The sequence below is a fragment of the Folsomia candida genome, unplaced genomic scaffold (genome assembly GCF_002217175.1).
Source record: "Folsomia candida strain VU population unplaced genomic scaffold, ASM221717v1 Fcan01_Sc039, whole genome shotgun sequence".
Taxonomy (NCBI): Eukaryota; Metazoa; Arthropoda; class Collembola; order Entomobryomorpha; family Isotomidae; genus Folsomia; species Folsomia candida.
In genome coordinates this window covers 271,262-343,067 of record NW_019091231.1, presented here as the reverse complement: position 1 = coordinate 343,067, position 71,806 = coordinate 271,262, and the positions used below count along the sequence as shown (strand labels likewise).

The 71,806-nt window shown below is 38.5% G+C and overlaps 6 protein-coding genes and 1 non-coding gene across 9 annotated transcripts in view; 3 read left to right on the top strand and 4 right to left on the bottom strand.

Annotated features, from left to right (window-relative positions):
* Window positions 1-392, bottom strand: part of LOC110861283 (zinc finger and BTB domain-containing protein 40) — a 3,894-nt gene extending 3,502 nt beyond the window's left edge. The window contains exon 1 of the mRNA XM_035844554.1: window positions 1-392. This exon is cut by the window's left edge and continues 1,369 nt beyond it. The gene's annotated coding sequence lies outside the window, so the exon portion shown is untranslated.
* Window positions 274-6,073, bottom strand: LOC110861228 (zinc finger protein 184). Its single transcript, XM_022110333.2, has 5 exons — window positions 5,766-6,073; window positions 5,517-5,665; window positions 2,945-3,360; window positions 1,080-1,606; window positions 274-409 (listed from the first exon to the last, which is right to left on the bottom strand). Exons 2-5 carry the CDS (start codon window positions 5,662-5,664, stop codon window positions 394-396), a joined length of 1,107 nt encoding a protein of 368 aa, XP_021966025.1. The 5' UTR covers window position 5,665; window positions 5,766-6,073; the 3' UTR covers window positions 274-393.
* Window positions 6,074-22,696: 16,623 nt separating this feature from the next.
* Window positions 22,697-25,333, top strand: LOC110861288. The gene is made up of 9 exons (XM_022110392.2): window positions 22,697-22,871; window positions 22,939-23,018; window positions 23,078-23,191; window positions 23,250-23,530; window positions 23,591-23,876; window positions 23,944-24,023; window positions 24,091-24,192; window positions 24,254-24,540; window positions 24,731-25,333. Exons 6-9 carry the CDS (start codon window positions 24,008-24,010, stop codon window positions 25,109-25,111), a joined length of 786 nt encoding a protein of 261 aa, XP_021966084.2. The 5' UTR covers window positions 22,697-22,871; window positions 22,939-23,018; window positions 23,078-23,191; window positions 23,250-23,530; window positions 23,591-23,876; window positions 23,944-24,007; the 3' UTR covers window positions 25,112-25,333.
* A 411-nt stretch (window positions 25,334-25,744) lies between these two features.
* Window positions 25,745-34,415, top strand: LOC110861244. Its single transcript, XM_022110348.2, has 3 exons — window positions 25,745-26,231; window positions 26,306-26,392; window positions 33,441-34,415. The coding sequence occupies exons 1-3, from the start codon at window positions 25,804-25,806 to the stop codon at window positions 34,141-34,143; spliced, it is 1,218 nt and encodes a 405-aa protein (XP_021966040.1). The 5' UTR covers window positions 25,745-25,803; the 3' UTR covers window positions 34,144-34,415.
* A 3,948-nt stretch (window positions 34,416-38,363) lies between these two features.
* LOC110861277 (transcriptional repressor CTCF) lies at window positions 38,364-40,360 on the bottom strand. Its single transcript, XM_022110380.2, has 3 exons — window positions 40,185-40,360; window positions 39,681-40,087; window positions 38,364-39,148 (listed from the first exon to the last, which is right to left on the bottom strand). Exons 2-3 carry the CDS (start codon window positions 40,080-40,082, stop codon window positions 38,462-38,464), a joined length of 1,089 nt encoding a protein of 362 aa, XP_021966072.1. The 5' UTR covers window positions 40,083-40,087; window positions 40,185-40,360; the 3' UTR covers window positions 38,364-38,461.
* A 3,459-nt stretch (window positions 40,361-43,819) lies between these two features.
* LOC110861282 lies at window positions 43,820-45,108 on the bottom strand. 2 transcript variants are annotated; one of them, XR_004833143.1, is made up of 3 exons: window positions 45,015-45,108; window positions 44,613-44,747; window positions 43,820-44,045 (listed from the first exon to the last, which is right to left on the bottom strand). It is a non-coding gene; the product is annotated as an uncharacterized LOC110861282 (transcript). The 2 variants fall into 2 exon arrangements; XR_004833142.1 differs by having other exon boundaries at window positions 44,613-44,737; window positions 45,015-45,107.
* Window positions 45,109-46,446: 1,338 nt separating this feature from the next.
* LOC110861243 (bacillopeptidase F) lies at window positions 46,447-49,504 on the top strand. 2 transcript variants are annotated; one of them, XM_035844583.1, is made up of 3 exons: window positions 46,447-47,113; window positions 47,626-48,106; window positions 48,556-49,504. In XM_035844583.1, the coding sequence occupies exons 1-3, from the start codon at window positions 46,482-46,484 to the stop codon at window positions 48,682-48,684; spliced, it is 1,242 nt and encodes a 413-aa protein (XP_035700476.1). In that variant the 5' UTR covers window positions 46,447-46,481; the 3' UTR covers window positions 48,685-49,504. The 2 variants fall into 2 exon arrangements, with proteins under 2 accessions (XP_035700476.1, XP_021966039.2); XM_022110347.2 differs by lacking the exon at window positions 48,556-49,504 and adding an exon at window positions 48,398-48,537.
* The last annotated feature ends 22,302 nt before the right edge of the window (window positions 49,505-71,806 follow it).

The window sequence follows — 71,806 nt, the reverse complement described above, 5'->3', positions numbered from 1 at the left end:
ACGGGGTGTCCTGCTGAGGAACGAGGGATTTCCAAGGGTCCACCCGTTCCCTTGGGGGCGGCGTGGGGTCGAGGTTGGGGTGGGCTTGTTTTTCATGCTGGTTTAGTTTTCGGACGCTTTCGAACTCTAGGGAGCAGACGGTGCAGGAAGATTGCTTCCGGCTGAGCTTGGACCACTCCTCCTTGCTGAGGACGGGGCGGTCGCAGCCTTTCCGTTTTAGAGAGCGGTGGATCGTGAGGTGGGAGATGAAGGAGTGTCGCGTGGAGAAGGAGCGGTCTGGGCACGTGGGGCAGGGGTAGGAGGGGAGGTCGTGGGGGATTTCGGACTTCCACGTGGAGGCGGAAGGAGGCGTGGTGATAGGGTGGTCGGGCCTTGCGATTGGAGTTGGCGGTGTTAGGACATGTGACCCCTGGAATTAAAAAGAAAAAAAAGTGGGGAAAATTAGCAGGTGGAGATTGAAAGTAAGGACGGGATTTTTAAGAGTGTTTTATTTTTTGGGAAACAATCTAATTTTTTAGGCATTTGCATTCATACTCTGCATATGAAACGTAAATTTCATAGAAATGCTTAGACATGCATGAAATGTATGGAAATGCATAAAATGCATGGAAATGCATAAAATGTATGGAAATGCATAAAATGTATGGAAATGCATAAAATGCATGGAAATGCATAAAATGCATGGAAATGCATAAAATGCATGGAAATGCATAAAATGCATGGAAATGCATAAAATGCATGGAAATGCATAAAATGCATGGAAATGCATAAAATGCATGGAAATGCATAAAATGCATGGAAATGCATAAAATGCATGGAAATGCATAAAATGCATGGAAATGCATAAAATGCATGGAAATGCATAAAATGCATGGAAATGCATAAAATGCATGGAAATTTTGAAATGCATATCAAAGTATGCATACATTGCATGCATTCAAATGAGTAAAAATGAATAAAATGCAATTTACACCCGAATTTCATGGTTTCAAGAAGCTCTAGACTTTTTGTTAAATGTGGATAAGACTCATCGTAACTTATCTAGGCCTGCACACATAGAATAAAAAATATAGCCTCACCTAAATTTGCCCTTATCGTTGAAATTCTTGTCACAAGTCTGGCAATATAAATCCTGTTCGTCTTCCTCCTCCCCCTCGTCATCCTGGTCGTTCCTCTCCCTCTTCTCCGCAATGGGTCTGTCCTGGCCCTCCCTGGCCAAGCGGGCGTGGGCCCTTAAGTGGTTCACGTACTGCACCCTGTCCGTAAACGTCCTTTGGCACATTTCACAAAAATACGAGTCTTGCATCGGAATGTCCGGGCGTAACCGTTCCAGTCGGAGTTTCCTCTTTTCTTCTGCTTTCTCCAGCTCGTCGTGGCGGCGCATATGGTAGCGATAAGCATCCCGGGACTTTCCTGGGTACACCTTATCGCATTTGGAACATTTGTATTCTTCCAGGCGAGGAATGGAGGAGCGTCTTTGTCCTAAATGTGAGGACGTTGTTCGACCTTCGCGTTCCTTGCGGCGGTGGAATTTCAAATGGTCTAAGAATTTTTGGCGGTCGTCGGTTTCCTTTTCACAGTTGGCGTAGAAACAGGTGTACTTCTCCTGAAAAGAAGAAACATCAAATAGAATTAGTAAATATTGAGGGTATTCATTGCGAGTTCGCATGTTCGCATCGCAACATATTTTTTTCGAAATTGCGAATTTTGCGAAGCAACGAAGTGAAGACTTCGCAAATGACAGTTCGTAAAAATTTGATATATAAAATTTCAAAAATTTTAAAAGTCAAAACTTTGATAACTAATGGAGATTTATGGACTTCCCATTGCAAAATTGTCCATATTTGTAAAAAAAAATATTTTGCGAACCAAATACTAGCCTTGGAGATGCGCAAGTTCGCAAATTGATTTTCAAGTCAAACTTTTTTGCGAACTTGCGAACTTTATTTTTTTACGAAAGTTGCTAACGATGCGAACTCAAAATGAATACCCTCATTATAACTCTAATCTAATATCATGAATGGGTAAGAATAATCAAAATTTCCCGAATTTCGAGCGATATAAAGATTTTATTCAGATTTGTACAGTTTGAAGAGGTGATTTTTGTGAGTCCAAAGGCGCCAATAGTATGGGTTTACTTCCCCCCCTTTGCCTGTGGGGGAGGGGCTGAAAGGTGCGAAAACGGGGGTACTGGATTTCTCGAGGATGAAAAAAAAAATATTTAAATTCCACGAGCACCAAGAGATTCATAATTTTTAGCCCGACCCAGGGCTTATGTACCCGTGATGTCTGTCTGTCTGTCTGTCTGTCTGTCCATCTAACGATAACTCTCGTAAAACTTATCCGATCGACTTGAAATTTTTCACACATGTATACTATGTAAATACACAACTCGAGTTCGAAGATGGGCGACATCGGTCAAGTGGTTGACCGGTGGGGGTCATCGGAGTGGGCGGGGTATCATGCACCAAAATTTCAAAATTATAGTAGAAAGCTGAAATTTGGTACAGAGGTAGTAAATGGGTCCTAAAGGAAGGACATGAACTCAAATTGGAAAATTTTTCATCTTGAGGGACCCTATGGGGTGACCCCTACTGATTTTTCAAAGTCGTCATATCGAACTAAAATTTGGCATTTAGTTTTCTTATGGCTCTTCAGGGAAGATTATACATTGGAATTTGAAAAAATTATATCTGGAAGGACCCTATGGGGTGACAATTAACCCTGGGTCGGGCTCCGCAAAGCTGTCCTGATAGGTTTTTTCTCTACAACACGTTTTTCGAAATTTAACAAAATAGCGTTAACAAATTGTTCATACAAATATTAGTTTTTGTTATTTTTTGAAATGTATACGACGAGTAATTTTTGAAATGACCGGTTTTGATTATTTTAAATATTTGTTAGTGACATTATTTATAGGCAATTTTATTAACCAAGACTTTACCTGTATCGGGATTGTACGCGATGCGAATACTTCTCCCCTCATACGGATCGGTCTGTCTTCTCCGTACTTCTTTCTCAAAAAACTATGGAAATTTCGATGGCTCCGAAACTCTTTGGCTTTAGTGAACGTCCGCCCATCGCAAATTTGGCAGGTGAATAGCCCATCGGCATCTTTGGATGAGGGAATTCGCACCCCCACTCCGGTGAGGATGGCGCGACCCACGCGCTTATGGTAGTTGAGGTGAGCGCGTAGGAGGGAAGGTTTCGCGAAGGCGCGATTGACCTCGACGGAAAGGCAGATGGGGCAAGGGTAAGGTTTGGGTTTGGGCGGGTTGGGTGGTGGCGGGGCCAATGGGTCGGACGGGGTTAGGGCTACGTAGTCTTGAGAAATGTTGGAGGTGCAGGTGGAAGAGGTTTCTGAAAATAATTTAAAATGACGTTATTACTTAGCAGACAAATTGGAAATCATTCCTGCGGCAAGATATGAGTTTCGTTGTGCTAAATTGACTCAAAATGCAGGTCTTTTAAGTGTAAAGTAAAACTCAGATTTCTAGGTGACCAATTCTTTTTATCAGCACAAAAATGAGTATAAGTACCCGTATTTTTTTATTTTTCATCATGTAGTAATTTGGGTGATTTTGGACCTGATTTATTATAAATTTCATTATAGCGGAATTTTAATTTAAGAATTTTTGAAATCAGTAATAATCATCAATTCCTGGAAAATTTTCAAAAACTATTTGAAATTGGGGGAAGAAGGGTTTCTAAAATATTGACCAATTTCTGAGCTAAAATTTTCAGATGGACTGATTTTCTCTAACTTGGCTTCACCCACTCCGAGAGGGGACACGAGCGGTGAGGTTAATATGCAAAACAATTTGAGAAGAGTGCCGGGGTTGCCACGATTGCTTGGCGTTTGAGTAGGGACTGTACATAAAGCATGTGATCCTGGGGTGGGGTGGGGGGTCAAGGCTCTATCCTTCTCATGTTAATTATAACATGGGGTGTATAGATCATATCGGTCAAAATTTACAGAAAATCGATCACATCCCTTTTATGTACGGCCCCTTAGGAATGCTAGCATTGTAATACGATTACGCAGAATGGTCGCGTTACCATTCAAATAATTATTAAGGGGTGAAAGCCCTTTATAAGATCGTTATGTCCGTCTGTCTGTCTGTCCGTCTGTCTGTCTGTCCGTCTGTCTGTCTGTCCGTCTGTCTGTCTTTTGGTCCGATAACTCTTGAACGGAAAGACTGTCTGTCTGTCTGCATGGATAAGTTTTAAGATGGGAATTGCACATATGTAGGTACAAAAATGAGGTTAAATGTGTCGTATTTTTGCTACATTTCCTTAGCATCAATTTATGTATTTGTATTAACCTCTTTCGTACTACGGATTAAATAAAGTTTGTAAATAAAATTTTTAATTTTTAAGATTTTTAAATAAAATTTCCCTTAAACACGATGTTAATTTCATGATTACAACAAAACTTGAAAAAAATGAATCGTTAACACTGGTCGGTATAGGAAAATATCAAAAATTTTAGAAGAAAAATACCGAAATAAATCCATTTTTACCATCGAGTTTTCCCAAAATACAAAAGAAATGCATACTGTTCGTTTATAAATTTTAGTGCCAAAGGAATTTAGTCAGTACACATACACATTTATGGATTTCGTCGGCAAAGGAAAATGAAATATTGCACAAAGGCACACTTGCTAGTTTGTGAAATCGAACCGAACCGAACCGAACCAATAATTTTTTTTTAATTTCCCGAACCGAACCGCACCGAACCATCAATTTTTAAGAAATTTCCCGAACCGAACCGAACCGAACCATCAATTTTTAAGAAATTTCCCGAACCGAACCGAACCAGCGATTTGTAAAAGATTTTCCGAACCGAACCGAACCAGTAAATTAAGAAAAAATTCCCGAACCGAACCACGAACCAAACCTGGTTCGGTTCGGTTCGTGGTTGGGTTCGGTATTTCCGAACCAACATAGTCCAATTTTGTTCCCAGCAGATGGGGCATCATCAGAAAAAACATCTAATATTCTTCTTTATGATGAGAAACACTCGACGTCATCATTGCAATGTTGTTAGCAATGAGCGATGACGTCCAGGACTGCATAAAAAATAATAAACAGAAGTAGTTAGTCGTTCTCGTTTAATCGAACCGAACCGAACCGAACCAACAAATTTAAAAAAATTCCCGAACCGAACCGAACCGAACCAGCAATTTTTAAAAAATTTTCCGAACCGCACCGAACCGAACCAGAAATTTTTAAAAAATTTTCCGAACCGAACCGAACCGAACCAATTTTTTTTTCTTAAACTCACCGAACCGAACCACGAACCGAACCAGGTTCGGTTCGGGGTTCGGTTCGGTTCGGGACTTCCGAACCACCAGTGGTTCGGCGAACCACAAACTAGCAAGTGTGCACAAAGGTGGCTGAACGGTAAATAAATAAAATAGTACACAAATATGTGTATGTACTTGGTCGTTAAGAGGTTAAGACATTTCTTTTTAATGCATAATAAATGCATATTAATACACAGTTTCTCTTACCAGACGTCGCCGTCGTCGTTGGGGGCAAGGGTAACGACGAGGGGGGTAAAGCCGAGGTAATGTTGAGTAATTTTTCATCCGCCAATTTCCTCTCGTCCTGCGACACTAGAACGACCCACACCGTCCCCTCAATCTCCTTCATATCCATTCTGTAAATAGTTACAATTCATACTTTAAATTGCAACTTTTTGATTAAATAATTTCTATTACAAATTTCTTCTCCTATTCTATTTCGTTCTTTTCACTTACCTATTCCTTTAACGTTTACTTTCACTTCTTCGTATAATCTTACACCGTACTTTACCTTGTTTTATGATGTTTCAATTTATAAAGTTGTTTTGCAGTGTTACTTTTTGAAATTAAACTGCAACTATTTCGCCGTTTTTTATGCTCACAGTTCTGTTCCTCTTCACTCTTTCTCTCCTTGCACTCTTATGCGCATAGACGTTTTATTTAGGATTCCAGCTGCAAGCGTGTTTTGCATTTTGGAGAAGAGTGTAGCATGGAGGGATACGCTGGAAGTGAGCATTGCGGAGATGAGAGGAGAATGGGGGCAAAAGAATGAGTGGGATAGAGTGTGGAATGTGAAGTACGTAAGCAGCAAAAAAGCAGAGAGAAGGGGAAACCTGCAGAAATACGTAAAGAGGATCAATGCGCAATGCAATGTGAAATGCGAGTGTTTAAATGCATGCATACATAAGCACTGATTGTGACGTTTCATTTGCAGCGTAAATATTATGTAAGTTGACCGTAGTTTACAGTGGCCGCGGAAGCTGTGGGGACATCTGGGGACATTAACATTGAAGGATAGGGGTGGGGGGTGGGAGGCGTTACATAGAATGCTGGGATAATGATGACCTCAAATACCTGTGGGGACGGACATTGTCCCTCTGTCGCCACGCTTCCGCGGCCACTGCGTAGTTATATTTATATATCTGTAATTGACTGTCCGGTGAAGAATAAGCTGCATGGAAAAATTGTGGTGTGATTGCACACACATTACTTATGGACATATCTATGTAAGTACAGGTTGGATTAAATAATATGTATTTGTATACGAATGCTGGAAAGATTGCGTATGTAAGTTTGCATGTATATGCATATTTATGTATAAATAAGTGTTCATAAATAACTGCGATTTAGTTGACTTATGAAGCTGAAATGTATGTAAGTATGTATGTCTGCCTAAAATTTAGGGACTAAATACATAATTATGGAAATGACAATAGGAAATAAAGTACAAGATATGTTTCCAAATTGTGTTTGATTTGAAATACAGAACTGTAGTCTGCCCCAGACTATATATTTTCTCAATTGATATCAGTTCAGTTTTTTTAGTTGTGTACACATTCATATGTGTCACACATAATGTATGTACATACATATTTGCTGATATTGCAAAAATTAATTTGCGGTTACATACATAATTATGACTCCTGCACTTTGTTGCGACGAATAAACAAATCTGTGTAGCAATAGTGGAAATTAAAATCAGCTTGAAAACATAGGTAAATTTTTGGATTTAAATTTTGTGTAACAATTTTGAACTACATAAGGGACGGAGGAGTTTATGATAAGTGAAAAATGGGTAGAAGAAACGGTGTATGGATTTTTAGACGAAAATCCATACGAGTTGAGGCGAAAACGTGTGGATATATGAACCTTGTCAGCAATATTTTGTAGGGGCCAGTGCACATGCACAGAAATACTGGAGGAGTACAATTTCTAATTTCTGGTTTGCACTTTTGACACAAAATCCTGGTGTAGCATAAAAAGGTTCATATGACAACAAAAAGGTGCCATTCTAAGGAGTAGAAGGTCGCAACTTGTCGGCGCCCGATTTTGATCTCCTTTGGATATGTTGTAGTACTATACATATGAGTGTAGAAAAAGTGAAGGAGGGTTAGACCCCATGAGCCCGTTTACGCCCGCAACACCCCCTCAAAGGCGCCCAAACACCCAGAGTTGCCGCACTAGATTCATCGATTCAAAAATCGAGTTTTGGTCAGATTTTCAAGAAATTTACATTTTTGTGATCCCAGATAGTTTCTCTATCATATCCAATAGCAAACTCAACTTTTTTGAAATTTTCAATATTATCGAAGATTTTCTGACCAAGGGTATTGAAAAAATTCGAAATTTCAAAAAAGTTGAGTTTGCTATTGGATATGATAGAGAAACTATCTGGGATCACAAAAATGTAAATTTCTTGAAAATCGGACCAAAACTCGATTTTTGGCGATGAATTTAGTGCGGCAACTCTGGGGGTTAGGGCGAGTTTGAGGGGGTGTGGCGGGCGTAAATGGGCTCATGGGGTCTAAGCCTCCTTCACTTTTTCTACACTCATATAGTACTACAACATATCCAAAGGAGATTAAAATCGGGCGCCGACAAGTTGCGACCTTCTACTCCTAAGATTCGGGTCAATATTTTTGACAACCGTTTTCATCCAAAGTTTCCTAACCAATTTCCCTACAACACAGGTCGAAAGCGCCTTTCCACGTGACCTTTTATTAAGTAGCGCAAGCTACTTTATGCGATGACTTAGTTAGTCTGTCTGTCTGTCTGTCTGTCCGTCTGTCAACACGATAACAGGAGAACGGATCGAGATAATTGAAATCGGTTTTCGCCATCATACATATGAGCCTAGGGGGAGGATCCTGTAAACTTTCTAAGTCAACCGGACAACACCCCCCGGAGCGCCAGGGGGTGTGGTCGGGGCAAAATGAGATTTTTAGAAAAATTAAATCTATGGATGATGGGCAGTTAAATTTAGTGTTCCCAAGTTGTGCCACACCCCCTCGCGCCCAGTGGGTGTGGTTGGGGCGCAGTGGGTGTGGTCGGGGCAAAATGAGATTTTTAGAAAAATTGAATCAATGGATGCAGGGCAGTTAAATTAAGTGTTTCCAAGTTGTGCCACACCCCCTCGAGTAAAGTGGGTGCGGTTGGGGCAAAATGAGATTGTTAGAAAAATTGAATCTATGGATGCAGGGCAGTTAAATTTAGTGTTCCCAAGTTGTGCTACGCCCTCGCGAGCAGGTTTGTGGTTGGGGTAAAATGAGATTTTTTCAAAATTAAATCTGTGGATGAAATAGAGTTGAATTAGGTATTACCGAGTTGTGCCACACCATCTAGCACTCGGAGGGTGTGGTTGGGGCAAAATGAGATTAATACAAATATTGGGTCTAACATGTAGGACATATCAAACAGTAAGATTGATTAATTAGGATTAATTAGGATTTAATTAGGATTAATTAGGAAACAATAAAGCAGGTAAAATGCATAGTTTTTCAGAGTGGCAATATAGAATGAGGAAATCGCAATTATTTTTTTATTTTTAAGCAATTCAGATTCTGCAATCATCGTTTGAGTTATTTTGTGTCGCATTCTCAGCATTCTTGCGCTACTTGGGTACCCTGCGTTGCCGCAGTTTATTTATGTATATATAAATATATACGCGGGTATTTTTGATAAGTTTAAATTAAAAACTCGAACAAAGACCTGCATAATTAGTCATATCCATTAATTCAGCTCGAACTTATCTTATTCTATGTCACAGTTCTGATTATTGTAGCTCATTAATATATACAATATTTTCGCATTTTTACCACTATTCTTATTTTTCTCTGCACGTATGTAGGAAAATATATTTTTGTGCCTAAATTACCCACTTCTACATATTTTACAGAACATGACTTACGCTAACATAATACATATGTCAACATGGTGAAAAATATATTTGTAATATTTCTGACAAACTCAATGATACACGCTGTCGTTTCATTCACAAATTTCAACTACAATCCCATGTGTTTACTACAAGTCGGTTTAATGCAAGAGCTCGAAATAACTTATCCATTCGTTCCAATGCTAAATCTTCAGTACAATAATCACTTATCGTTCGCTCATCACAGCGGAATTGTCGTGAAACACTTGCATTCCAGAGATGCAATAAATTTAGAAACTTTTCCATTTTGGAAAACAAGTTGTATCGAAATCGTCATATTTTATGAAGCTGGTGATCAAAAATTTATCTTTAACCATCTTGACATTTGGGGGTTCCAGAGCAATGTCGTATTATTCATGGTATTTACAACCTTTAGTTACGATGAATTGGCAAGGAGTTCGACCTTTTTCGCAAAACTGTGCACTTATTCCATACCAATCTATTTAATAAAACTAGATTTTGTACAAGTAGCCTCAGGTGTAACGATGAGTACAGTGCTACTCAAGCCATCGCATTATTCTGGTGTGAAACGCTGGGAAATATTCCCTGAAAAAGGGGGACAAATTGCCTATAAGTTTCCATCCGGAGACGAGTTAACCAAATCTAGACGATTGTTCGACTACAATCAAAACCTGTTCAAATTACCGCTTCGTTCCAGTTGGGCATATTATATTGAAAACTTTGATTGTGAAAATCTTCGTTACTTTGTATCCACCGGGTCACCCTGTTTTGTTGGATACGGAGCATTGCAGGCCCTTAAGAGGAAACTAAATTTTACATTTTCTGCATCTCGGTAAAGCAAATTTAGTTGATTGACATTGAAATTGATTGATCCTTTAATCTCAATGGTTGACTTTCAGCGATGCATCGAACCAATTCTCAAAGTTCAAAATTGGCAAACAAGCCGAAGACTTACGCTTGGAAATCGGGGATAAATATCACATTGAAAAAAATTTGGACTATTATATGCTCTACTGTCAGAAAAATCCGACCTTGTTATCTTTAAAAATCTCAAAGTTCTTCACTATTATTGACCCCTGGATTTGGTTTGCGTGTATTTTACTCTCACTATTTCTAGGGATCACAAAGTTGGGGGGATATTCCGACATTGCTGCAACGTTTCTGAGAGAACCGATTCTAAACGGGTAAATTGATCATTTCTTAAAATCAATATCTCAACTGATTCTGGATAATATTATAATTTCCAGGAAATCATTAACGTGGATTGGATTACTCTGTATTGTAACAATGATTTCGATTAGCTCATTCTATGACGCCATAATTACGACCGACATCACAAAACCTCTCGAGAAATATAGAATCCCAAGTATTAATGAACTCCTGACAGGATTTGAATTTAAATTTTACCCATCCGACGGTAAAATAAATTCGACAAAGTGGAGATTTTCGATAAGGAATTTGCCAAATTATGAGTATCACATTTGGAAAGAAGGTATTCGATAAATTTTCATAATATGTATTTCCAAATTCTATAAATAAAATAATGCAAATTTTCAGAAATTCATTGGGAATACGTACATCGCACAGAGTATTCTGGAGCCGCCATATTTGCAGATAACATAGCTTTCGAACCTAATTCGGACGATATACAGACAGTTTTATATTTTCTCCGAGTTTATTACACCAACGTCACGTGCAATATTGTCAAGGAAATATTTTACAAGCATAATGTTATCCTAGAATTCCGATACTTCGGGTCGGAAGGATTGTACACGAGTCTACAATGGATAAGCGCCAACGGGCTTTTCCTTTTGTACACGAGTCTCTGGAAGTTCGTGGATGAAGCGGACGTTCGGAAAAATCCCGTCTCGAAACAGGATGATATTGGCGCAATGGGAAATCTTTTTGTAGCTTTTCAATTATTCTTTATCTTCATTGGGATCGCAATTCTTAGTTTTCTGGGCGAAATGGTATTTTGGAAGGGTGGTTTCCATTTTAAGATGTTGATAATGTTGGCCAAGTTTAGAAATGTTGTATGCAAGCTGCGAATTGTGGAATTTTTATATTTTAAATTTCTTTGGTAACTTGAATGACTTTCTTCATACCTTTAAAGATAGGGTCACTTTTGATTTTTACAGGTATAGTAAATACTTACATAAATGTATGTACGTCAATGTTCTGTTGCGGTATTTTGTTGTCAATTTTTAACGAGTAAAGCCTTATCGAGTAGCATATGTATTTGGGCATAGTAGCGAGGTGTGTTTTTGCAAGATATGCATCAGTGCGCATTAAATTGGATAAGAGAAGTTATTGTCAGACGGAGCCTTGGTGGACATGCATACAGACAAAATAGGTATATAAACCCTAGATTGCAATCCAGGTTTTAAATGTTTATACATATGTTTATTAGGCAAATATAAATAGGTTGGAGGTAGGGTAGGCCAATTATGTAGTTGCCTTAGCAGTGATGAAAAGGTTATAGCGGAAAATGTAGGCAGCATTAGGGCTTCTCTTTTTTGAGAATCTGTTTATACTTTATTAAATATGGATACTTTGATCAAACTTGCAGAAATTGTAGGTCAGGTCGCTCAATTGGCAGTTGTTTGAATTATATACGCTCTTACGTACTCGCATTTGTCTTTAACTTCTATTATGCTGACAGAAAGAGGTGCCCATTCTCATGAATTTTAAGACGTGGCAATTTTACTCGCCACACCAACCAGTTCAAAGGCCAAAATTGAAATTGGTCCCTCATTACTCATTTATTTTTTTTACCCAGGAGCCCAGTTTGGCTGCACGTAACATGTCCCCTTCTTGTCGAAAGGAACCGTTACAATTTTAACGAAACACGTAACCCAACCGAAGACGCATTTGAGTTTATGAAACACACAAAAAGAAATCGATTCATTTTCTAACTATATAGGCTCTTTTAGCTTAACGACACTGAATAAATAGGTAAAGCTCAAGATTGCCTCGTTACAAGGAACACGTCCCAGCGGAATAATTGCCAATTAAAATTAATACGGGTTGATTTAGAAAACTGGGAAGAAATAGTGTGAAAGCTTGCGTGCTTCGGTAGAATCTTGGGATTCCTACGTACACTAAACAAGGTTTTAATTACTCTCAGCGTGGCGAAATGTCACATCCGATTTTATTTTAGAATTCACCTCATAATTAGAAAAGGAACTGAATTACCGCACATTCCTAACTGACCAGGTTACGTCACAGTGAAGAGAAATAGTATCCGTATACATTCCAAATACCTGTATCACGTTGTAGCGAAAATCTGTTAACAAATTTTCAAAAAAAAATACCCCGTACAAAATGGGATTTTTTAAACGGCACATACTTTTTCGCTTGAAAAATGCCTTGTTAACGAGGGCCTATAAAATGAACCTTTTCACGCTGGAAGTGACCTGTGCCTTGTGCATCGTACCGTTCATGATATCCTGGGAGGAGGATAAGGTTGTCGAAGTTAAGGGGAAGTTGAGACGGGTCGTGACCAAGGCGATGTATTGGTTTTATTTCGCGAGAACGGTTCACTTTCTGACGGGATTTGGGTTAAGGATGGCAGGGCTGCAAAGGGGGCCTTCAGGCGAGTATGACATGACCAACAAGCTACTGGACTATGGGTGGCTGGGCCCGATTATGTGCAGCATCTTGTTCCGTTTTGAGTTGACGAGGAAGGCCAAGGAAACGGTGGAGATGATGAATGAGGCGCATAGGCTGGAGAAAGAGGCGGAAGACGAAGGTACATAAATACGAGTATATACTACACTCTTAGCAAAACGGTATTGAATTTAATTGAATCATCACCAAACGGAGTGCATATATGACTTAACCAAATTGTGATAATATTTACCCCACAATGTGATAAATCTCCCCCACAATGTGTAAACTTAACACTAGATAGTGATGATTTAACACATTGTGGGGCAGATTTATCACAATGTGGGGTAAATATTATCACAATTTGGTTAAGTCATGTATGCACTCCGTTTGGTGATGATTCAGTTAAATTCAATACCGTTTTGCTAAGAGTGTAGTATGTAAATATGTATGTAGATATGTGCATGCATATGTAAGTAAGTATACATGTATGTCCAGATGTTAACTAATAATTTAGTGAATCTTTAGTGTCAAATCTTTGTCGAATAGAAAGCAAGAAATACAAAAAAACACGTTTCCGGAAAATGCAAGGTTTACCCGAGTGGAAAGCACGTTAGAATTTTACAGTAATCAACACAAGCTTAATGTGTTTGGAATTTTGAAAAATATTTCTTTAAATCCTGCAGAAACTTTCTGATGCATCTCCATCAGAAATGTATGCAAAGACGTATATGTTTTTTGCATATGCAAATCGTTCTGCAGTAACCTATTCAGAAGATTTAAGCAACATTTTTGCACGATTTTCATTTGCTATTTATTATCTGCACCAACATGGGCCGAATATCTGCAGGAAATCTGTTCAAGTGTTTACTCGTACAGGAAGAATTGACCCAAATTATACACTCTAAGAAACCTGGTAACAAAGTTATTACCAGGCGGAGTATCTATGTGACTCTACCGCATGGTAATTAATTTATTATTGAGTGGTAGAAAATTAGTTACCAACTGGTAATATTTTCAAGTTTCGCGACCGGGGTTATTAATGTGTAAATATCAAATTTTCTACATTTTTAGGATTACAGAAAGTATGGAATATATTTACATATGTACTTTATGTATTATTTACATTAATTTCAGGGCTGAATACCGTCTACACGAAAGGGTTTTTCGGCAAGATTTGGCAGATTCACACATATTCGGCGTACTGGTGCATCGCGTCCCTTCCCCCGGCGGCCGGCATGTTCTCCATGGTCAACCCGTGCGAACCCATCTTCATCTCGTGGAATTTGCTTGCCTGCAACTCGACGACTTGGACGCCATCTGGGGACGAGGATTTCACCATCATCCTCATTTCCGGGGTGCTCGAAACCCTGTTCTGGTACCAGTTGATCGCTACTGGCGCCATGGCGAATTTAGCGACCATGTTTTACGTCGCATTGTCCTTGAAGACTTTCATGGTCTGGGCGGTGAAGTAAGTTCGAATTAGGGGCAAAATTAAATAAGACTAATGCTCGAATCTTGCAAATCATTTAAAATGTCTGAAAACTCGTCATAAATTCTCATAATTTGCCTAAAAGTTCTCAGAATATATGTTAAATTCTCCGAATTTACGTGAAATTCTAAAATAAAACTGGTGGCAAATAGTGGCAATAAGAAGCTCAATTTTTGCTTATGCTTTAAAAACTCTATTTTGATCTTTCTCAGAATGATTTTCCTAAAAAGCTTTCTCAATTCTCGTAATTTATTTCACGTTTTCGTAATTAATGTTAAATTCTCAGAATTTACGTGAAATTCTAAAATATTTATGTAAAGCTGGGTGCAATAAGTAGTTCAATCTTTTCTGATGCTTTAAAAACTCCGAATGTCCGAAAATGATTTGTAATTTCTTAAAATGCACTTTCTAATTTTCGACAGGACGAAGACCGCCTATTTCAAAAAGGTGACGCTACAATATTATCGTCGCTATCAAGTCTACACAACCCTCGTGAATTACTGCATGTCACATGTCATCACGCCCACGATGATCTTCGCCTGGACGACCATTCTCATCATCGGATGGTACACGCTGCTCCGCTTCTATGGTCGCGTCTCCTTCGCGCTGTACAGCATCCATGCCCAGCTCACCGTCAATGGGGTAATGTGCCTACTCACAGAATTCAAAAGTGCGGGAGACGCGTACGAAGGATCGCGAAATCTTCTGCATAATTGGCGCTTTTCAGTGGGGAAAAGTAACAACATGAAATTGTCCATGAAACGGTTGCAAAGTTGTTCCCCGCTCAAAGTGCGGATCGGTGCGACGAATTATTTTGAAAGTAGGACACCCATGATAATTGGAAGTTTTTGTGTGGATCAAATCACCAACCTCATTTTAGCAGAAGCTAAATAAGATAATATTACATAGCAGATATGATATTTAGTTAGTGGTAACAATATTTTAGTTAGTGAAATTTACGTCAAAAGAATACGTCAATCTCCATGGCAGGAAGCGTTTGATGCAAAAAAAGTTCAAATTCAGGAAGTTCATGCACACTCTTAGCAAAACGGTATTGAATCATCACCAAACGGAGTGCATATATGACTTAACCAAATTGTGATAATATTTACCCCACAATGTGTAAACTTAACACTAGATAGTGAGGATTTAACACATTGTGGGAAGATTTATCACAATGCGGGGTAAATATTATCACAATTTGGTTAAGTCATATATGCACTCCGTTTGGTGATGATTCAATTAAATTCAATACCATTTTGCTAAGAGTGCATATGTTTATAATAATTATGTTTTTATTGTACAGTTCCATTCGTTATTAGAGTTCCAATCGATCCAGGATTACATTATCCGAACCGCATTAGGTGTTGTAAATTATTTAATACGAGTTTATTTAATTTTGACGTGAAAATGAGTGAACTTTGTGTCTGGAATTTGGGAAATTGAATAATCTTAACGTCAAAATTAAATAAACTCGTATTAAATACTTTACAACACCTTATGCGGTTCGGATAATGTAATCCTGGATCGATTGGAACTCTTATGACAAACCGGTTACATGGGTTATGTAGAAATACATTAACAAATGAACTATCTTATTTACAAAATCTTTGGATCAAATTGCGTAAAAAGCAAATTAAACAAATTGTTAATATATTAGACATTAATTTGCATTGTCAACAGATTCCTAATGTGTAGCGTTAAGGAAATAAACATGCATTACATACATACTCTTCCTACGAATTTTCATACACCCAATTACTTAAATGTCATAACATTATTGACCAAATATGTACACACAGCCCAAAATAGGTGCATATTTTAATCGATTCGATACACAAAACAAATTATTTCCTTGTTCAATTATTCAATTAATCTAGATAATTGAAAATTAATAAATGTCAGAGGCATAAATATTTCTAATCACTTACTCCAGTAGATTCTTATCCCTAGACAAATTGTGTTGAACCTCTTTACCTCGATATATACGTGGAAAATGCATTTCTCTTTTGTCTTAATAATATTTACGACACCTTTGATATTTGCCAATCTTCCCCTTTCGAACCATCCCGTGCTGGATATTCTGAACGGTCCCGACTATTCAAAAGATGTCCGCCCTCTACCGAACGAGACAGAATCTAAAATCCTCGGAAATAATGCAACTTTGGTCAAAGTGAACATCGCTATTCGAAAGATTTACCGAATAGACGATTTAAAAATGGAGTTTGTCGCACAACTTACTTTTATATCACGTTGAATGAAATGGGAGACAAAATTTGTAAGCATATATATAACTAATTTAATTTCTTACGCCCGAATTCAGTATAAAGTTTAAATCCAGGTAAAGAATTAAACCCGATTAAACCGAGTTTTCCGCTTAACTTTTTAGCCTGAATGGCAGGATAATTCAAACTTGCTGAATTTGTTTCCTTCTGTTATTTTGTGAAGACATGTTGCACATTTCTTTCTGTCGTTAAATTTCTAAAATTTTTTTCACTAAACAAAAAAGGTCGTATTTAAAAAATTAAATTGTCACTTTTTTAACCTCGCCTAGGGACGCCGACCTTATTCTTCATGAATGAAGCCACCTCCTCGATTCACACCACTTTTAAAACCAACAGCTACAAGCGGGTCTACTCTACAGGAAAAGTCGTCTGGAGTACGAGGCTTACTGTGACCTTCGCCTGCGAGATGGACCTCACCTACTTCCCCTTCGACAAGCAGACCTGCTCCATTCAAGTTTCCGGCTACTCCGGCACCTCTTCGGATATCTTGCTCGCCTGGGATGGCGATGATCCTGTCGATCTTCGCGAATCGACAAATCTCCGCTATTCCCGATTTACCCTGGAGCGCGTTACGACATTGGTGGGAAACTTAAATCCGACCAAAGTCGGCGAATTCAGCCATATCGTTGCGGATTTCCACCTTCGTCGCCACTCGACCGCGTACATGCTTTTTATCTACCTGCCGACCACCATGTTTGTGGTGCTGAGCTGGATTTCGTTCTGGCTCGGGCCATCGATCAGTACGAGGGTTTCTTTAACGGTGACGTTACTGCTCACCATGACGACACAGATTCAAGGTGCGAATCAAACTTTGCCGCAAGTCTCGTACATTAAGGCGATCGATGTGTGGGCCGGATTTTGCATGGTGTTTGCCGTGCTTTCGATCTTGGAGACGGCGACGGTTACGTTTTTTACGCAGGGGAATAAGGTATTTTCGGTAGGATTTGATAAAGGGAAAAGTGGGGAGAAGGAGGATAAGAATATGAGGTATGATTGTTTTGGAAGGAAGTTGGATAAGGTGTGTAGAATATTGTTTCCGGTTTGTTTTACGGCGTGTGCGGTGGCATATGTGCACGTTTATGTGTATTAAATTAATTTAAAAGTGATTAATTAATTGTACATATTAGATGTTAAAGAAGAGTTTTTGAGGTGACATGTAAGTCTTGAATGTATTAGCAATTGATCGTGTCGGCTTCTGTGGCATTCCTTTCACTGATACTTAGGTACATGAGTATTTTAATAACTAACCGTGATAATTGCATACTATTTGCATGGTCAGGATGAGTATCTGTACTATGAAGTTGAAAATTCATCCGCAATTCTACTCCTTCAGGCTTGTCAAAACTAATCTAACATCACGTACACCATGGACTTGGTAATCATTTTGAGTAATTTTTGCACAACTATGCCCTAATATACTACGAGTGTATACATTAGATACATACATAGAGCAACCTTGCACATATAAGTTGTAACTTAAAATTATGACGTGAGATTTATTAGCTCACCCTGCGTAGCATGAGAGCTATTGAATTCCTCCTGTCCGTCTGTCTGTCTGTCTGTCTGTCTGTCCGTCTGTCTGTCCGTCCGTCTGTGTGTTCACGACTTTTTTGCATCAATTGATGCTAATTAAAAGTCCCCTTGACCATTATTGAATAGGTTGGGCGCACCATTGGTATCGAACAATCCGTGGCCCAAATGGTGCAAGTTAATTCAGCAAATAGATCGAGATGGGACTATAATTCTGGAATAAGTAGCACCGTTAGTACCGAGCAATTGGTTATTCAAAATGATGCGCAACAATTGGGCCATCAATTTCCCCCCAAAAATCAATGATGCGTAACAATTGGGCCACTTGTTTCCCACCAAAAATCAATGATGCGTAACAATTAGGCCATTTGTTTCCCACCAAAAATCATGTCATAATTGTGTTCTCTTTGTTCCATTATTCTGCATCATTTACGCTAGAATATAGAAATTTTATAATAAATAACTTGCGAAGGGATGCCTACGCACCAATGATGCAGATTGTCGGGAGAAAGAACCATACAATTTTTCCAAAGTTTTCAAAATTATATATCTGCCCTTGGTCTCTCATGCTGCTCAGGTGGTGCATACTACTTCGGCCATTTTGTCATTTTTCCGTTTATATTGCACCATTGGTGCAAGAATATATAACGATTGTGATCTCTTTTGTCGGGTTATTTCTGTTAGGTTTTTTCTGAATTCACCATCGACTGCACTTCGGTCGTTTCTGAATTAAGCATCGACTGTACTTAGGTCTTTTATGAATTAGTACGACGATATTCCGATTATAACGCACCATTGGAACCAAATGATAGAATTTTATACTTATTTTGTGCACTTATTCGGCACAATTGGTGCAAAATTATTTGCATCCCAGTTAATATTGCAGGGTGAGCTACTTCTAACGTTACTACGGTTTATTTTATTAGATTTATTTTATATGTTATAAGTCATTATGTTGTCGTATACTTATAATTATAAGTCAAGTTACTTCTACATATGTCTTAATTATAAGTTCTGAGCTATAATAAATATCCAAAATTATTTATTATTATTTAACTGGCTGAACAAATAGGGGGAACCCTGACACTTGCAATATGGGGACAGTCCATAAAACCAAAACTTCTTCTGGCATGAAGCTGCTAGAAAAAACGTTGTATAATGATTATTTATGCGCATATTTCTTTAACCGGCAGCAGTTAATGTTAATGTCTTAAGAGCCACGAAGAAGAATACTTAATCGTAGATAACTCATTAATTACATTTCTAAGCGAGTTGAGACAATAATGTTTTGTAATTTATCGGTAAAAGTTTACGGTTTATCGGTAAAAGTTTACGAAACCTTTAGTACATTTATCTTTCCATAGTATATTTTAGTATCGGTATCCTAATAAAATAATCTAATAAATGTTATGGATTTCGTTTAGATCGATATTATAAAATGCTATCATTACAAATATCCTTTGCCAATTCAACTGAAACTTGCAAAGCCAAAAGAAATGGTTTCAAGGGCTGAGCTGATATGGTTAAATATCAACCATGTTAGAAATTTTGGAATATTTCCTTAGGAAATTTTTCTTTTTACCTTTTCCCTTTACATCCTCCGTGTCCAACGGGACCGTAACCTACGTCCGTCCATCCAAACTGCAACAATTATGGGAACATGTCGTACACATTATTTATTTTGCCCATACAACTGTAACCGTCATATTGTTCATGTATCTGGATTTTGATTTAAAATATGAAAGCAACCATGGCCGGCCTTTGATCGACATAATGCGGAGAATGGCTATTCTTTACGATCTGTTCATTGGTCTTACAATGGCCGGATTGGTGTCAGAACGATGGATGTATCCTTGGGCTATTCCTCCTGTCCTTAACAGCCTCCAGATAATGAAAAAAAGACTTAAAGGTACGAACAATATATCTAACAAGTCGATGGTGTCAAGCGTTTCCCTCCGATTTGGCTGAAATTTCAAAATTATGTGGTCCAATTTGATTTGATTTGATTTAAGCCTTTATTCACGTGTTAATAGTTATCAGTTACAAGACTTGTTTAAAAACTATGACCAAGTCAATACAACCAACGTTTCTTGAGGCAGTTTGTGCGATGGCTGGATTTACTCAAAATATTTGAGGTTAAAGTTGAAAAATGGGTTATTTTTCCCTTTGAATGGGAGTGTGGTTGGGTTTCTCTTGGTAAAAATCACCCATTTTTTCAACTTTGACCTCAAATATTTTGACCCATTCTAATCATAGCACAAACTGCCTCAAGAAACGTTTGTTGTACAACAAGGCCGAGTGTACTGTGCAAATCCGTTTCGCATCGATGTCACCGAATTTAATAAACAAAACTCCAAATTTACTTTGGGAGAAAAGACTAATATGCCATAGCTATTTTTGAATTATGTGCAACCACTCCCCCTTTAAAAATTGAGGAGTAAAATCGGGAAACATGAGAAATTAAATGCACATTCGGTACAATAGGAATAAGACCTCAACTTGCATTTGACATTTGACTTCCCCCTTGAGCACGGATATTTTGATGCATCAAGAGTTTCAAAATTCGAAAATTGGCGGTTTTTTAACCTACACATAAATGGCTAAAAAACTCATGGTTGCGGTCATTTCTCGGCTGACAACCTGATGCCAGATTTTTCTTTTTGGAAAGGGCTACATTTTCAGCCTTTGTTGTTCGAAGAGAAATGGCCGCAACCATGAATTTTTTGGGGTCAAAATTTCTAAGGGAGTGGCTTATACGGCAAGTGCCGTAACAAACGAGGGCTAATGATATATCAACACATAATTTTTTTTTTGTATTTTGATAAGCCTACATTTAATTAACCCAGTATAGTTAATTAAATGAGACGCATGATTGAGTGAGGTGGACAAAGTGCGACGGATACGGCACTGACGCACGAATCCGCGCGATGGTGGTGGACCCACCAGGACCCGAGTTTAACACTTTGTCTTTGTCGAAATATGGAAAATGCTTTTGTGGAACACTTCGTCTGGTTTATCTCTGTATTGACTTGGACCACATAATTTCAAAATTTCAACCAATTCGGATGGTTACACTTAACACCATCGCATTGTTAGTACCTAATTTTCTAGTGTCGGACAACAAAGACAAAATGGCACGTATCGTCCTTAAAGCAGTTATTCAATGCTGTCTTGCCTCCCCGGTGATTTGTCCGGTACTATCCGTCATAACAAATATCGACGCATTGGTATTCATTACTGAAGTGGATATGAACAGCACGTTCAAACTTCAATGGTCAAGGGTTACATCGACTTTATCACACGGTTTCCGATTGGGAACTTTGATAATCTTCTGCTACGATATGGCATCAAGCTTCTCATTCTTGGCTATCCTTGGTTACATGCTTGTGGATGGGTTGAAAAGCGTTTTATCTCGTTTGAAGAAAAGGACTTACGGATACTTTCGAAGACAACAATTGTTCCAGACATGGGGCGAGATTCAAATTTGGATGGATTTTCTCAACTATTATTTTTGTTGGCTACATTTGCTAGGGCAAATTTTTGCAGGTGCAAATCTTACAGTCTTTACAACATACTGGTCAATCAGGTGCACATATGTAATGCAAGAGAGTGTCATTTTATACCTGCTGGGCCCTTACTCGAGTATCATGTGTTTTCTTGCTATTGTATTTGTGTTGCCGAAATTGGCAATGATATATTCATTTTCAGAAAGTATTTTGAAGGATTTGAGGTTCCACGCGAGGACAAAGTTGGAGCGGAGACAGTTAAAGGGGTTAAAACCGGTTGGGTTTCAGTTAGGGTGGTGTGGTTTTTACAAAGGTGAACAACAGAAGGCATTAGTACAGTATATCGTTGATTATACAATTAATGCATTAATGACAATATAGGATTGCTTATAAATTTATGTTTGTCACTAAACCCTTAAAAATGTCATGAATTACGTACCGTCAAAATTTGAATTCAGTTCTTGTGAATTTAGGACCTGGATTAGATAACTTTTCACATATGGGGTACTTAAGAAAAATAGCGTACTGTCTTTTGAAGAATTTTGAATCTTAATACACAAGCACCGCAATACACAGTTACTTGTACTGCTGTAATAATTTTTGATTGGTTTTTGATTTAGTTTTATACGAGCACAATTTTTGCAGACTAATATATGTATAGAAATATGCTATGAAAAGATAAAGATATGTAATGATAATGCTATGCAATGATAATGTGTTATAAGGATTGCAGTGTAAAAATTGCAATGCAATGATTGCCATGTACCGATTGTAATGTAAACCCAAATACCTCATTTTAAGGCTTTCACCTCATCGAAGAAAAAATATCTGAGTGCATATACTGAATTGATATAACGACGAAATTATAAAATCGTGCGATTAATAAAGTCAGTTAAGTAGAATACAGTCAAGGTTGTCGAAGCAACTGCCCAATCTTTTATCAAACACATGATTACCTTACTCCTTTATTCATTTATCAGAAGTGATTGATATGAGGTGAAGCAATAATGTGGTGATAAGCTGCATACCTTTGTGATCTGTCGATCTCACTCCCTTTTAAGTTGGATTACATAAATTGCTTCTAACTCAGTCTGACTGAATAAACGCGAGTGCTTAAAGACACACAATTTTTTCTGCGACTAGCTCAAAATACAGGAGTAAAACTATCCACTTGACTGGTATATCCAGCTTTATGTAAAATGTGTTCTGAATACCCTCCAATTAAACCTAGTTCCTTTAAAGGAAGTAAGTCTCCTTCCATTACTATTATTTAAGGACCTTACCAAACTAAAGTTTTGTCCTCTATACTCAGACTACTATGAGTATGGGCTATATCTACACAACTGGTACAGGAAAAGGCACGGTGCTCCTCCCTTGAAACTTGCAAAATGGGTATATATTTTTCCCCTTTTGCTTAAAAATTTCCTTTATAATGTGTCCGATGTACATAGATGAACGAGTCTGGAGACAATTACTGCGAAAAACTGGCTCGACACGGAGGCGCCCTGGTCCATTCTTCCGGTCTGGGATATGGTGAAAATCTTTGGGGTGGTCCACAGGCGAAGGTGATAAGGAATTTTTAAAATGGATTCTATTTTAATAAATTAAATTCTACAAACGTAGGCATGGGTAAAACACTTGTGGCCCGAAAGTGCAGACGATTATATACACAAATGTGCTGTCAGAGAAGCAGTGAAAGCGTGGGATAAAGAAGTCGAGCATTACAATTACAATCATGGCGGTTTTAGCATGCATACTGGTCACTTTACCGCTATGGTTTGGAAAAGCTCGACGGAGCTTGGGATTGGTGTATGCGTCCTTGGAGGGACAATCATTGTTGCAGGATGCTATAAAGTACATCCAAATATGCAAGGGCAGTTTACACAGAACGTGCTTCGCTACAGGTTTATTTGGCAATACTTAGTTTTCAGGGTCATCTTGTTTTAATATACGCGTATGTTCAGGGATGTAAGCGATGAGACAGAGGAGACTAAGGCGGTAGATGTGCCAAAACCAGTTGAATCCTTACCAGCAGGCGATGTCGATGACGGTGCTGGATACAAATAAGTCGCAGCAAAAAATGGTGGTTCCATGCCATCGAATATGGTATTGGCTGGACAAGATGGGAAGCACGACGTTTACGTAGCTCGGGCTAAACATATGAATGGCATTATACCGGGCAAGTTGATTGTTGGCTACGGAACCTTCGTTGCGTACGATGGCGCAGAGCATGGGAAAGGGAACTACGAGGTATTTCGAAATTTCATTACAATTAATTCTGTTTGAATACATGGTAAGCGTGGTTTTTTAATTCAAGGTCCTAACTGGAGAGAAAAATTGCTTTGCTTGGGTTACTTCGCAGGCAACGGCAATTCCAAAGAATGCCATTGTCGGGTGGTTGGTAATCTTAGTGTACTATTTTACTTGAGAGTCTATATTGGTACACTTATTTCCGTGGTTACAGGTAAGGACCCCAATGGCTCTGTTTATCACGTTGGCAAGGGAATTGTCAATGATGCAACTGCGGTTGGCAAGATTCTTGGTGGAAAATTATACGTATCTTACGGTATGTAAACAAACTTTGTTGATACTTGAATTCATTACAAAACCCCCGGTTTATCATTTAGGTGGTAAGGAACACTGCCAAGACAAGGGCTTCCAGATTCTGGTGACTACAAGTGATACGACTACTGCCGATGAAAAAAGTGAGGTAGATGAACTAAAAGACGATGGGGGTGTATCCGATGAAAATCCTGTGGTGGTGGATACTACTTCACCAGAGATGAAACAGGCTTTCGATCAAGTGTGTGATGCCAATGGTACAATCGGTTGGTACGAGCTTAAGGATCTGATCGGTTGTATCAATTTGGGTGAAAACTCGGTCGCTTTGGATAAAGTCATTTGTAGGATGCTGGTAAGTAAATGAAGATTGCTTATTTCAGATGCGTCCAAGATAATTCCCGCCGAACTATGACACTGTATGGTCGACGCTCTGTACAACATATTTTTTTGATTGCAAATAAGCTGCAATAAAAAACAGTTTTGTAATTCTCCAGTGCCTTTCCAAAAATACATTAATACTATCAATTACTCATTGGTTGTAGATTAAAGCTGTAGGAAGTTCCGACACTGAAAGGATTGGATTTCTTGGCTACGAAAATGCGATCAACGGACTCAAACGATCCATTGAGAATTTTCTTGCCGTTGATAAGGACAGAAGAGGAAATTTGGACCCCTTCGAAGTGAAAAATGCTTTTTCCAGAGACCGTGATATTTCATACCAGGACGTCATGGGGTTGATGGAAGCTGTAGGGCAGGAAAGTGGGAAAATGTCTTTGTACGGCTTTCTTCTGGCAGACCTTCTCCTCATCACTTTGTCCACTTCGGAAGTCGGCATTGATGAAGATGATAATCCAGCCGTTCTGGAGTGGATGAACAAACAAATGGATTTTTTAAAGAGTGGAAAACCATTGAAAGATATGTAAAAGGAGAAATAATTGAGTATATTAGTAAACTTTGCTTGCAAGAGCTTATGTAGCCTATTCACAATGAGAGGTGTGCATTTAACATAGCTATACCATCTGATCTTGACAATCGGATTGTAAATTTTGACGTATGGTTTTCATAATGTGAAATAAAGTTTTAAGTTGAGATATGTACCAAGCGAATAAATGGTTGGCCACCCAGATGGACCACGCCAATGGAGAGGAATTGTAGTTACTCAAAACTATATACATGACCAAATTTCATGAAATATTTTTTGTATAAATCACAATCACAGTGAAAATCACAGCAGAAAAGGAAGTTTTTGTGTGGATCATATAACCAACCTCATTTTGGCAGAGGCAAAATAATACTTATTATTACATGGATGCATGTACATATGTAAAAATGCAATGCTTTTGAAGGCGTTTTTATCCGTTTTATGTTTGCATTGTCGATTGCTTGTGCTGAGGGAACGAGGATTATCACATTGCTTGTTTCATTTATACCGTGCAAAGTTTATTGAAATGTAATATTATTTATTAATCTTATCTGAATAGATAAATCCTGCTATCATGTTGAGTAATTTATTGCGCATCCTTCCCCAGCTTCGCAAACAATACGTTACTCTGTATTTTCCTTCCTTGGGCTTCAACATTCGTTCTCCCCGTTAGTTTATCATTCATCGAGAATTATGTCAGACACGCTGGAAAAATCCATTGAAATCCTTGAAGCTAATTATATTCCTTACTTGCACGAAATTTTGGAAGCAACCGTGAATCTATTCGAGAAAGCAAAAAAGCATCGGGACAAATGCTTAATATCCAACACCGTTGGCACCGTTTCATCCAGCATTGGTGGCTGCATTGGTTTCGGAGCACTACTTGCGGGCATTTTTTTCACCGGAGGGGTGGCAGCAATTCCAATCCTAGCGGGGGTTGGAATTGCACTGGGGGCGGCAGGATCAATTACTTCCCTCGGAACTGTAGCAGTTAGTCGAAGTCTGGAACGGAGCGATAAAAATGTTGTGGAATTACTACTGGATGACTTCAAAACTCGTAGGATTCAAGTGTTAAACATCCTGTTGCAATTTTTGGACGAATATGACGATTATGTGAAACTGTAAGTTGCAAATTTATGGTTTATTCTGTTAAATTTCCAATTGCTCAGTAAAGTACCGTAGCCTATTTTTTTAGGTTTCCAAATATACTAAATTTTACGAATCAAAATTTAGCAAATTTAGGGCTCTGGAAGGACGAAAAAGTTACCATGGATGAAATTAGGTATGTTAAAATCACTAGCTCAATTTGTCTATATGCGAATTTGTAATTCAAGTTGCTAAATTTCTACAAAATGTTGGGAAAAAAGGGAAAAGTTTTGGGAATTTTGGGAAAAAAGATCTCATCCATATCAGATTGGCATATTATTTTGCAAAGTGATCAGTTTATACACTGCTCGTCAAAAGTGATCGCCTAACTCCATGCAGCAACTTTGACATCATGTTTCTCTAAAAATACTCGGTATAATCTAATTATTATTTTTTTTATTTTGAACGTAAATTAGTTAGCAAACAGCCGTAGATTTTTTTTGTTAAAACTTGAAAAATACAATTTTTGGGGAAGAAAAGGTGAGCAAATTCCAAAACGGAATTGTCAAAAGTCATCGCCAAAATCCAATTTTATTGCACTATCTTTGAAACAACTCCAGGTAAGTCAATTATTTCTATAATTAGTCAAAGTTAATGTAATTTTAATAAATCGGGTGCCAAAACTCAACAAATTAGACGATATCGTCATTAAAGAATTGATTGGAGCCAATAGGCGCGACCTCATTAAACCGCATTACGGACACGTCAAAAAAAATCGAAAAACGCAGTTGCAAATAGCGTCTTTGGTCAAATTGCCTCGAGGATGTTAAGGGAGGTACAAATCGGCAAGATTAAATGCATATTATAAACGACAAGGGAAACCGGTAATTATTATCTTGCGCCAGAGGAAGCCGTCCGTACGAAAAGTGTCAAACCAACCCCAAACTTTTGAAAAGTAAAATATTGGTAGACGTCAAAATGACTTTGGGAAGTCAGTTTGTCCTCCGACTATCCGCAGGGCCTTCAAAATGGGGGCCAAAAAATATTCAGAGCGACGAAGGAGACATCGATTTCATAAATCAATCCAAGAAAAATCCACGCCTTTCGTGCCAACACGTAATTACGGTTCAGAATTTCGATTTGATTTCTGAGCTGATAAAGGTCAACTAGATCCTAAAACATTGATTCAGCCTTAAAACTAAATCCCAAAATCTCTGATCCTTGTTTGTTGATCTCCGATCCCTGTCCGTTGTTGGCCCCCAGTTTTGAAGGTCCTGGGGATAGTCGGAGGACAAACTGACTTCCCAAAGTCATTTTGACGTCTAGAAATATTTTGCTTTACGCAAAATATTTCGGGGTTGGTTTGACACTTTTCTTACAATCGATCTCATCTGGCGATGGATAATCATTGCTCGACTCCATTGTTGTTCATGATATTCAATGCATCTTGCCGATTTGTATATCCCCATAGTACCCTCGACGTAGTTTGACCACAGACCCGATTTACAAATGTGTTTTTCGATCGTTTTCGACGTACTCGTAATGCGGTTTAATGAGGTCGCGCCTATCGGCTTCACTCAATTTTTTAAATAACGATATCGTCTAATTTGGGGAAGTTTGTTTCACCTGATTTACTATTGTACAAACAATTACCTTACCTGCAATTGAAAGATAGTGCAATAAAATTAAATTTTGGCGATGACTTTTGACAATTCCGTCTAGAGATTTGGCCAGCTTTTCTTTTCCAAAAATGTTGTTTTCCAAGTTTCAACAAAAACCATTCTGCAGCTGTTTACTAACTAATTTACCTTCAAAATGAAAAAAATAATAATTGGATTATTCCGTGTATTTGTAGAGAAACTTGACGTCAAAGTTGCTGCATGGAGTTTGGCGATCACTTTTGACGAGCAGTGTATTTCATAGCATATGTTGTGGCGGACGGAACGGCAAATTCGATCCCAAGTTTTAGGACCATCATTAATGATTGATTGGATTGTTTTCTGTTCTGTATCGTCTATTTGGTCACAGTAATTGTCGATATAACTTAATTTGGAATTCATTTGCGCAGAGCATGTGACAACGAAATTCTTGTCAGATATCAGGATTGTTGTCAGATACCCACTTTTTCAAAGCGTTTATGCAAATGCAATAGAGGGTGCAATGCGTTTATGCAACTCGGCCACCAATTTTTGGTAGGCGCATGAGTTTGTTTGTTGGCCTGCAAGTTTTGTGACAATATTGTGCAGATTCGACGATAGTTTCCACTCCAATGAACTATCAATCTCTATTTGATTTTCATTTAATCCATCGTCCGTGGTTCCACTCCCTTTCACCATTTGGACAAGTTTCTCATCATTTTCAGCATTTACTTTGTTTCCCGGACATGTTGCCCAAACTGTTTTTCATTCTTGAAAACATTTTCGTTCACGCATTGGCACAATTTTTTTCCGCCATGTATGTAGGAATGTTGGTGCTTATGATTGGCACTTTCGTGCGGATCACGAAAGTGCCAATCATACGTCAATCAATCGCCAATCATCATTTCACGGATCATTCTTCGCATTATACATCGTGAAATATCTACTTTATTGAATGTGAGCACGGCATTTCCATAAAATAAAATTGTAACATGAATCATTTAACAATTGAGTCAGCAGGTTCTGTTCCATCCGGCCTAAGTTTCTTGTTAGATTTGCAGTTCTGGTTCATTAGCCGTTTCCCTGGTATATTTTTCTGTTTTAGCTTTTCAGTCAAAATCGGTAGACGGTATTCTCTGTAGGGAAATATATTTTGTAATGATTTCGGCATTAGGCTCGATCGTCTTGCCCGACCAGGAGATCCAAGTCGAGAAAAAACTCGCTCGATGCCTCCTGTCGACGCAAGAATAGAAAGATATATTGTTGCTAACTTTGCCAATGCCCGAACATTTAATTCGTTTTAGAGCTGAAATTTGGATTGGATAAATCCAATAATATCCAATATTTTTTGAAAGTAAGATCTTCGAGATTTTTATCTTTCGAAGATGAGGCTTGTATGGATGGAGAACATGTTGCTCTGTTTGGCTTACAGAATGTCTCCAAAATGTTTCTCGCCATCTAAGTTGAAGGTGTGGTAAGGCTTCTTGTACCATATGAAGCTGGTTTAACTAGAATAAATACATATATACATCACTTCATATTTTAGCAGCTTAATTAACGAACTTTGTCGTACATTCGAACACGTCTAGCTTTTGTCTAGGGTCCAACAATATGCACTTAATACGACAACGGCGTCGGTTAAGTCTCCTTCAAACCTTGCCTTCAGCCCATCCAATAATTGGGGCTTCATGCAAGTAGACAGCTTGGTTGAAGTTGTAGCAATTTCTGATCAACAAAAAATAAAAAACACAATTGTTATTATCACATATGTATGTATAAATCACCGGTTAGATTATCATTTAAACATCATTCAGCGTCATAAGTATTGACGACTGCATAGTAAATTAGGCTGGAGGTTACACCGTCACCTTGAAGTAGATTTGTGGCATCACAGATCAGTTTAAGTAGATCACGAATTTCCACCATTTTCTCTTTGACCTCCATGCTGGGTGTTGGAGGCAAATTCTTAGGTTTTCGTGGACCTGTGCTTGCCTCGTGGATTAAATTGCAAACCTCTTCATAGACGTTATCCTGAAGTACAGATAAACAATTAATTTATTCAACCGTAAAGATTAACCTTCGTCCTGCTAGGAATCAGTAAAAATAGACACCTATGTACCTGTGTCAATCGCTCTAAAATGTAGAAGGTGTAGTTCCATCGGGTAGGGGCAGGTTTTAAAAGTACTTTACCCAAAACCTTCTTCAGTCTTTTTCGCCAGTAACTGGATCTCATGAAATATTTTATAATGTTGTTGGCACAATCCAAGACATCTTTTGGCCTTCCTCCTTTGGCCAGAACATCCTTCACAACGAGTTGGAAACAGAGGTCAACGCCGACCAATTTGGCGGCGGCGGCGCCAATTTTGGGGATTTTTCGGCGCGGCGCGGCGGCGCGGCGCGGCGCCTCAATGGTGAAGGGATAGGGAAATAGATTTATCGGCGGCGGCGGCGCGTAAAATTCTATCGGCGTATGGCGGCGCGGCGGCGTGAGGTCGGCGGCGTTGACCTCTGGTTGGAAACCATGGGCATAGCATGAAAATCTGAATATTTCCCCAAGTGAAATGTTCACGTTCTTCTCGGTATCCGTGTCCGAGTCGTCAATTACGCCAAGGGCTGAGATTTCATCTTCCTCCTCGTCCGAGCATTCACTTTGATCGGAACTTTCGCTGTCAATATCATTTGTAAGATCGAATTCCTCCACAACGCTTTCACCGATTTGTAATGTTTCATTAATCCAATCGCGGAATCCACATACCATATTGCTTGCCCCATCTGTTACAAGGTAGCCAATCTGTGCAGTAATAATGAAGTAAAATTTAGGAAACATTCCCATTATGTTCGGAATTGAATAGATTTGACTATCTCCTAAATAATCAAATATCAATTTATATTGTGTTAACTCAACTTTTCGTTACCAATACCTAAACTTTTCAGGCAATTTGTAAAACTATTTTTTATGTTTTACACCCCAGTGTAAAACATAAAAAATTACAACAACAACACATTATGGTCATTAAATTCCTCAGCAGCTAATACTTTTGAGACGAGGTTCCAACTTCTAGGATTTTCAGTTTTTTCGATGTAATGACATTTAATTCCTATGATCCCGTCGCCTTGTTTAGTTGTCCAAATACCTGTAGTCACGTGCACATTATGATCCAGTATTTTCAAAAGTGGGTTTTTTTATATTGGGCTTTACCTATTATAGAAATTAAACGAATTGTTAAATTTATAATCCAAGTTATACAGAGATGTCAAATTAGTATATGTGTTTAAAATTTAGACTTTAAAAGCGCACAGTTTTATCAACGGTATTATTTAATCTTCTAGCTAGTGTCACTCGGTCTGGGAAAGTCACACGAGGGTTAAGATTGGTTATTAAATTCCTAAAACCAACGCCGTTAATAAATGAAGACGGAAGACCATCAACACAGACCAGGTCTAGATTTGTATTAAATCGAGACTGAATTGGGTCAGTGCTTGAATATCCAGGCTGAGTTGAAGAAAAAAACTCTTTAACCGTATGGTTTGGCTTGACCCCAACTGCAATATCCTTATGCGACAGCTAAAATTAGAATGCAGAAAAATATTTAGACAACGTAAAATTTAAATTGGGATAGATTATAAGTACGTCAATATAATTCATCTTACCCGATAATGCCGATTTCCATTCGATTTGAAATTGCCTAAATCAAAGCAGTACAATTTGCTTGTACCAATCTCAATGCATGTTTTGCAAGTTGCGACAAACTTGTCTGACGCTTTTTTGTGGCCAACGTAGTTGAAGTGATTGTCAAATAAAACTCGAATTTGCGGCAATGTTTCAAATCCAGTTCGCTTAACGAGATCTTGTAGGCCGGAGCAGATTTCTTCTTCATCGTCTTCAACGTTACTAGCTTCCCTCGTGAGAAGGGTAGATAGATCTCTTTGGCTGGTTTTCTTTTTGATTCCTTTACCAGTAGTGGAATTTAATTGCCCTTTTTTAGAATGTATATTGGCCATTCTGAACTTTAGCTGGAATAAAAATAAAAGAAATCAAAATATAAACAAAGTTCAAAACCATAATTTAAATCTGATTAAATTTCTACTTACATTGAAGTAGAATGACCACAGAATGAGAACTGAATTAAATTAGCAACATTAAATTAACTTGTCAGCCGCATTTATGCAGCAGAATATTAAATTTCCATCAGATCCATGCGTAAAATTTTGAAGACCGCAGCCACATGGGCAGCATTTAGAGTCTCATTCGTGTTAAAATGAGAATGAAACACCTCGCTTCGCTTATGTACGAGTGAAAGGAGTGATGCGAGAAATTAAGAGAATGAACGCCAATCACATATTCGCGTTCACTCGCGAAACTACCACATCAAATATTTCATTCACACTCACTCAAAAACTTATTGCATGAAATATTTCATTCACACTCACTCACAAAATGACGGCCAAACCTTTCATCAATCATGTTCATTCACACCAAGGAAAATTCATATTCATTCACACTCATTCGCCCTCATACTCAAGTGCGTGAATGAAAGGAACAGGTATGGCGCCAGATTGGTCTTGCCCCGGGTAAAATTTGGGAAGATCGGGCGCTGGAGCTAGGAAAACCACTATCACCTCTGGCCCAGAGGTCCATTCGGCTCTCACTACATCACCCAGGCAGTACAAATGAATGATAGAGATCACAAATAGATTCCATGAGATAATGGTGATATCCAAATGAGGACGACGTCGCGAAGGCGGAAGCGAGACGAGTGAAGGTTGTTTGGCGGGGCATCCACGGACCACGAAATCCCCTAACACCCTTTCGGGCTCGGGCTACGTGTCCCCGTCACGGTCATGCAGGATGACACTACCCACTTGCCCCTTCACTACTCACAGGACATCCGGGTCATGGGACCCCCGTAGTCCCGATTACGCTGCCCACCGCAATGCACAGTCCTCACTCTTTCACCAATCACCCCCATGGTCACCACCCCTACATACCAAACAATGACCTAATTGGGGGGGGGGGGGCGTAGATCCTCCCATGCACAGAGTCCGGCGAGATCCGTCTTCGCCTGATGGCTCAGCTTGTCCTTGCCGGGAAGGGTGTGGAAGGGGGTGTCACCAGGCACACAGGTGAGGGGTATGAGTGGACGAGGCTCACATGGCGAAAAGCCTGGGACACACTTCCCTTGCCCTGGCACTCCCGCGACCCAGATGGAAGAGAGAGAATCCAGTTGCAGAGCGAGAGAGAGATACGTGGTGCACGGGTGGAAGCCAAATAGGAACTCTTAAATATTTACCAAAGTTTCCATTTGTCCACTGATTATCCATTTAACGGGATTGTTTTAGCGGATTGGCATAATCAGAGGATAGATTGATGGATCGTCATCGCGTTAGTTTCAACGGTTTTATTGGATAGGGATCGGGGAAGTAGTTGAAGTTCTGTTGTTTACCAGTAGTTCTGGTAAACAAACTTGCATCTTAAAATACAAAATCAGTAAAGCAGAGCTGTGGGGACCTAAAAGTTTAGTGCAAGGTAGCTATCACGAAAGTTAGGATAGCTGCATCCGGCACATATGTAATGTAAAGATATGTATTAACTATTAAATTTTACAGGCACGGAGATCACATATTGCGACCAATTGCCCTCGTCCCATTAGCGTTTCATCATGGCATCTGCATTCAAAGGGGGGCCGGTTCTCCTCTCGAAGTAGTTGATTATGGCCCCCACGGCGTTCGAATTCGTCCCATGAATAAGTTTTTAAAGAACAGTGATTCCATCAAGAAACGAAACTATAACGGTCTCGAATTAACCATGCTGGAGACATTCTCCTTAATGGCAAAAGAACTTTCACCAGATGTTCAGACAGAATGGAGCAGTGACGCGTATAACGTTGCGTCCCACAATTGTGAACATTTTGCATCGTTTTTAAAACAAGGACGCACTCGCTCTCGACAAATCCATGCAGTCGCACGTGGTGGCGTTGGGGCGACCATGGTTGCAAAAGTTGGACAATGTACGGCGGGAATTGTATCACTGGTTGGAAAGGTGGGCGCCAATTCGGCAAATATCGCCCTAAAGCCAGCCCTAATTACGCAGCGGGTAATGCAAGTTGCTGGCAGAGTGGCAGGTGGTCTTACCCCATTCCTTATTGCAGCTGATATTGGACTGTTGATGTACGAATTTCGTAGGCAGAAACCAAACCTAGTGTTACTCGAGAGGACTCGGCGGAAGATTGAGGAAACTCTAACGGTTCTTAATTCTTGCCTGACTGAACTAAAAATAAGACAGGTGGAAGCGGGGGAGACTTATGTTTAAATAAGTGTAAACAAAATTATTACCGGCTGGTTTCTCATTTATGATAGCCTCTCGCCTTAGTTTTGTCATTAAATTTATAGATATTAAGTGCTTTAGAGACAGGTACTACTTGCTTCTTCAGAAATAAAGATACAACTATCATAATTTCGTAGTGATTAAGTTACAAGATTCTTATTGTTATGTGTCTTATCTATAATGCATACTTTACAAACATGCTGCATTTAAAATTAAATAACATCACAAGTATTAATAAATATGTACCTTAATAAATATGAAGTTAATTAAGCAATGGTTTTACAGATACGTATACACAAAAACTAAAGTAGTTATGAAAACTACTTTAGTTGGTATTTAAGTCGGCTTTTACACTTGGTTCTGCTAAAAAAATTGTTGTTGGAAAAGCTGATTAACCATGCCTTATTTATACGTCAAAAGTAAGCTTATCGTGTTGTCGGTCACCCTGACCATATAATTCGCAAAGTAGTCCATCTTAACCCCATTCAAAGAAGTTTCTACAGAACTCACGACTTCCAAGTTGACATATTTTGGCAGCAGACACCTCAGCGCTCTCCGTTTATGTACTTGTTCTCTCCATGCTTCAATCGCATCTCGCGAAGGAACCCGTTCGACGCGGTGGACGACAACGCGGTGAAGTAGATTGCAAATATTTCAATCCACACGCACAGGAGGATCAATGCGACAGGAAAACACCAGGATAACCGACATTTCATTTCCCTTTGCCAACTCGGTGATCATGCTGTACAACGCGCCCATTGACATGACAACGAGGGTCACGTGGTGCAGACAGATCGCGACGAAGTTACGTGCTATCTCGGAGTACAGCATCATCACGTGTCGGAGGCTGTTGTACACGTGGAAGGCCGTGTCGGAGGCTGTTGTACACGTGGAAGGCCGTGTCGAACGGCAGTTCGACGTCACCCCTTGGTATCATGGCCAACGTCCAGACGTACAAGGTGACCACGCCATAGCCCGAGATGAGGATGCCATCGTGGCCATTAAGAAGGCACCACCGAGAGAGGTGGGAGCTCCAGAGAGCAGGATTATCAGAACTGTGCTAAAATTTTGAGAGGATTTTGAGCGGATTTTTACGATGTGGAACTTGCGGAACTTGTGGAACTTGCTTAGAACGTTCAAAATTGAGAGGATGGTTGTATACACAGGGCTGACGGGGAGACGGAGATGATCGCGAATATTAATGGCCCCATGTAGTAAATTTGGTAGAAGAAGGGGGTTATCAGCTTGCTGCAAGCCTTGGCGGCCGTAAGGGCGGCTGGGTTGAGGCGGTAATTTTGACAGAGCGCTGTAACCATTTCATTAATTAAATTAATTAGCTGCACCGCTACATAATTCCGGTTAAAATGCATTTGAGATTTCATGAGAATTTCTTGCCAGGGTTTTAACGGTTTTGGGAAAATAAATTTCGTAAAGTTTGCAAAAATTTCGGCTGTGAAACGTTGTAAATAACTATTTGAAATATTCCTTGAGTACAATTCTGCATTTGTACGTCTGCTAGAAAACCTTGCATGACTTCAGACAATTTCAGTTCGGTGTGTGTATTCTGCAGTGATATCTACGCATAATTATGCATCAATTTGCAACAAGTTTTCTCTGCATAAAATTATGATGATAAAAATGGTCTAAATTTGTGCAGAAAAATGGTCCAAATTTCTTCAGAAAAATGGTCCAAATTTGTACAGAAAAATGGTCTAAATCTTTGCAGAAAGCTGAACAGATTGGAGTTCTTTCGGCGTGTAACTACATGTCAGCAAATCCAAATCAACACAAGGAAGTGAACATCTTTGTTGACAATCGCAGTGTCCTTGACTCCCTACTAAGTGAGCGGCTGATGTCGTCGCTCACGGTGGAGCTTCATAGGGCGCTGCAACAACTTAGTACTCACAAAGATATTACCTTACATTGGATCCCTTCTCATTGGGGTCAGGGTTGCAAGTGGTATATATCACCTAGTGAGATTTAATGAGATTTAATGATTTATATCAATCATCTCAGTTGGGGCAGAGTGAGAAATATGAGAAATAATGAGATAAACCTGTAGTTCATGACCCCGTCCGCTAGGTGGCGCTAGTGCATGACTCACAAATCTCACTATATCTCATATTTCTCATATCTCACTATTTCTCATTATACCTCAGTGAGATGAGATTTATGCAACCCTGATTGGGGTTTATGGGGTAATGAAGACGTGGATAAACTGGCTAAAGAGGCTGCCAGTATGGCAAACTGCGGTCCAGAGCCAGTTATCCCGGCCAACTTAACAATTGGAAAATTTTCCATCAAACAGTGGGCTCAAAATGAACAACGGGTCTATTGGTCTAAATTACTTAAATGTAAGATATCAAAGTTGGTCCTGCCAATACCTTACGAGGGTCTCAGTGGGAAGTCACTGGGGCCCACGAGGGGTGGTATGATGCTAACAACTTTTGCCATCACAGGACATTGTAATTTGAATGGGCATCTGTATAAGATGGGTCTAGTTGAATCTCCCATCTGCGAAAAATGCGGGGAAGGGGACGAGACAATGGCCCATATACTTACGGACTGTCCCGGTTACAGTGCCTTGAGATTTAGTACCTTCCTTCGTTCCACCTTAAGGATGGAGGAAGTATGGGAGTATCCTCTCAAAGATGTACTGGCTTTTAAGGTCTGGTAGATTCGCCAGCTTTGTAGCTGGGGAATCGAGAGAGGCTCCGACACAATAATCGCATGCGAGTGCATTGAGGTGTCTGCAATAGGTCCAAGTGGTGACCTGCGCGGCTGGACTGCTGCCCCCATGGGCCGGATTCCTCCTCACATAATACATACATTTCTGCAGAAAAGTGGTCCAAATTTCTGCGAAAAATGGTCCAAATTTCTGCGGAAAAATGGTTGCAATTTTTATATGTGAATGTCCAAAAAATATGTATGGTAGGATTCAGCTCGAGCAAAGCACATTTATGTACCTTCAGAGCGCTTTTCCAGCTTCATGGTTGCCTGATACACGTACACATACTTTCTCGGGCCGGACGATTTCTTCAAATTCCAAACCATCGGGACGAAACCGGTCACGACAATCGTAGCCGCGTACGTGATCCCTGTCGCAGTCGGAGATTCTTGCCCAGGCGGTGACATCGCCAAGTGATAACTTCTCGAGAGAATGGCGGGCGCCAAGAAAAATATGAAAAGATAACAAATAATTTGGAAATTTCGATACTTCCTACCATTCCCGAGTGGGATGGCTTGATTCGTTTTGGTCTCCCATTCGAAACAATACGCTAAACGGAAGCAACTCCGCTGAATGACGAGGACGGCACGACGAAGATGTTTTAAGGCTTCGTCGTAATACATTTTTTACGAAAATTTTAAGGATTTCAGGATGGTTCACATCTGCACGGTTTAGTCGATGTACATAACTCACGGAATAGGAGTCGTTTGGAAGGTAAGATTTTTTTTGCCAAGGTTTTCACGTGGTCTTAAATAAATAAGTATTTTCATATTCTATCAAATGCTTAATAAGTTGTGGTAAATATTTACAAAGCGTTTGCAGCGTTGCAAACTTCCATGAACAGTAAATTTAATTGTCGAATTAAGTTATTGTTTTTTAGAATGTTTCTTTCTCCTTTTGGTTACTCGGAGGCCGCCCACATCTGTTTAAAAAGGTATCGCTAAGCATACTTAATGTACTTTTGCTAAAGTAACGATTCCAGTTAATAATTTAATAATGGATAATAGTGGATAATTTTATGTTTCCGGCAGTAATATTCTTGTTCAGGCGAGGTTGGAATATTTACCTTGGGCAGTAGATAGGAAAATGTGTGTCTTCCAGATAAAGCATTCGGCAAGTATTGATTAATATGTTATCTAGTTATGAATATATTTACCCATGTATATGTGCATACATTTCATATTTGGATAACCGAATCCGATACCGGCCTATTTCTAGTTAAATAAAATTGCATAGTTTTACAGCCAGGTGTATTTAGTAAGGACTACAGAACATTTTGGACATGGCTAATTATTTGCATAATTTTTCATAGTTATTTCTACAAATCGTAACAATGAGTAAATGGATACAACGTCAATAGTTGAATTTCTATTCGTACAAACAGTATTTTTTTCATGCTGTAAAAATGAAGCAGGTCTTTAAGGATGGACCCGATCAATCAATAAATCGATAAGTAATGAATTAAATCCATGTAAAATATTTTTCGTAAAAAAATAATTATTATATTTAACTGTATATGTATATGCATATATACAAAAATGCGATTTGTTATATATTTTAGTTACTAATTTATTTCTATAATCCGTCACATTCCTCGTCATCTAAATAATCAGGTTCAAGTTTGATGAATGGGTCTTCAATTTTTATAATTGAGGTGGAATCATCTTCTCTTTCATCGTACTCGATTTCAGTTTTGATCTTGCCCCGTTTTCGGGTCGTTTTAAGTTCCGAACGCCCCACTTTAGGTTGTGACCGCGGCTGGTTTTTCTTTGGTGCACCCTTTGGGTGAATAATTTGCCCCATTTTTTTCACTCTCTTATAAGTTCTTACTCTTTTTGGGACATATGTCACTTTCTCCGAGTCAGAGTCTGGGAGGATGCCATCCGTTATCTTGTTTCTCTTTGTCCTGTGCTTCGTCACCTCGATCCTAGCCTGAGCCTCGGCCGTCTCCCCGTTTGCCATCAATTTATGCGTTTCTGATCTCTCGTGTCGCCTGAGGTGCTCGGGCTGCCGGAAATTTATGTTGCACAGGGAACACGGGTTACTTTGAGTTATGGCGGCGTGTTGTCTTTTCACGTGGGCTTTAAGGCGTGCCAAGTTTTCGAACTCTTTCGGACACTGGGTGCACTTGCTTATCACATTTTCCCGGTGTACGGTTGCCACGTGGTGGCGGAGTGACCACCTTTCTTGGAATTGAGCGTCGCATTCTTTACACTTGCTGAGAGGCAGGGGTTGGTTTAGGTGCTTTTTGTGCACGTGGATCTGTGAGAGAGGAAAGTAAGTAAATTTTGAAATATTGAGGGTTTTCACGTCACCTTCTTAACTGTCGTAAATAGCGTAAATTTACGACATTTACGAAAATTCTATGCTTACGAAGCTTCGTAAATATACGCAAGGTTGAGGCATCTTTTTCGTTCGTAAAAAAAACTTTGTAAACATAAAAAATCATGATATTTCGAACACCATAGTTACCGCTGATATTAGGCAAGGAAAAATTAAAAACAATTTTTACGAAATATTTTTTACGAAGGGTCTTTCACGTCAACCAGTCGTAAATGACGTAAATTTACGAATATTTTTTTTTACGAATCCACAGTTACGAAGGTCGTGAAAACCCTGATTACCTTCAATGCGTTTTCGAAATATTTATGATTTTTTTTTTAGAAAATGGTGATTTTAAGGGAATATTCTAGAGAATGGGGATTTTAAGGGGGTTAAAAATTGTTCTTTTTAAATAGACCTGCATATGCATATTTTCAATTTTCATAATCATTTTCCAGGAATTTTGTAGTACCTTTAAGCTTGCAGCGGATGAGTACCCTGCGTCACATTGTCCACAGAGGAATTTATTTTCTCGGTGGACCTCTGTACTTGTAATGTGTCGCCACAAGGCTAATTTATCTTTAGCAAGATACCCACACTTCGCACATTTTAGCAGATTCTCGTCAGAATGGAATGTTGTCACGTGTTCCTCGAAAGTTGCCTGGTCAGGGAGGTTACGTAAACCGCAAAAGTCGCAGAGCAGGTCTTTCCTCGTGTGTTTGTAGGTGTGATGGTTTTTAAAGTAGGCGACGGAGGAGACCAGGACGGTGCACAAGGGACACTTAATTTTCCCATCGGAAGTCTGGATAACCGTTATTTCTTGTCCAAATGGTAACTCCACCGTCAGCTCGGAATCCTCGGTGAGGGACGACATCGAGGCTATAATTTAAAACAAAATTTAGTATTTTATATTTTTTGTAACGCTTTGTCCATCAGTGTGAAAAAAATGAGATAGAAATTAAAATATTTTGAATACCTTTCGCTATGTTTGTGTACCAAGGCTGGAACACTATCAGGTGGTCAGCCTTCAATTAATATGCAAATGGATAATTTCTTACACCCTGGGTTTTGGTGTAATATATATTTTTCAAAATTTATCAACATTTCTCACATGTTGCTTTAATTACGTGTAGTATGCAGAAGGACGACTTGTGTGAAGGAGAGAATCGAATTTGTGAATGATTTCCACCACCGACTCGGGAAGAGTTATGTCGAGTCGTAACGAGCAGCAGGGCATTGCGTAAAGGATGAGGTTTAATTTTGAGGTATGTAAAGTATGATAAACTACGGTAAATTATGTGTCATAAGAACTCTTGGATGATCTCAGCATTGCATGGAAAATGGATTAGGCAATTATCAGGGTTTCGATTGGTAAAAGCCAAATTGACCAGGGCAGCGGGAAAAAGTGGGAAAAAGGCATTTTTACCACCCACCCAAAATAGATGGGAAATGGGAAAAATGGAGGAAATGGGAAAAACTCTGGTTTTGGGGCTATCCGAAACAACTTCTTTAAAACTTAAGATTTTCAAAATTTGACTTCAAATTCGTATTCTCCTTCAAATTCTGAGAAAATAAGTGTGTAATACGGCTCAATTCAAACAATCTTTAACATTCATATGGAAAAATTGGAAAAACAACCAATTTTGGTCAAAAGTGCCCGTATTACATATCAAAATTTTCAGAAATTCGTGGAGATGACGAATATGAAGTCCAATCCCGAAAATATTGATTATCAAAGAAGCTAGCTTTCCCCATAACTAATTACAAGGGCAGCCATATTTTCCCATTTTGGACGGTAAAAATGGTTTGTTTCCGGTTTTTACCACATTTTCCCACCTGCCGTGGTAAAAAATCGTTTCTGACGGGAAAAACGAAATCCTGGCAATTATAAATTTTGAAATTGCACACATTTTCATAATCGCCTCTCGTACATTACATACTTACCTATTTCTTTAAATTAGGTATGAAATTTTAACTGATCCATGAAAAATATGTCGCAAATTTCCACGAGGGCGAATTTTGTGTCTAGAAAGTAAATTACAAAATTTAGCATAGAGGTTGCATTAATTAAAGATTTTGACATACATTAGCTCAACTTTTTATTGACAAAATTGTTTTTACGGTGTTTCCACAATGGACACATATGTACGTTGTTTGGCAACATATTGATATGCGTAATAGCTTTATAGGTAAATTTTACGAACAAATGTTTCAAATCACTCTGAAACATAATGATACCCTTTGGAAAAGCAAATGCAAGGCAATACATGTTTACATTTCATGCATTCATCCTATTACAATTCCGACGTAGCTGGAGAAAAGGTTCCACTATGAGGTTTGTTTTATCGACCATTTGAAATGCTTGGCATGTCTGCCAGTCGAAGACTGGCTTCTCTGCTAGTGTTTATTCATTAAGTTCAGAGTCCTAAGTAAAAATGGGTAAAATTGAAAAAAAGAGGATAACAGAACTAAAAGGTAAATTTTGTTCAATGTTGAGTAAAGTTTACCTCTTGGTTGTGCTATCCTCTATTTTAGCCAACTTTGAGTAAATTTTATTCCTTTTTATTTAGTGTGTAGGTAATAATTCGTTACTGGTATGACACAACAACGTTACCAGAGATTGTTAAATAAATACAATTAAACAAATTTGCATACACCCTTAGAAATGTTTAGTTTTAGCCTTGATTTCTAAACACTCACCAGCATGATTTTTGTAGATTTTGCAGTTCTTAAAAATGTTCCCATTCTTAACGATATAATTTATGTAACCTAACCTCACCCTGAGGAGGAGAGTCATACTAAAGACAAACATCGAATAAAAGGGGGGTTCTCGGTCAACAATTGGCACACAAAAGTTGTTTTAAACCAGTCTCGTATTTGCATACATCTATTTAACAAATTGTTATACAACAAATTGTTCACATTCGGTCACGAAATGTTCCAGATTAGGGATTTCGTAATAGCCTCCACAATTCGGGGAGCAGGACCCTCTCCAAGGTCAATATCTACCCGCAATTTCCTCAATTTCGGAAACACCCTCCCCCCAAAGGAAGGGAAGTCCAGGGCATGTTCAAGTCCCCTCGAACAGAAACAAATTCTAACTCCTGTAAGTTCGTGGACGCCGACTGGACAAATTTTGTGGCGAGTTCGTGCTGCCAACGGAACTGATCTCCGTGGGGAAACTCAACAGAAATCGATTTCAAATTGTTGGTTTGTGGAAATACTGAGAAATCCAGGAATTCTGCCAGACGGTTGTCCGAGTTGGATGGGATCAACAGGGTGACTTGGGTGGGGCAGAATTTCAGCTTTTCGACAACCCCCAAAATGTATTTAGGTATGCATTATATACATACATACGACACAGATGAAACAGTTATAAATACAGGTTATGATAAGTGCGAGTTGCACATACATAGTAAATGAGTACACCCTAAATAAGCCGTTAAACGCATGTAACGAACGGCTGAAACCGAGAAATTTATTTAATAATTGGATTACACGGAAAACTCGAAGAAAAAGAATGTTTTATTTTGTCAATATTTCGAATGCAATCTGCTATTCATTATCAAGGTTTGAAATAAAGAAATTTATAAAAACATTTTGAGGTGACGCATGTATCAAATTTAATATTTGGTGTCAGTTAACAGTTAACAAATAATAATTATCTTCAAGGTCAAAATGGAGGTCACCACTGAATTTGGGATTGAACTTCAGTTAAAATTGACATATATATCAGATTTAACGTTTAGTGACCTTTCAGTGACCTTTGAGGTCAAAACGGAGGTCACCATAGGGTTGAATTCAGGGTTAAATTGAAATACATGTGCCATTTGACTCCTACGTGACCTTTTGACCTTGACAGGTGTCAGTGCCCATGTTCGAACTTGATGTTTGCTCTTATATATTCATTTGCTCTTATTTATGTATATTCTAAATTTCAAGTCAATATATTAAGCTGTTCTTGAGTTATCGCACGGACAGACAGGTAGACGGACGGACATATCAATCTTATAAATGGATGTCACCTTAATAAATAAGAGTTGTGCTAAACCTACCCAAGGTTGAGTAAAATAAGAGAATAATACAAGAATTGGGCAAAATTTACACGGCCGTTGGAGAAATTTTATTAAACCGTTGGAAAAATTTTGTACAACGGTTAGATAAATTTTACCCACTTTTGTACCATCCTCTTTTTACTCAACCTAGGGTAAATTTTCCACAACTTTTATTTAGAGTCTAGAAGATGAGCCAGCCTGAAATGTACTATAGCTACATGGTCCGAAGCTTGTGCAAAATGAAAATTTAAGTATTTTTAGGCTCCATGATAAACTTAACGATGAAGTAGTACAGGTTTCCATAAAATAGGGGTCTATACCTCCTATTGTGCCTATGCGACACATGTTAAAGGGGGATAATCGTGATTTTTGCATTACATAATTTGTAAACGGTCTCTTAACCAGGTTTTACCAGGTTTTAGTTTTACTTAAATTACCGGTAAAGGGGCAGGGATGAGATGCTTATCGATGAACGGCCCTTTACTAGGGTTTAACTGGGGGGTTTCGTTCAAACCACATTCTAAAAGTTAAAAAAAACTATCTCATGTCGGACAAAGTTATTTCAAGAAATTTATTTTCTTAACATTGTACAAATGTGAAATATTTAAATCAACAATGAAAGGTTCCAGTTGCTTAAAAAAAACCTAATTTCGAAATGCAAAGAATTCTACTCTGGTCCGGTGTTGGACGTGGTCGCCTCCTTTGACTTCCCTTGAGCCTCGAACGCTTCAATTTGATCGTGACAGATCAAATTTTCCCCCTCCTCCCAAGTGTTGTCCTCCCTGCGATGTTAAACATGAGTTTCATTAACTATTTATCTAAATAGTTAAATTCTAATCATCCCTCACTTTGTATAAAGATAAACAAATTTAACAACAGGATGGCGCAACAATTGGCTAAAATCTGTCCAACGGTTTGTAAAATTCGCATAACTTTTGTAGAGTTTGTTCAGCTGATTAAATCGTATTTGTCAAACATTGTATAAAGTCTGTGTCAAATCTCGGTAAAATAATTTTTTTTTAAATTTGTGAAAGTCGGTGCAGAATTTGCGCAAATTTTTTTTTGCATAGATTGTAAAGTCTGTGTCAAACTTGTGTCAAATCTCGGTAAAATAAAATTTGTTTAAAATTTGTGAAAGTGGGTGCACAATTTGTGCAGAAATTTTTTTGCACAGATTTTACACAGACTTTACTTGCAAAATCGGTGTGAAATTCGGGTAAAATTAGAATAAAATCAATGTAAAATTTGTTTCAAATCGGTGTAAAATTTGTATAAAATCTGTGTAAAACTTGTGTAAAATTTATGTCACATTTGCTTAAAATACAAGTCATACTAACACGTAAACTCACTCTTCATGGCCCTTCCACTTTATCAGATATTCCGTCGCCCCATCCACAACTCGCTTATCGAGAATCGCCTCCACAATGTATCCCTCTCGTTCCTCCACGGTAGCGGGGCCAAGAGCCATTTCCACCTATAATTACCTAATAATTAAATAAAAATGGAAAACTCACTTTTCAAAAATCACTCTTCCCAAGAAATTATTAATTCATGATTTATTTAATTCTCAATCCCCATCATTATCTCGCTAGAAATTTCCCAATTCTACTGCCGACTTTAATTCAACAATAAAAATCGACTGGTATTATTAATTACAGAACTTCAGCAATTAAAATTTACTAATTAAATATGCGTTATTTCAATCAAGCTTGAACTTTGTGAATAATGAAATGAACTACAAAAATTGTAACCTGCTTAAACTTGGTGTTTGCCTTGCACGTCCTTAATTGGTAAAGACTTGGTGACAAATGTAAGAGTCAGTCACACACCAAGATGGCGAATTTGGTCTGGGTAGGAACTCCAAGCCTCAGCATCCGGTCACAGGGATTGACACCACTGCGGTAACGACGGATGTCCTTATCTCGCTCTGGTTATCTGCTGTGGTGAATTCGTTAGTCTCAACTCACTCTTAAAGAACATTCATATGAAGCAACCATCCATTGCATATTCGGTATAGGGCACACATGCCACACTAATTAGCAATTTTTGTGACAAGAATAATCAACTTTATATAATTTTACGACTTCCTCTCTTATATGTACATACATAATGCCAGAATTTATTCCATTGTTTGCAGGCTTGGGCAAGATAGATACTTTAAGATACAAGATACAAGATACTACTCATATCTTGTATCTTCCAGCCACCTCAGCTCAAAGTATCTTGTATCTTGTATCTGGAAAATCCTCAATGAGTATCTTGTATTTGTATCTTGTATCTGATATTTTCCATCCAGAGGAAAGTATCTAAGATACTTTTTAAGATACAAGATACTTTTGCAAAATATGTTACCCGCGACATCTAAAGTTCGCTTTTCTTATGATTTATGAGGTAGTAATTGTAATTTTTAAGAAAATATGGGATCACAAAAATGCAAATTTTATTAAAATCCGAGCAAAATTGGATTTTTGGTGACATTTAAAGCACATGAAAACAGGGCTTTTTTCGTGTTTTTGGCGCCTTTGAGTGGGTGTGGCGGGCACAAATGTGGCCATGGAGTCAAACGACTTCAGGGTTTTAGTACACTCATAGGACCCTACCACATATCAAAAGGGCATCGAGATCTGCGAAGGGCAGGTGGCGAAGCTCTCCTCCGGAGTGCTAAGAGTGGGATACCCCATTGTACAAAGAACAAGGAGAATTTTACTTCTTGCAGTTTAGCAATTATACATACATAATTTGGTTTGTTAAGCCACAGTTACTGTGTTCATGTATTCCACTGTTTTATGTACGTACATATTTACTCTTCAATCAGCTTGATTAGAAAAGAGATCATTGATTAGAGTAAATATTTATTGTTATGTTACGTTCCGCAGGTTTTATATAAGTGCATGCATAACTTATCTTGTCAGCAAGAAATACGAATTCGTCAACTCGTTAAATAAAATCATGATAACTCTTTAACACCTAAATTTCTCCATCAATCCTTCAGTCGGTTCGATTTTTCGATAATCGATCACTTTATCTGACACGATTACTTCGTGCATACGTGGAAATTCCCCCATATCCAAAGCCAGCCACTTGAATATCTACACAGGTGCGACTCAAATTTATCAACGATTATCGTCACAAAAAAGTGAATCTGGAGCGTTCAATCGGACATAAAAGGGCGAATTTCTCACATTTATTCTGCATTTCATTACAACTAAACCAGCATTATGATGAAGTTGCTGCTCATTTTCGCTGCCACGTTAACCGTAGTTCTCTCCGGTAGTGTCGACCCCTCCCTTACAAAAGGTGTTGATCTTGGCCTTAATACCGTCGCGATTCTCGAACTACCCCAAATTGTGGGGCAACTGGAGACCAACCAAGCCCTTCAAACGCTCTTCGGTGACGCCAAGGTTGCCACCCTGGTCGCCACTTTGAAAGGACTCACGTCCGCTGCGCAGGCGCCGTTCGTCTCAATCGCGGCGTCTCTTGGGCTTGAAATTGAGCAATATTGGATTTCCAATGTCATTCTGGTTAAGGGATTGACACTCGAAAAATTAGACACATTGTCCAAAACTCCGGGTGAGTTTATCCTCCGGAAACAACATATCGTCACCATTGACCATATCCGGTCTGGACGTGAGGAGATTTCGAACAATTTGACGGTACAGAACCCACAATGGGGCGTGGCTAAAATAAGAGCACCGGAAGCATGGAATCTGACCACGGGGGAAAACGCGGTGGTTGGCTTTATCGATACCGGTGTTAATATTGGCCACGTGGCGTTATCAGATGGCTACGCAGGTGCGTGGATGGACCCATATTATAATACGCCCACACCGACGGATGTGCAAGGTCACGGGTAAGTATAATTAAAACTGCCTTTTTCATTTGCATAATTACAGCACGATGAATAAGTAATAGTAGATGATAACAATTCTATTTCAGCTATTTCATAACAGATGAATAACAATAACAACTTTAATACTTTTTTTTCAAAATTTTTGAATGAATGAACATCAAATGTATATTTATTCCCTAATATGTATACTTAACAAGATTGAACGAATACTTGTATTCGTTATTAATTTGTCACTATGCTTGATACAAAATCATGTATTTATTTTCAATTTAGATTAATTGAATAGTCAGTTAGTAATTTCCAATTTTAAAATTTATTGAAATTTGAATGAAGAAGTATTTTATGAACGGATAAGATGACAATAATCTAATTTCTCAATGAAACCCCGTTTTAATCAAATTAAGAAAAGTATAAACTACGGATGGGGAATTTCATAAACTTAAGATTCCGTTGATCTACATCGAAAATTGTGCACGAAATTTAGCTGATTATATAAATCATTATAATTGTAGCTCATTTATCGCTGGAATCGTTGTCGTGCGTGCCAACGGGATCGGTGTCGCCCCTGGGGCGCAATACATTGCCTGTCGCGGAATGAACAATCAGGGGTCCGGAACTGAGGCGGCTTTAATTCAGTGTGCCGAATTCATGGTGACGGCCACCCCTCGTCCCCAAGTTGTCCCAAACGCTTGGGGTGGTGCATCTGGAGCCTGGTTTGAGCCAATAATTTCTGCCTGGCGAAGCGCGGGAATCATTCCTCTCTTCGCCATTGGTAATTCTGGGCCTAACTGTGGAACGATTTCGGCTCCAGGAAGTCACGCAAGCGTTATCGGTGCTGCTGCCACGTCAGACACGGATGCTGTTGCCACTTTTTCCTCGCGTGGACCAGGCGCTGGAGGTGTACTTAAGCCAGACTTTGCCGCGCCTGGTTCAAATATTTTATCGGCTGGGACCGGAGCGGGAAACTATGTGACCATGTCGGGAAATGGAGCGGTATGGACTTTTTTCAATAGATCTGTTGTTCGATTTAGCACGAAGTAACAGGAAAATTTTATTATCTCAAGGATATTGCGAATTACGCTTTGCAGAGTAATCTCTCACGAAAATGCTACTCGTCTCATTTATTTATTTTGCAGTGTAAAAACCTAAATTCGCAATCTCCTTATTAATATTTTTGCAGTAAATATTCGAGCTATCGCTGAATTTATCATTGGTGAAATATAGCGTTTACGTGCAGATTTAGTGTAGAATCCCTCAAGAAAGTCTCAATCACCATAATTTCAGGGTCCACACACCGACGGTGTGTATGGCAGAGAGATAAGTCCCCAGCACGGATTTGTCAAATTTGAATAAATAAGTGTCATTGATCCCCGAGTAGAATGTTATTGGTCGCATTGCCTTCAACGTCTTTCTGAAATACAGATCCCTTTTCCCTCCCTTAGCCACGTGGTTCTTCCAAAGTCGCAAAATCTCTGCGGAATCCTGATTCAACCCGATTGCCACGGGTAACAAAGCCTGCATCACGAGAATCAAGAGACTCGCGAGTATTGGGAACATGGCGTAGTACATGAACGGCATGTCGTAGTCGAGAAACTTTATCGTGGCGAAGTTTAGCGTGGCTGATAACGCGATCCCAACCCCCATCAAGAGAAAACTTTCCGTTGCCATCAGGTCGGCTGGAATAATGACGAAAAGTTGAATCCTTTTGAAAATGAGGATAGTCTTTTTGTCAAGAGTTTTCCCGGTTCTAGAAATTTTGTAAGGACTTTTATAAAAATTGCGTTAAGGTTACATTGGATGATGTGGGATCGATTTGTAATCTCGCTCAACCCTTGTGTCAACCTCAATGTCTTGGATAATTGGGGTTTTTTCAAGCTGTGCCGGAATTGTCTGTCTAACGAGTTATGACAAAATAAGCAAGCTAAAAAATACACGTTTTTATATAACCTTTCCGATGAATGGCCTCCTTGAAGAAAAATATTGGAAGCGGTAAACGTAAATAAAGATAAATTTTGGTTAGGTTAATACACAGAACTATACTATTATATCTAGAAGGCGTACTGGACGAGCGATAGTAGCCACGTTATGAGCGCCCGTCGTGGTCCTCAACCAAACTAAATAATACACTGGTGTATTGCACACCAGCGCCACGGGTGGTTGTCTCGAGCAATGTAATACACAGATGGGTATGTGCGCCACCGTCGCTCCAGTTGAGACACTACTTTGCATCTCAAATCAGCAGGGGAGACATACCCATTGGGTTAATATTAAATATTAACCTTCACGGGGCGAAAATCAAGTTAAACGTGTGAACTTTGACATATCTAAAGCCTATTGATATAGATATGAACAGTTGTAAATATTTAGTTCAATACAAAATCGTGAAATTGATGCTGTTTTAGAAAATTTGGTATTAAACAGGGGCAGAGTGAGACTTAAAATCAGTGAAGGACTAATTCCTTCTTAACGACTTAATGCCTTACCCAAGTTGTGGCGCATCCTGCAAAAATTTTGCAATACTTTTCACCATCAATTGTAACGGCATTGCGAGGAAGATGACGATGAAAGGGAGCGACCTCTGGCATGCGTTGAAGAAGGTGTAAGACAGCGGGGCCCGGATCAAGATGTCCGCCACCCACACGATTCGATTCCCCAGGATGCCCCATCTTTCCCATAGGACGTGTCCACAAACGTCCGTCCTACGCAGTATGACCATTGGGAACACAACGAAGCGAGTAATCAGGTTGGTGGATATTAGACCAAAAAAGTACAAGATGCCTGGAGAGAAAATAAAAAGAAGAGAAAGACGTTAAACTTATAAACCTTATACAAAGGTGACGCTTTTATGAATTGTAAAGTTTTTACACCTATTTTATCCAGTTTGTCATCCGTCGTGTATATTTTGGGTATGCCGAATATTTCCAGTATCGAATCCATCCTTGTTTTCGTGGTCTTGGTTTCAACTGTTATATGTAGTGACACATTAATGAGGTGAGCTGGATACTAAACTATTCTGGGGTATTTCATATTTTGGGGAGCATTTGTAATTTCGAATCACAATTTTACTTTACAGGATTAGTGGGCCGAATAGTTGACATTACTGGTGTAAAACTTCAATTTATTATAGCAAAGTGAACATCGCTAAAGATAACAAATATTTATATAAGAGAAATATTCTCCCAAAATGTACTAATTGGCTTTGTTCAGGTCAGTAGCAGAATTATAGATTCGGGGCCGGTATGTGAGCTGGGTATGGGGGCCTAAATCTAAGTTAACCGTGCTGGGAGAGTGAATTTAAAAAAAAAATGATGTTAAGGGACCATTTATGGAGCGAAAGGAAAACGGGTCCGTAATTGGGTTTCTCCACAGAATTACCGATCCGTTTTCTATTCTGTCCAAAAATGAGCGCTAAACATCATTTTTAAGAAATTATTTTTGTGCCTGTGTCCCAGGCAGCCTTAGCTGTTTTTCAAGAGTCTATTTTTTCTGAATTTCAGCTACGAAGTTTTATACAACACTGTAATTCTCCTATTTAGTATAAATGGTTCGGAAATAGTTTCTCCCCACTTACTCCTGCCAGAAAAACCTAAGCTTACTCCTCCTCAAAACTTTGTGACATCGATAAATAGTATTCGTTATTTCTACTCAAGCTTTTCATATGCACCTATGACGTTCCTCTTCAATGTATTAAAAAGAATCTACATATGTACATCTTACCAACATTTTCACTGTGAATTTCTTCATCAGCCTGAAGGAACTGGTTGAGCATGAGTACATCATTCTGCCCAGTTAATAGAATAACAATTCCTGTCCCAGTCAGGGTTCCAGCCGCTATGAAAACTATGCCGTATTGAAAAACGTGCGCAATGCCGAGACCCGGTCGCGGCGAGAGTAAATGCCAGCCGATCACGTAAATACAGGAACCCCCCGTTATGACTGGGATTAAGACAAATAAGGAGAAATACCAACGAAAGAATTTCCACGGAGATGCGTCATTGTACAGGAGCCGATTTATACTCGGATCCCACCCGATCGGAGTTGGTGGTAAGTGACGATTTAGTCGAAAGAAGTTCTTTACGGCGTAGGAGACTAGTGGAGTAGGCATCTTGACCAATTTTACTCGACTAAGAAGCTGGTATTAAATCTTTACTGGCGGATTAACTGGCAAAAACAGTAAGAACGACCATTACCGTTCGGTAATATCTATTTACTAATGTCGATGAAGAATTTACCATTCAGCAATGAAACAAATGACTATCATTCCGGGCGCAAAGTACAGTCAAGACAATACCAGAGGAATCCGTGACTTTACCGGATTACACTTCATTCCGTGTGGTCAAGACTAGTTTGGATTAAGAGTTTTGGATATTTATGCATATATTTATAAATGTATGTAGTTTGTACCGACGAATTTAGACCCAATTTAACAATTTCAGTCTTAATTCGTGGTGAAATTAAGTGATGGTAACCTGTTTGCAAATCCAAGAAATTGGATTTTCAAAGCTTTAATTACTAACTAAACCTAATACCAAGTAGCTAGACACATAGGTAAAAAGATGTATATCTATGTATGTGTAACTTCGAAAAAAGTCTAATTCTCAGTCTAATCCTCAGTAATTCCATAGTTTAGGTACATACGTAAATTGAGACAACGTATGGAAGGAAGTCGTCATAAATACTTGATTCAGTGAAGAAAACATATTATAGAATTCGATTAGTATTTACAAAAGCAAGGATAATTTAAACATTTTAGAATTGAGAATACTTTCGTATGAATTTGTAATCCTGTTTATTTCAGCAATATTGACAACTTATAAGCTTTTGTTTGTTTCATATGTAAGAGTAAATCCTTATCTTAACGAAATTTTCGATTAATTTTTAATCCTATACTAATTTTTGGCATGGCATTAGAAATTGGCTTTCCACAATGACAAATATCTACGCAGGATATTAACATATATATTAACATATGTATATAAACATATGTTAACATATATGTAATATGTAGTTGAATATCCTGAATTATTAAATGTTGTTTTTTTTCAAACGTTGAGAAAAAAATTTTTGCCTTAGCAATGAGCAGTTAGGTATTTTATTTTATTTCATATGTATGTAAATATGTATGTAGTTCATCTCATAATTTTCAAATAGGAGAAGGATATCGCTTCCTAACAAACATAGATATTTATTTATGTTGACTAATTTAGCTGAAACGTATGTGCCCAGCGTGCCTGAAGAAGGTTATCGGAGCCTGGTTTGGTTATTGTGTCATATGTAGATCTGAGAGTGTCTTCATGTAAAAATTATGACGCATAACAGTAAAAATGCAAATAGACTATGTATGTAAATAGACTATTTAAAACAACCTTTTTCCAAGCTTCACACACATTTTCAGCATTTTCCGGTGAGTTCAAAAAGTAAACCGAAAATTGCTATACAATTCCTAATTTTGTGCTTGCTTTTTTGATTCACTCACGAGAAAATCTTGGTGTGGCTAGGAAAAATGTTCCAAGTTCACATTGTCTCAAGGTATGTAAATTTGTATGCATAATTGTATCGGTATTATCCGTATGTGTCTAATTGTACAAACAATGCATAATTTAGACACACACAAATCACTAAACACAAATCAAATAAACCGTTACCACGCATGTAACCAAGGGGTGAAAGAAGTGTGGTATACGTCAAAGTGAATTTCATGTTATGTTCGAAAATTTGTTAAAATTTACACATCTGACGTGTTTTCAACGTTTGTATCTCAGATGTGTCAAATTTAACAGTTGATAACCATAATATGACTTTTCGTGACCTCTGAGGTCAAAATAAAGGTCACCATTGAAATCAGCGTCAAATTTCCTGTTAAATTGACATATGTATGCCCTATGACCTTCAGATGACCTCTGAGGTCAAAATGGAGGTCACCATTAAATTCGACGTTCAAAAATAGTTAAAAATGATGTTTCACATGTCAAAATTGACACGTGACACTTTTTCGTCACTTTTCGTCACTATGACGACGTCATCGTCACATGTGACGTCCAAACGTAAAATGACATTAATTTTCGAAATCCTCATTGAAAAATAGTTAAAAATGATGTGTCACATGCCAAAACTGAAATGTGACACTTTTTCGTCACTTTTGGTCACTGTGACGATGTCATCGTCACATGTGACGTCCAAACGTAAAGAGATATGAATTTTCGAAATCCTCGTTGAAAAATAGTTAAAAATCATGTGTCACATGTCAAAACCGAAATGTGAAACTTTTTCGTCACTTTTCGTCTCTATGACGACGTCATCGTCACAGGTGACGATGTCACGGTGTCCATCTTCGAACTCGTCCTGTCCCTTGACGTTAGGAGTTAACGTTCAAAATTTCAAGTCTCTATGTCATTCCCTTCAAAAGTTATCGGACCAACGGAACGACAGACAGACGGACAGACGGACGGACATAACGATCTTATAAAGGGCTTTCACCCCTTAATAAATGAATAATTTAATAAGTTGTTAGACGCAGTTTAAGAAGCATGTTAGACACATGCTTCTCTGGGCGGTATTGTCAATACCGCCCAGAGAAGCATGTGTTTAACCAATACCGTATTGACGTCATGGGCCGGATATTTGTGAAATATGACACGAGAGATTCTTACTAGGAAATGTTGGAGTCATTCCCAAATTCAGATACAAATATTGATAATGTGCTAAAACATGAAATGTGTGTATGCAAATCAAGAAAGTGCTCATGATACCAGGCACGCATGCAAATAGACTTTAATTTCCACCCGGTTTCTCTGAAATGTATATTTGTTTGTCCACAAATAAAGCAATTTCAACATTTTAAACTTAAATGTGCGTTTTTCCAAGGTAAACTTCATATCGAAGCAGAATGCTCTCAAAAATAGGTAGTTTCTTAATTCGTCCGTATACATTAAATTAGAATTATAATTCAAAAATGAGTCTAACATCCATCCAAAATTTAATTCAGCTTCAATTAAAATTGATCTCTGTAATGATCAAGTCGCCAATTTGTATCAAAATTAAACCACTACAAAGTACGGTTTCAACGGTAAAATTAAGTTTTGGGACAAAAATTAAACTTGTGGTTCTCGTGGCATACGCGATATTTATTTTATTACATAGTTTCTGGCAAATCAAAAAATTACCGAAAAATACTGATCCAACAATTTTCGCGATTATTGGGCTATTTTCGTCCGGAATTTTTATAGGGATTCATATGTTGGTGAACACCTTATTCTTCAAGAGGGACGACGTTGCTACACAGTTGAACCTGATTTTGAACTATGAGCAGCAAAATTTGTGCAAAAAATTTGTCAGTGGAAATATTCAAAAACTATTTAAAGGGGTCGTGTTCCTGTTGGGGTCAGGATTTCCGATCGCTGCCCCGATAGCGATTGGATTAATAAATGTGATGGAATTATACATGCCACCCTTTATCGGTTCGGTTCTTCCGGAAATTCGGATAGATGGGTGGGAAAATATTGGTGAAATTGTTCTAATCAGCGGGGGGCACTTTGTCGCAATTTTGGTCCAGGCTTGGATGGTTTACATAATATCGTCGACCGTAATGATGTTGATATTTCATATCCTGGTCGGGTCAGTGTTCAGTTTGTGGGGACATTTGAGCAAACTTGCAAGGTTTGGTGATTTATTTATAACATACAAAATCTGGTGTAACACTACTACATTTACATACATGCGAGTAGACTGTAAATATCATGTAGTAATATTTTTTCGTCATGATGGTAAGAGCTCCAAAAAATAGTACCAACGTATTCGTTGCTAGGGCGATAGGCGTATGAAATTAATCTTTGCGAAAAACAGAGTTGCTACCGAATACCTTACAATATGCACGGCACACTTGTTTCTTTCAGATTTCTTTGAAATGTCTAATTTCAAAGAAATTTTTTCATGTCTAATTCAGTACATTTACAAAATCCAAATAACTTTTAACCCAAACTCTGAGCAGTACGCAAAAACCATTTATGTACATATTTTTACTTTAAAACAAATAAAAAAACGTTTCCACGTCTCAAGCCGAATCACGCATTATGTAGATTTGGAAGCGGTGAATCCATCGATTCTGCTGTGGAAGGGGTAGGACTTTTTTAACTTAAAAAAATCTCTGGTTTTTGTTAACTGGCCAAAGTTTTGAACTAGCAGTTGTTTGTATTTAATGCACACATACATATGTGGAATTAAAGAGGTAAACAATATGAACGTAACAAGCCCAGCGTACTCATTCTAGAATTTTAATTGTGGTTTGAGTGTTTATTAATGTGGTTATATAAATTTGTATAATTTCCAGTTTGGGGAAAAAGGAGGGTTCCAGACTTTTTCTAAAGTCCATCATTCTCCACCAACTGAGACATTTCCGGCAATTGAAGATAATTGAGGCCCAAATAAATTTCACGATGAGCACAACGTTCCTTCCCTCCGTCCTTGTCTCGTTCTGTTTTGCAAACATTATGTCCACTTTTCTCTCGGTGTTGTACATCCGGAGGGGATTGTTGTTCCATAATTTGGGCCATTTCATCTTTCTGCACATCAGTTGGCAAACCTATTTTGGAATCATGTGCTTCGGAACGTTGCCCGGGTTACTGAATAAAAATTCGATAAAATACCTCGGAAGTTTTGGAAGAAGGGAGTTCAAAAGTGAGAATCTCGGAGTGGCGTTTAAGAAAGATGTGAAGGCCTGTGGTCAAATGAGGATCAAATTTGGGAGTAACTTCGTAGGGATTTTAACCCCCCTGGTTATGATAAGTTTGTGTGTTAAGTGGACGGTTAAACTTCTTTTAGTGGCACAATAATGTTACGAAATTAAGTTACATTGCTATTAACAATGGAACATTTATCCAAGCTCCAGACGCTGGGAGGTATGTACATATTTACAGTATGGAACAAATTTAATGCTACGATGACATAATTTTTATATCGACATGATAATTTTTGGATAATTTTCTTTGACCTTTCTAATATTTTTTATCGGATGCAACATGCGTTTTGAAGAAAAATGAGCTTGGGTCGGACCATGTACGATTTTTTTGACGCCCACAGGAGTTTTTCGCCAAGGACAAGTTGGAGGCCTAAAATCGCCACCGCGGCGAAAATTCGAAAACTGAAATATACGTTTGCATACCGACAGTCCCTACATGCAAACATGCACACGTTTGCATGTAGGGACTGTAACCAAGGAGTGAATTTTGTAGCAGCACACAAATCCCAACATCCGCCGAATTCAGCAATATACTCAATCCCACAACAAAAGTGGAATGTTTAAAATTCGCAAGGTTTATCAACACTTGTCTCCTGCACATACAAGAACTTCATAGCCTGGATGCATAAATCGCGAGACACAGCGATTACTTATCTTCACTCTTAAGCCACCACTTGCTCTCTCTCCACTCTCCTGAGCTCCGATCAGAGCTAGGCGGATATCGAGTGAAAACCTCCAAATATCCGGATATATATTCATATCCGGGCCAAAATCTCGCCCTCCAACCTCCACCCTCCAATATCCATCCAAAAATCTCGCCCTCCAACCTCCACCCTCCAATATCCATCCTAAATTCTCGCCCTCCAACCTCCAATATCCATGGAGGTCCTACATGTTATGTTCCCGCCCTCCAACCTCCAAACCTCCACTATCCTGGCCAAAATCTCGCCCTCCAACCTCCACCCTCCAATATCCATCCTAAATTCTCACCCTCCAACCTCCACCCTCCAATATCCGGGCCAAAATCTCGCCCTCCAACCTCCACCCTCCAATATCCGGGCCAAAATCTCGCCCTCCAACCTCCACCCTCCAATATCCATCCCGAATTCTCGCCCTCCAACCTTCACCCTCCAACATCCATGAAAAAATCTCGCCCTCCAACCTCTAAACCTCCAATATCCACGATATCCGCCGAGCTTTGTCTCCGATTACCCACATCCACTTCACACGACACACTCGCTGACTGCAGCCCACACCACCGCCACCACCACGATAACTATGAATCACGTCGCTGCTGTTCTCTTCCTCAAAATCGGGCTTCTCAGCCACAGCATGGGATTCCCATACGGACAGCTAGCCAACGTACTCAAACATGACTCGATGTCAGCGACTTCATCGCCCACGTGCGCAATGCGGTAGGACCGGCTGGGGACTTCACTTCTAAGAATGGACTTGAGTCCAGTAATGTGTACAACTCCATCCTCCAATACTCCGTCCTCAATGCATACCTTGAAAGAGAGAAACACAAACTCCTCACTTAACAAAGCGAGCGTCAAGTGCAGGTGCACGAAAGCATTGAAAAATTCAACATCACACAAACAATCTGCCTGGTCGCTTTCCTGATGACAGCCATCATCTCCGTCATCACCGGTGTCATCCAAACCCGACGACTCCCCCCACGCCAACACCAACGCCGCCGCAGTGCTAGCGACATCAACCACTATTGACGCCACCCCCCAAATCAGCCTACGCCTCCCCCTCGTGCCAAAATCCCGCCACCCAACCCACCCCCACCTCAAGCAGGAAGATCGCCCCGGCTTCCACCCACGAACCACCCCCCCCCCCAGTCTGTACTACCCCCCCCCCCCCATCCGACCCCAAGTGCAAATCTCAAGAACTCCCATTCTATGCGGCTCACACAAACATTTACATACCTAATCACGCACAATCTTTCTAAATTAAATGCTGTATCGCAAATTAAATCTCTCAACTTTCTCAATTTTTATTAAAACTGTCTAGAGCTTACACAACACCCATTACACGTTTAATATTAGAACTCTCCTTAGCTCAACCTTAAAAATATACACATTAATTGTACCTTTATGGGCCCGAAGAGGCCTTTAAAAGGATAACCTTATAAATCTTATCTTATCTTACCTTACATATATATATATATATAGTAAGCTAGTCAATATCAAATCGTAAATTAATGAGGCTCGAAACGTTTGTTTTACCATGATTATAAAATTTACAAATACAGTACACTTATGAAACCGAAGACTTTATAATTACTTTGCATCCTGATTTCTCCGGTGAAGTAGTATGAAGGTTAACTCGTTGTTTTCTCAACACACAAATGAATTTTCTGCACACACATTTTCTAACGTTGCATATAATCCTTCTAGTGCATAAAATAACATCCTCAAAGTGATATTTTTCTCTTACAATTATAAAAATCTCATAACTCCCAACAATCCCAGCTGTGCCTATCGCAACCCCCCAAATAACAAAAAATTTCGCCAAACTAGACAAAATAATGGAGCTTTCACGTTCCAAGTTTTGACTCTTCAGCTTGTCGCTCTCCGACCGATACATAGCTCTCATTTGATCGAATTGCAGAAAAAATGCAGCCCAGTACGGCCGAAGACCAGAATCGCCCAAAACATGCCTCATGAAACGGTCAATCTCCCAAAGGCAATCCACATTAGTTGCTACATAACTATGCAATACACCTCCGATCGGGAAGGTTCTGCATTGCAACTCTTCGCCTGCTTCAGCTTGAAACATAGGTTGTATCCCAGCCTGGTAAGAGGAAATATGTAGCTCAACATTCCCCAGCCTCTCTTCAATATTTAATATCTGACCCACCGAAGAATTTTTCCAAACGTGCATTTCATAATATTCGTACAATAGCAGCTGTTCACGAATGGTACAAATCGCCTTAGGTAAAAGGTTGGAAAGACCGTGCTTCTTAAATTCTTCCCTAATGTCAGTACCGTTCACTGTGATATCAAATTCCTCAGTGTCTAGACTCCCATCATAAACTATCTGGCTGTACCCCCTCACTTTAAAAAATTCACCAACAGTATGAATCTTAAATAATTCAGAAGGTAGTATCAGTCTCATTGTAATGAGAGATTCGTACCCTGACGACAATATCAGCATTGCGAAAACGAAAAGAATATACTTAACTGGATATGGTGAAATCGGTTGCCGGAAAGCTACTGATATTAAAAAATAGACTTGCGAGGCATAATAACAGCACCTCTTTCCACTTCATTTATTTAAATTGAATTGTAACATCCAAACGATTGGGAGGAGAACTGTTACGCACACTCCCATCCAGCAATGGTAATCATAAGGGGTTAGCCATACGGTCCAAGTAGATTCGAATTTGGTAACCGCTCTGCAATACAAGATGTGCCTCTGATAGGCGGAATACATTCGGGGAACTCTCTTAAGAGATTCGGGTATTGAAACGAAAGCTAGGTTGACGTGGATCGTGTTAAACGGAGATTTCCAAAATGTTTCTGGTGATACATCGTAGCCCATCGAAATATTAAAATGACTCGACAGGAGGTGCAAGAATTCACTATTATCATTACAGGGTGTGTGGAATATGTCCATTTCAATACGATATAAATCCGCACGTGGAATGCATTTGATATCGAATGCATTGACAGCTAGTAACATCGAATGATGTAAGGCCAAAGATGGACGCCATTTTCGTTGAAATATATCCCAAATTGGTATTTTTGGTGGGATTATGCCATACGTGCCACCCACATAAGCATCTTTCAAGACGAAGTAATCCGCATAATTAGGGGACGAAGATAAAGAGAGATACGCCGAAGATGGTGACTTACCCCACGGAATTAGTATATGTTGATGGATCCTAATCACGAATACAGACTCTGGGGAATTGTAGTAATTAGAAAATATGGCTTTCTGATCATGTTGTAGATTTTGGTAGATTTGGGATTTGAAATCGACGAGAAATAAGAATATTACAACACAGTTGCTCCCAAGACGTTGCTGAGTTCTGAGAAGGGAAGTTTCATTTTGGGGCAGCGTGTGACGAAGGATAGTCAAAGTAACGAGAACGTGTGCAGTTTCTGGCCTTTGTGGGGTTTCTACGAAATATGGGATGAATGATCGGAAATGATCATCTGGTTGGTATTCACGGTATATAAAGAGGCAGTTTATGTCGTCCTGTGAATTACCTAAAGTTGTTGCTATGTATCCAATTAAAGGGAGAATAATTCCGTATAATAGATTCATTTTAATTATGAGGATAAGGGTTTCTGAAATATTGTAGAATTGAGGTACTATGTAGTTATTTCGCTCGTAAGCAAATATCCTCTTTATTTGAAATGTTAGATCAACAGGGAAAACAATTTATGCAATGAAACAGTAAAACTTTCGTGACTTCATTCCAAATTATCTTAATGGGTTATATAAATTCTGTTTTACATGCAAGATTCGCATTAAAGAAATTGGTAGTCACGAACATCGTTAACTGACGTGCTTGCCATTACATGTATCTACATGTGTATAGCAAATCTCTTGATAAGAAACTCATGTTGTTCTAAAATATATGTAGATTTACTGCATATATTTAAAATAAGCCGTCAGAAATAAATCTTATTTTCTAGAAAAAATTGGAACGTAGATATACGCGCACACACATAATCTGCCAATGCTGAGGTCTTGCGGAGGTATTAAATGAATTATGCGACGAATAAATATGGCTGCCTTATCATATCACATTCTTCCTACCTAAGTACATCATAAAGTTTAGGTTTTGATGGATGAATATCAGATACGTAAATATGAACACGTACATATGCTTACGTCAAACTAGAAAAACAAGCTCGTGCAAAAACTGATTATTTCTTTTATTATAGGAAATTATCTAACCAAAATAATATTTTCTTCATAAAAAGAGTACGATAGCAAAAATAATGGTGGGAGAAGCACCAATGTGCATGCATAGATATTTATGTAGTGTAAAGTAGATAAAGTTGCGATATTTTAAACCATTTCTGGTTTCTTTTGCTATCCTCAAAATATCTATTAAACTACGTTACACAAGTAATGACACTGTTTAGCATTTATTTAAATATGATAAAAATCAAAAATCCAAATTTGTATGAAACATGTAATATTGTTTATGTAAGATTATTAACTAAGTTCTGGCAAGATGGAAAGGTCAACCCCAGGATAATTTATTTAGCTTGAAATTGGATGTTCAATCTTATTTTCTTTTCGTTTCCGTGTCAAAGTTCGATTAAACAACCAAACCAAATTTATTTTCTTTCGTTGACATAAAATCGGAAATCTTAGCTTTTGTATGACATTCTTCAGGACAATGATGAGCATCCTTTTCGCTCCTAAGACCACATCACGCCAGGTATATTGTTTATTTAGCATCACATAAATCTCATAACTTCCCACAATTACTGAAATACCTAGTGCACCGCCCCAAATCGCAAAGAATTTAGCTAAACTGATTAGAAAAATAAAATTCACACTTTCTAAGTCATCCTTCTTTACCCGGCTTAGACGCGACCGGGTATTGCTCTTGTGATTAAATTGAATATAACGTTCTCACCAATATGTTCTCACAAGGGAAGGTCCCCGACTGCTTATCGAGTTAAGCCTTCTCATTATATACATTTAATGCACTATCTAATACTAGTGACCCAATCTAATAAAATTCTCGTGTAAAAATCACTTTTGGTCATGATATGACGATTTTTGTAACGCATGAAATCACACTTTTCCATGCAACTCGTCTCTGCCACCACGCTGCGTTCCGACCGCTCGCCTTCTTAACCCTTTACACCATTACTCTCCATCTCACTAGATTATTTATATTTTAAATTGCAAAATTACTCCTTACCTTCAAAATTTTTTTGTTGGCAATATTAATTTTGTCGATTAATGTGATTATGATTTTCAATGAAGAAGTGATAAAAACAAAGATGCACATTGCAGTGAGCACAGCGAATAAAGTTTGCGTTTGGGCACAAATCACTTTCACACTTATCATAGGTCATTTTAAATAACACTTCACTAACATTTTTGAACTCAATTCTCTCCTCTGTATAGGTACAAGCAAACCAGGCATATTTAAACATTGGGACAAATATATCCGAGTTAAGTTGGTCAAAGATTAACGAGTGCAACTTCAAAACATTTTCTCTTTTATGCATATCCACCAATATGTTCTCACAAGGGAAGGTCCCCGACTGCTTATCGAGTTAAGCATTCTCACTATATACATTTAATGCACTATCTAATACTAGTGACCCAATCTAATAAAATTTTCGTGTAAAAATCACTTTTGGTCATGATATGACGATTTTTGTAACGCATGAAATCACACTTTTCCATGCAACTCGTCTCTGCCACCACGCTGCGTTCCGACCGCTCGCCTTCTTAACCCTTTACACCATTACTCTCCATCTCACTAGATTATTTATATTTTAAATTGCAAAATTACTCCTTACCTTCAAAATTTTTTTGTTGGCAATATTAATTTTGTCGATTAATGTGATTATGATTTTCAATGAAGAAGTGATAAAAACAAAGATGCACATTGCAGTGAGCACAGCGAATAAAGTTTGCGTTTGGGCACAAATCACTTTCACACTTATCATAGGTCATTTTAAATAACACTTCACTAACATTTTTGAACTCAATTCTCTCCTCTGTATAGGTACAAGCAAACCAGGCATATTTAAACATTGGGACAAATATATCCGAGTTAAGTTGGTCAAAGATTAACGAGTGCAACTTCAAAACATTTTCTCTTTTATGCATATCCACGTTAATCTCATCAAGCACCACTCTTTCGAAAATCTTTCTTCGCAATATTTTATATTGTCGAAAAATATACTTGTCCAGTGGTTGAATGAGGGACGTGGTACCGGCTGGAATTTGTTCCCGTTTGCATTTGTCTCCTAGCTCTGAATATATTTCGTCGTCGACTTGCCCAGTCCATGAATCATAAATTAGCATAATGTCATTCTCATTTGTAAGAGGCTTCACGCAGTCATTTATCCAATTTTTCATGATTTGCTTGTCCAGTTTTCCTGATTTTGAAGTTGTCAGATAAATGTTTCCCGGAACAATTAGTGACTCGGAAACGCGAGGCCCCAGTACCCCTTTTGGTTCTTGCAGACATACTAGTAGTTTGCCAGTGAGGCGACCAGCCATCGAAATAAGAGGCATTATCGTGTATGAATGAGATTTTGCATTTTGGGATTTGACTAATCCATAAGTATCCTTCTCTCCCTTATGCGAGAGAGTGCGTTGAGCAGAATGTTCGTAATGAAAGCCCGACTGGTCGAAATTGAAAATGAATTCAGGGGCAATTCCAACACGATCCATATTCACTTTATTCACAAAGAACACGCTTCAACTTCGATGCCACTCTGGTTTTCAATTTCTCTCACCGTTACATATTTGGTAATTTTTCTTGCTACTATTCTGTTTCGGAGCTTAAAGGAATGTAACCAATTCCGACTTGCCTTGAAATTGAGTTCCACCTCTCTAGCCTTGGTAATTCCCCATCGTATTAAATCCAGCTCACTGACATGAAACATGGAAAGTCTGGCACTATTAAATCTATGAATAACAAAATCTTCAATCTCCTTAAATTTATTTGCAACAGTGCTCTTTTTATTTACATATTCACGAATTCTTAAAATTGTAGAGTGATATAAAACTTTTGCATAGCGCCGTTTCGTCTGGTCTAGTTTACGTTTCTTTGCCTTGTCATAAAATGATAAAATGTTCACCATTTCCTGATAAGTAAACTTAACGTTATCTATAACACATTCCTGCCATTCTTGTGAAACTTGTTGGGAAAGTTGTTCAGAATTTTCTTCATACTCGCTAATGTCGCTGTCACTATTTTCATAAACACTTGAACTTTCACTAATATTGTTGGATAGGTCTGTGTAAATGTCGACTTCTTCACCATCGAAATCGTACTCTAGGCATGTGGTGGTTTCCAGATCCACTAATTTGTCACTGACCATATCGTCAATTATATGGATAACCTTTTTAGCAATCTCCATTTTATTCGGGAAGTCCACAGCGTCACCACATCCGCCATACTTGTCTTTAGCTAACCGAATCACTATTTCACAAATGCTAATTATTTTTGCCATTATTGCTCAATTGCCAATATTATTCACAATAAATTCCCTTTTTAGTAAACAAAATTATGTCGAAAAACAAATTAAATATTGCGATTCATATTAATGACAAGCGAGCTCGAGACAGATGGAAACCGCTCGCTCTCCGCCGGCCGAGTGGTGGTGACGAGTTGCATGGGGGAAGTGTGATTTCATGCGTTACAAAAATCGTCATATCATGACCAAAAGTGATTTTTACACGAAAATTTTATTAGATTGGGTCACTAGTATTAGATAGTGCATTAAATGTATATAGTGAGAATGCTTAACTCGATAAGCAGTCGGGGACCTTCCCTTGTGAGAACATATTGGTGGATATGCATAAAAGAGAAAATGTTTTGAAGTTGCACTCGTTAATCTTTGACCAACTTAACTCGGATATATTTGTCCCAATGTTTAAATATGCCTGGTTTGCTTGTACCTATACAGAGGAGAGAATTGAGTTCAAAAATGTTAGTGAAGTGTTATTTAAAATGACCTATGATAAGTGTGAAAGTGATTTGTGCCCAAACGCAAACTTTATTCGCTGTGCTCACTGCAATGTGCATCTTTGTTTTTATCACTTCTTCATTGAAAATCATAATCACATTAATCGACAAAATTAATATTGCCAACAAAAAAATTTTGAAGGTAAGGAGTAATTTTGCAATTTAAAATATAAATAATCTAGTGAGATGGAGAGTAATGGTGTAAAGGGTTAAGAAGGCGAGCGGTCGGAACGCAGCGTGGTGGCAGAGACGAGTTGCATGGAAAAGTGTGATTTCATGCGTTACAAAAATCGTCATATCATGACCAAAAGTGATTTTTACACGAGAATTTTATTAGATTGGGTCACTAGTATTAGATAGTGCATTAAATGTATATAGTGAGAATGCTTAACTCGATAAGCAGTCGGGGACCTTCCCTTGTCAGTCCGGATTCCCACAACACGTACCTCATAAAGCGATCAATATCCCAAAAGTAGTCGGCTGAGATTATGCCATACACGTGAATTACTCCACCAATATGGAAAGTTCCGCACTTTATTTCCTCCCCTAATTCAGGTTTAAAATAAACTTTTACCATCATTTCTATTGTTTCTGAGTATAATTTCAAATTGCCGAGTCCCTCATCCAGCGAGAACAGAAAACCTGACGTAGAATTTTTCCAAGCTAGGACACCGTAGATATAATCGTACAAACTGATAAATTCACTGGAAACAATCTGAAACACTTTCACCAACTCCTTGGTAAGGTCATGCTTCGCAAATTCGTTCCTAATATCTACATCATTTACTGAAATATTATATCCTCCTTTGTCATACCTCCCGTCAACAATAATTTCCTTGTATCCCCTCAATTTAATGAATTCCGCAATATTTTCAATTTGAAACAATTCTGTTGGTAACATTAATTTCATTGTGATTATTGATTCGTATCCTGATGATATAATTAACATTGTAAAGGCAAAAATTATATATTTAATTGGATACGATCTTATCGGTTGCCGGAAGGCGATTGAGATTAGAAAATGTACTTCGAAGGCATAATAGAAAAACCATTTGATCAGATTTAGCCTTAACACCCAAATCGTCGGGAGCAGGCAGACCGTTATGCACACCGCGATCCAACAATGGTAATCGTACGGGGTGAACCATACTGTCCAAGTTGATTCGAATTTTGCAACCGCTCGAAAGTACATGATATGCCTCTGATGGACTGAATAGAGTCGGAGAATGCCATCAAAATCTGTTACACTTGATGTGAGTGCCACTGAGAGATAAATTGTGTTAAATACTACGACTTTCTGCGATGGATTAATCCAGATGTTATAGACAATCGAGATGTTGAAACGTTTTTCAAGAAGGTAGTATACTTCTTGAATATCACTGCATGGGTAGAAGTACCCATCGCCACTGTTGTGCTTAATACGGTGCGATTTAGAGCGTGGTACACAGGCCTTGTTATCTTTATTTCCAGATAGTATATTCCATTTAATAAGAGATGTCACGTGTGGTCGCCACTTGCGTTGAAAGATGTCCCAAGATGTTACAAATTGTGGAATGGGTTCGTAGGTGTCTCCAGCACCGCCATTTTTGGAGTTATAGTAGTCCATATATTTGGGAGAGGAAAACAAATGTAAGTAGACCGAGGATGGTGATTTGCCCCAGGGGATTCCTACGCGTTGATGCAAGGCTATCAGAAATACGGCATTAGACGAATTGTAGTAGTAGGAGAATAGATTTTGTTGATCGTGTCGAAGGTTTGGATACTGATTGAGATCGATGAGAAATATAAAAAGTACGATGCAATCGGTTGCAAGACGAGGCTGGTTGATGAGTAAGGAAGTTCCGTTAAAGGTTGAGGTAAATATGGTCCATGTGGCGAGTCCAGGTGAAATTTCGGGCATTTGGGATGTAGACGTTAAGTAGATAAATGAAGCTATGTAGTCATCAGGCTTGTATTCCCGGTAAATGAAGAGACAATTTTGGCTATCGTCCTGATTATTAGCAGCCAATGCAATTGGTCCAAGTAACAAAAAAGCTATTACCTGAGGAAGAATCATTCCCAACCAACCAAGGTCCGAAAATATACGTACCAATGAGGTACCTTAGGGTCATTTCTGGTACTCAGAAAAAAGCATAGGTGACATACGAGATAAGTACGTACTTTTCAGGTTCTTGAAGAACTAGGTAAAAATAAATTACTTTAAGTACGTACTGAAGCCGTTCCCCAGGTACGTCCCCATTGGATCTTCTAAGTACGCTTTATGAACGTCTCCCGAGGACATGAAGGACGCCATCTAGGCAAGATAACCATGTCCAACATTGCCGTCGCATTCAAATTATTTGGTGGGTTATACACAAACCATGCCGTCTAGAAGAAATTTGCTTCAAAAAATACGCCGAAATGCTACTAAAAATTATAAAAACTCGATTGTGTTACTAAATTGTACTAGACCTACTTTGACATTAACATCGAGTGAACTGCCAAACCGAACAATTGATCAGAGTCAACTTCCAGTCAATCATCACAATCTTTTCCAACGGCAAAGTTATAATCCTTCACCAATTCTAATTAACCAAGTAGAAAGTGAACCAGAACCTATAAATATTAGAAAAGAACTTCAGTCTTGGGCAGTTAATCACCATTTGACTCAGTGTGCTGTGACAAACTTGCTTAAAATCCTAAAAAAACTGGATAACCACGAGTCATGGATTTAAAGTTGCTTACTGGCCCCCATTTTCAAAACAGCAAGCTAAATTAAAATCTGCAATCATTTCTGGTGCAACATACAATTCGATGACTTGGCAGGAATGCCTAATTAAGAACAAAATGAGAGAATTTGGTAAGAGTTAATGTTTGAAGTTATAAAAGTAACAAATGTAGGACGCTGTATTTTTTATAGTAATTGGGATCAACTCGGTTCTGTAGACAATAGCGACTTAGGAGCTAAAACCGATATCGATCAGCAGGATAGTAAGAAACGCCGACTAACAAAACCATCACCAAACCTCCTTCCCGAAAACGGTCGACATCCATTAGCTCATCAGAAAGTGAACAAGATGGTAAGAAGACACGGGCACAATTGAAAACATCTGAAAATGTTAGAAAAGGGAAGAAGAGATTACCGCAACCGAGGTCTACGCCGCCGCCAAGGCTTGTTTTGGTAGACCATGTTAGTGCTTGCACCGGGAAAAGAAAAATCAGGAGAAATAAAAAAGGTTTAAGCGGATACATATCTTACTCTCGTATCTTATTGTCAAATGAAAGTTGCATACTGACTTATTATTTTTTTAGAAAATCCAATCTGCACAAACAACATCGGTGAATAAGGAGCCTGATGAGGATCAACTTCTTTCAGATTAATCAATTGAGAAATTTTTGTTTGATTAATTATAATAAAACAGAATAAAATGTTTTGCAATAAATTTATGAACATTTTTGGAGCAATTTTTGAATTTAAAAAGGTCATTTTACTATTATTAATATCGTACCAGGAACGTTCATTGTCGTACTCATTAAGTACGGTCAGTACCAAAATAGGACGTACTGGGAACGTGGTCATCGGCTTCATTTACCCCCAATATTGAACGTACTTTTTAGGTTCATAAAACGTACATAGTTAAGTACTTTGGTACGCCGTGAAGCCAATAAAGTACGTATATTTTTGGTAAAACGGTTGTTTGGGTTGTAATTGTGAACATATAGTCACAAAATAAACCACATTTATATTTGTATCCAGCACGGCTTAAATATGCGACATGATATTTTCACGGGTAAATCAAGTGTTAAACTACACAAATATTCATGCTTTAGTATTATTCTTATAAGGCGTAGTCATGAAATGGTTTCCTCCGATCTTGATCTGAATAAATTTTTAATTTGTCCCGCCCATAAATAAGCGGACTCATATTGCTGAATTTGTTTAATGTGTATATTCGCCTGTGATGGAATTGTGAACAAAATTGTCACCCAGATTTAAGAATTTTCCACCCGTGGTAATTTTAAAATTTTATCCTAATTCAAAAAATTCAATTTGTGGATCACCATTGCATTTACAAGTTTCTCCACAGCAACAAACAAAGTGAGCAATCAAGAAAGCGCAGAACATATTGGTCGACTTATTTCTGTGCTTAAACAGTTCAAAATTGGTTCATTCAAAATCCGAGGTAACCATTTCATGCCTACGCATTGTTATCTACTCATGCTATTAAATTAACAAAATGGAATCCAGCCTTTGCAGGTCATGCTTTTCCATGTCACCAAAATATTTTCCGCATTAATATTATATGTATGTAAGTAAGTAGTTTGGTTATTAACAAAAGTATCACACGAAATGCTTGAGGCCTATGCTTTTATTGTCAGCATGACAAATTAGTTCGCATTAAACAAGCATTTCATGAAAGATTTGTGTGATGCATGGGACGTTTTGGGACGCGTTCAAGAGATTTTCATACGGTAACAATGAGACGGGGAAGCTTTTCTTGGAGTATACTTTCCTGGCTGTGCTTTCGCTCTAAAGTTCCTCGCCGTCGGCTTCTCCATCGGCCTGTCCATCGGCTTGTCCATGGCTGGATGGATGCATGGCACGGTGCTGTTGAGAATCAGCAGGTGTGGGAACAAGCAAGCAGGACAGTTTATCGGGTGGAAAACAAACAGAATTATTTACGAGAAAATCTGTTTGGAATAATTAATTACACATTTCAAAGTGCGATTGAAGAATTGATAAGACCTGGCGATACTATTCTATCTGGTTTAAGAGAGGTTAATCGTAAAAAGAGAAATATATTTATATTTGCTACGTATCATAATTGTGTTTAGAATAAATACAAAATAATCAAGTCAATAATTCTTACATATTTTGTATTTTCACGCGTAAAAACATAAAGCTATTAAAACAATGCTGTGTAAAATTATAAAAATACATATGTAAACTTTCAAACTTTGACAAAATTTAGCAAATATTTCTAAGTAAAATTAGTTTAGAAATTTTTGTACACTTAATCCGGGCGTTTTTTTATGTAAATATTTTACTTTTGGCCTTGTTTATTAGATTTCAAAACCCAAGGATTCGTGAAATTTGAACGGATCCAGCAGATATCGACAATAAAATGTCGGGTTGCTTCGCATGTGGTCGAATTTCAGGGTCACTTTCACGCCCAACTTACGCCAAGGAGATCGAACTATTCAAGACATTTGTGCTCGACCTTGGCCCGTCCTTCAAAAGGAAAGCGGAGCTCGGAGATGCCGTCGTTGCAGAATTTGGCGCAAGTTCGCATCTGTGTTCGACCTGTCTTTCATCTTTCCTCAGTCATCGCGGTGTGGCGGATGCACGAAAAAATCGTTTCAATCCAGAAAGAGATATGTAAATTCGATTGTGCGAAAAGTGCGGAATAATTTAGAGGTGAAGACTATGAGCAGATGGAAGGAGTTGTTAAAGAAGGCAAGCATTTTTTTACGTTTTAAGACAATAAGGCGAAGATTAAATTAATAAAGGGGTATTCACGTCACTCAAAAACGCGTAACTAGCTTCTCTAGCAACACATCTCTGCAAAGTCGTCATCATTGAGAAACCCGTGACGTGAACGACTTCGTTTAAATGAAAATACTGAAAAAGTGAAAATTGCAAAAAAAAAGGAAATCCACTGGATGATGGTTTGCGAAAAATATTTTGCGGCTGATGGCTTTTTGGGTGACAAAAATATAAATCCGTCTGGCTGACATCATACATACATGTTGCGAAGCAGCGTTTACGAGGATTATGAAATTAACGTGAATACCCCCACTGTGCTAAATAATTTGCTAATTAATCTTGTTAAATTTGTACATCTTTCTATTTCGTGCAGAACCTGATGATTGATCACTCCTCCAACAAGCCGGAAATTCAGAGAATGACCAATTTTTTTACGACGGAGACGACTCCATGATCGATGTCAAGTTTGGTGTCCACGTCGACCTGCCAACTTCCGGTTCGGATTTCGAGAAAGATTTCGCGTCTAGCGGACCACGACCAGCAAAACGGTCCTAAGCTTTCCAACTCCTGCCCACGAATGAGGAGGAGGTTAAATCCGAGCCAGATTCTGACACTGGCAATGACGAGATGAGTTTAGACAAGTATGTGAAAGCTTTGGGGAAGAAATGTTATTATTTAAATGCGTTTCGACGGTACTATTTGAGGACATTTTGACCTGACTTTAAAAAATAAATATTATTGTTTTTTTGTCAATCTTATCTCTCATGAGACGTTAAAATATGAATTTTAATAGTTTACAGTACGAAAGTTCCAATACTTGGAGAAATTGGGACAGTACGAACGAATCGAGTAGACCTGATTCTACGAGCGAAGGAAATCCGTGCAAAATTGTGGCCCCAAGTTTTCACGACGTTGTGACGGATAGAGAAGATCCTGAGGACGAGACTCCGATCAACGCCATCGGTAAGAGGGTTGGAATATATTCGGGGTATTCATTCACTATGAGTTCGCGTCGCGACATTATTTTGAAAAATTACCTCAACAAAATATGTGTACACATTTCTAAAAATTAGGTTGCCATTTTGAAAAGAACTTTGCAAGTGTAGTCTAAATTCTCAATTAAGTATGTAAACTTGACTAAATTCAGAGTAACGTTGACCTCTCAAAACTAAAACTTACTCTGGATTTCGATTAATTTACCCAATTTCGAGTTTAGACTGGATTTTCAAAAGGGTAACATTAATAATGTTACCCTTAAAAATACATAATGTTACATTATGTATTTTTAAAAGTGTAAGCAAGCCACACGAATAGGGTGACCATCCGTCCCGGTTTAGCCGGGACATGTCCCGCTTTTCAAAACCTGTCCCGGTTTTGAGAAAGTGTCTCAGATTTTAAGATTTCAGGAAAAATTAAATTATCCTGCTTTTTATCCAAAATATTGATGGAAAAGTAGATTTTAGCACCGGTGCCATGCAGTTCATAGTCATTCTTTCATAGTCATTCTTTTCATAGTTACGTTTTCATAGCGAAGGCTTTTCATAGTTCGTTTTTTCATAGTCGGCTTTTACATAGTATGTCTTTATATAGTCGTTACTTAAATAGTGCAGTCTCCTTCATAGTGAATAACGTTAATAGTGATTTCACTACATAGTATTGATACCACTGTTTTCTATCTGCACTGCAATGCTTCTGCAGAATTATTTTTAGCCCGAGTCAGGGCTTGTGTAACCGTCATGTCCGTCCGTCTGTCTGTCCGGCACGATAGAGCCAAAACGGCTGAACCGATTGACT

Bases quoted from the DNA above. Each gene is read 5' to 3' on its own strand.
- LOC110861228 (XM_022110333.2), bottom strand. From the start codon at position 5,664: ATGGATATGAAGGAGATTGAGGGGACGGTGTGGGTCGTTCTAGTGTCG. The intron at 3,361-5,516 runs GTAAGAGAAACT...AATTATTTTCAG, and splicing joins AACGACGACGGCGACGTCTG to AAACCTCTTCCACCTGCACC. The intron at 1,607-2,944 runs GTAAAGTCTTGG...TCTTCTTTTCAG, and splicing joins CGCGTACAATCCCGATACAG to GAGAAGTACACCTGTTTCTA.
- LOC110861244 (XM_022110348.2), top strand. From the start codon at position 25,804: ATGTCAGACACGCTGGAAAAATCCATTGAAATCCTTGAAGCTAATTAT. The intron at 26,232-26,305 runs GTAAGTTGCAAA...CTATTTTTTTAG, and splicing joins TATGACGATTATGTGAAACT to GTTTCCAAATATACTAAATT. The intron at 26,393-33,440 runs GTATGTTAAAAT...TAAATTTTACAG, and splicing joins GTTACCATGGATGAAATTAG to GCACGGAGATCACATATTGC.
- LOC110861243 (XM_035844583.1), top strand. From the start codon at position 46,482: ATGATGAAGTTGCTGCTCATTTTCGCTGCCACGTTAACCGTAGTTCTC. The intron at 47,114-47,625 runs GTAAGTATAATT...TTATAATTGTAG, and splicing joins ACGGATGTGCAAGGTCACGG to CTCATTTATCGCTGGAATCG. The intron at 48,107-48,555 runs GTATGGACTTTT...TCCCTCCCTTAG, and splicing joins CCATGTCGGGAAATGGAGCG to CCACGTGGTTCTTCCAAAGT.
- LOC110861288 (XM_022110392.2), top strand. The intron at 24,193-24,253 runs GTATGTAAACAA...TTTATCATTTAG, and splicing joins AAAATTATACGTATCTTACG to GTGGTAAGGAACACTGCCAA. The intron at 24,541-24,730 runs GTAAGTAAATGA...CATTGGTTGTAG, and splicing joins AAGTCATTTGTAGGATGCTG to ATTAAAGCTGTAGGAAGTTC.
- LOC110861277 (XM_022110380.2), bottom strand. From the start codon at position 40,082: ATGTCGTCCCTCACCGAGGATTCCGAGCTGACGGTGGAGTTACCATTT. The intron at 39,149-39,680 runs GTACTACAAAAT...CCTCTCTCACAG, and splicing joins CATCCGCTGCAAGCTTAAAG to ATCCACGTGCACAAAAAGCA.